Raw genomic sequence first — 72,089 nt, 5'->3', positions numbered from 1 at the left:
TTCGTGAAATCGTTAAAAAGATCAACTTGCAAGAATTTTTTAATTGTTCGTTCATCCTGAAAAGTCAAATTTTATTTCGCGTTCTTTCGTGCAGATACACACACAACCTTTTTACACCCCTCTACAAGGGTTATAAGATTTCAGCTAAGAAATAATGCCATATTTGCTCTAATCAATATAAAATCCATTCGAAAGATGTATTGTATTCTAGCAGAAAGGGGGAAGGTTATTCCGTTCATTAATCGTTAGATATCATGTATAAATTCATTTTTTTTTAATTGTGCCACTTTGATGCTTTACATTATCATTGTATTATAGTGAGATCTGATATAAGATAAAAATGGTGTCGTGTCCTGTTGCAAGTTCATGTGTGTACCATTATTATCTTTGAAACAGTAGATATAACTTAAAAAACGACAATTCTTTTTGTCAAAATTTTATGACTAATTCAATACACTGAAAAACCTTTGTATAAAAAAGTGCCATTCTAAAAAAAGATGAATAAAATGTAAATTAATCCAATGACGTAAATGACATTGACAAATTTAAAAATTATATTCAGTACACAAAAAGTTTTTATACTATCCTAGTGACGTAGAGAGATGAGCGTCAGTACTATATATATATGTTACAGTGAATTTGTATAATCAGTGATTATATAATCACTAAAATCATTAGTGGTTATACAGATTCCCTGAAAATAACCAGTGATTTCACATAATCACTGACAATTTTAATTAGTATTCTACAAATTCCCTAATATGATTTCAGTGATTATCAATAATTAAAAGCTCCAAAGATGATGAAACAAATTAACATAGACAAATCATCATTTTTTTCTTATTCCTTGAAAGTTTAAGTAAACATGCAGTTTTTATTCCTGATCTGATATTTGATTCTTAAGTGATGAGTTTTTTCCTTTATATTTTATCCAAGTGTTGAACCTCATTATGCTACTAACAAATAAGCTCGGCACAGGTACAGAGGTGTTGCTTGGGTTGAATAAAACGTATGCTCAAAAGTTAATGCAAATTGCAGAGGAAAAACAACATATATCTCAAACCAATTCCACAAGTGGTTCCAGGAAAGGGAGATCCTTGCCATATAGCAATGGACTCCTGCTCGGATCTTTAATACAAGAAATCAGTTTGAGGTTGCTGATTTCCCTTCATTGGTACCTTCAGATGTTTGTGCTGAAACTCTATTTCTCTGAGACGTGCCGTAAAATATGATTGGATATGGAGAAGGTTTCAGTTAAATGTTGAGATTGTGGTAAAAACAAATATGAATTTAATAGATATACATGTAAAAAAACAGGACAAATGTGTAATAGTCGATGCCATCCAAATCTAGTTTGTAAATAAAATGTTTATTTTTAAAATATTGTGCATAAAATTAACATTTATCAAAAAGATTGTACGCGTAAAAATAGTTTTGATGACTATTTCAGTTTAATTCATATATCAACCTAAAAACAATTGCTAAAACAATACGATAAAAAAAAATAATCATTATGCCATTTAATCATGTTAATATTTTAATACTAACTTCATCAATAAAGTCAGTATTAAAAACAAAACATTAATTATTCAATATATATTGTGCTTATCATTTAATTATATTGTGCTGATCATTTAATTATATTGTGCTTATCATTTAATTATGCCATTTAATCATGTTAATATTTTAATACTAACTTCATCAACCCGCCCTTGTGGGCTCGCTTGATATTATTAATACTGATACAGTAAATATCAAAAAGGGCTCGCTTGATATTATTGCTGATAAAGTCAGTATTAAAAACAAAACATCAATTATTCAATATATATTTTTCTTATCATTTAATTATATTGTGCTTATCATTTAATTATATTGTGTATATCATTTCAATATTTTTGTGTCTTTCATATTAATATATTATGCCTAACGTTATACATTATTAAGGGTATTAGTCTGATATGAGCCAGTCCGTGAGAAAAGGTACACAAACGAAAATTTTACGAAATTCTAAAAAGTGTGCATAATTATTGGTAGTAGACTTGTGATTTATAAAACACATTTACTTTACCTCATATCTATAAGCTGTGAGCTACACGTACCTGCAAGTGTTGAGACCCCCCTTTAGTTTTATCAAGATTTTTAATGACTTATTTCATATATTTCAATCATTTTCAAAGTACAGTTTAAATGGCTTGATTTGCCAATTGATAATGTTAACCCCGGTAGCAGTGGGGATAAGTCTCTCGCTAACGATGCAGATATCAACGCAATCAGACCGGGCAACGGTACGAGTCCCGTGCAACGACGGTTGATTTAAATAATATTAAATAACTTAACTTAACTTAACTTCTGTTGATTTATATGATATTAAAAAACTTAACTTAACTTAACTTAACTTTCAATTTCTAAAACACAAGAGGTCATAGTTTTTGTATTTTCCCTTATGTTTTAATATTGTCTTACTTTCCTTAAACCGGTAAAACTGAAGAAAATTATTGACTTTTGTCTCTCTAGTGTCGTAAAATTTTAAGTTTCTGGTCGGTATAGCATTAGTCCGGGGAACAAATGATTTTACACTTGCTCAAATACCAAAACATTCAGACATTTCTACGTCTTTTGCTGTTTTAATTGACAAATTCGGGATAGAATTGACAATCTTATGAATGTTTACATTAATGTAATATATATATGTGACAGAGTCATATTTGATTGATATATTAAAATATGATATTGTTGATTATTAATTTTTTTGCAGTGTTTGATAGTGTAGTTACTCATTGTTTCTATTTCTAGCACTATTGTTCTAGTATCATTCTCTTTTCCCTTTGGTGAACCTCTTTTCTTTCATATCATTTTGGAGGGAAAATTCTAACCTTTTGATTGGTCAATCTTCAGGCCATAGGCCTTATTATAGGTTTTCATTGTTTCTGGTAGATTAAGACTGTAGACATATTGGAATGCAGTAAAAATTACCTGCTTGATATATTCAACTCTGAAATTCATAATATTTATATTATACTTCTGGGATTTTCAATATTCTTATATTCAGGTCAGTTGATTAACCTTATTTCTAATTAACAAACTAATAGTATGTCATTTTAATACTTTGTGAAAGGATTGATTGTATGTATTGAATGGAGGAATATTTGGAGTGTGAAAGAGTAAAACATTAAATCATTTTATAAAAACACAGAGTCGTATTAAACATTTTAATATAAAACATTCTAGTACTTTAAATATTATAAAGTTACAATAAAAGTAAAAAACAGATAACTTTGGTATTTGAATAATACAGAATTCTGAAACTACATATTTTAGATGTAGTTGTGTATTTTATTCAATTGGTTAAATAGTCCTGTCACTGGACTTATGAATGTTATATTTTTATTTATTCAGGATATGGATTAATACCTTGTCAAATTGTCATATGAGCAGTGCTCAGATTTTATATACACGTACAGCACTGTGATGCTTCCAGCTATACACTGACCTATGTACCATATACATGGTTAAGCATTGTGTTATATGTTGTCTATTTGTAATGTCTGTGTTGTCTATGTTTTATTTAAGTAATTGTCTGTTTATGTGAAGTGTAGTTTATGTGATATATTTATGTTGGTCAGAATTTGTATACTTTGTATACAAATCTATTTATAAAATGGACAACTCATTAAGAGATTTGAGATGTATTATTATGAGATACATATGTATTATATTGTATTGGAAAGTTAACTAAAGAGTTAGATTTGTGTGCTTAAATGACTTATTGTAGTATATAGATATTTAAGGAATAAGTATGAATTGTAGTTATTCCCCTTTGCCCATATGTTACATGTACTGTCTTGTCATGTGAATATTTATTATTTGTTATTATATGTTATAGGGTCTAAATATTGTGTAATAAAGAAAAGAACCCTAGAACATCGTTAATGTTGTATTTGCCTAGAAAATACCCCGTTACATATATATATTAAATAATATAAAAACATACAGGAACAAATTTACTGTCAAATTTTAGAAAGACTAGAACACACCCGTGATATCGCGGGTCCGTGACTGAATTAAAGTATATAACTATGCGCAAGCCTTAATTATTTTAGTATTAGTATTGTCATCTGATAAAGTCGTACCGATTATAAGACACGCAGTTTTCTCTGCTTTCAAATCTTTCTGTTTGAACCCGTCGAACTGGAACTTATCAATTATTGGTAATATTAATTATTTGGAAAACAAAAGGTCCTGGGATGGAGTATTTTTTAATCAACAACATTGTCCTATATTAGTTATAAATAAATTCTTTGATTCGCTGTTTTACGTCATGCCCGCTTACAAATTGAAAACTGTTCCTATACGCCTTAGTTTTAGTATTCGTATTGTTATCTTAGAAAGTCTTACTGATTAAAATACTACTTAGTAGTGTCAACCCTGTGATTATGACCCGTGTATATAGCATATTTATCCTGAATACACCGTTTGTTGGTGCGCCTGTCAGATGCGGAGCGTACAGATAAGGTAATAGATGATGACGGCTGACAAATTGGACCTCGTAATTTTAGTATTATAGATACCTTATTATTACTAAACAAACAACCCAATAATTAACAAAAATAAAAAAAATTAATAAGTTGGATAAATGGGAAGACACCGTTATATATTTTAGTATCATTTCAGTTATTCTGTATAATCCCCGACGTTTTTTCTAGTGATTATACATAATCCCTGAAAATTGTAGTGATTATATATAATCCCTAAACTAACCAGTGATTAACCATAATCCCTGAAAATTTTAGGGATTCTACATAATCCCTGATTATACAAATTCACTGTAACATATATATGATCTGTAAATTTGCTTTCGCAAATTTTTTGTTCTTCCCTCGTCAGGATTCGAACTGATGCTACTGAGATATCGTGACATCAAATCGCCTGCACCGTACCCGGCGCGCTAGACCACTCGACCACCTTGGCTTCACAAAAATAAAGCTTTCGATGGCCGGGTGTTACCTTTCCTCGTCAGTTTGAATCTAGTGTCGTAATACAGTACATGATATATAAGGTATGAAGATGGTAGTGTTACAGATCGGCTGAATTATCTATAGTAAAGGATCCTACAAATTAATGCAAGATACAGTCACAGAAATAATTATATCTATAAGTACGTCTGAACCAGTGACAACTCTACAACAGATTTATCCATCGGATCACCAGTACTGATTGTGATACATGTCTGTGTACATTGTGTATAAACAACTCGTCTAAACATCAGCCCCACAATGCTAGATCTGTAAGTTTGCTTTCCCAAATTTTTTGTTTTTCCCTCGTCGGGATTCGGACTCATGCTACTGAGATATTGTGATATGATATAAACAAGTCTAAATTGAAAACTACGTTCAAACCTATCATTGCGTTGGATAAAACCCTCAATGGCTATGGATTTTTTTGTTTCCAGTTTTTAGAGAAAAAAATAATTTGTTTTTGATTCTGAGAAAAAAAATGTTTGTTTCCCCCTCAGCCGCCACTATATGCAATGCTAAAATGAAAGAAAAAAAATTGTTTTTCGCCGCAGGCGAAGAAAAAAGTTTGTCCAGAAAAAAAAATCCATAGCCCGCCGCCCCCCCCCCCCTTTTCCACTGTCACTAGACCACGATCGCACTACAATCTACAAAAAAAAATACAAATTTTGATTATCGTATAAGATCGTGCAGATCGCAGTAAGGTCGTATAACGGTCGTGGTGAGGTCTTCAAGATCGTGATGAGCGTGGCCAACTTTGAACATGTTCAAAACAATCGTGGTGCGGTCGTGGCTAAATCAGGTCGTAGTAGAGGCGTAGTGAGAGCACACTAATATAAGATCGTAATAAGATCGCAAAAGTCGCTGTACCATCGTACCGAGAGTGTAGCGAAAGCGTGATATTATTCAAAAAGACTGCACTGAGATCTCATAGCTACCTTATTACGACCTCACTACGACCATCACGTTCTCACCGCCACCCAACTACGCTTCTACTACGACTATTACACGTTTACACCCCGCTGTTCAAGACCATAGTACGATTCTAGCAAGCTCTTGCCGTCCTCGTCACGCTCTTCTTACGACCTGACTGCGTTTATACTAAAACCATCATTCTCATTGTCATTTTCACACCGTTGGTTTTCCTGTTTGAATGGTTTTACACTCGTAATTTTTTGGGCCCTTTATAGCTTGCTGTTCGGAGCCAAGTCTCCGTGTTGAAGGCCTTACCTTGGTCTATAATGGTTTATTTTTATAAATTGTTACTTGGACGGAGAGTTGTCTCATTGGCACTCATACAACATATTCCTGTATCTATTGACACATCTGTGTCATCTCTGCTATCGTTCACTAAAATATCGTCATTTGAGCTTTATGTACCAGCAAAAGGTTGTAATTTAGGTTGGATTGGTCGGTCCAAAATCTCTGCTTGATCAGGACTCGTTACTATCAGAGTTCCCCCTGCCTCTACATCAACCCCTACCACCACGCCTACGTGTTCTAGAAGAATTTGGTGGCATGACTGGTTTTTTTTCGAGAAATCTATGTATTAATCAGAAATAGAAAGAATGGAATTGTATTGAAATTGAACACGATGTTGACGTTATTACTGATAACGTAGTAAGATTGCGGTATGAACGTAGTATAATCGTGGTAAGAACGTAAGTTATAATCGCAGTAAAAGCGTGATAAGATCGTGTTGCAATTGGATAACTTGTAATATGGTCGTAGTGAGAACATGATGAGCGTAGAAAGATCTTGATAAGCGTAGTGAGGTCGCAGAATAAGCGCGTTGAGAACGTGGTATAATCGTAGCGGGATCGTTATAGAAGCGTAACGAGGACGTAGTAGCATCTTGAAAGCAACGAAAATTTACATTTTCATGCCGCTCAAACCGCGACCTCATCACGATCTGAATTTATTTTAGATCGCGGTGAGCGTAGTGCGATCGTGGTCTAGTGGGACTGGGGCTTAACTGTGACCACTGAACCATGAAAATGAGGTCAAGGTGAGATGAAAGTTGCCAGCTAATCATGAACAACTTACAATCCTTCCATACACCAAATATAGTAGACCTATTGCATACAGTATGAGAAAAACAGACCAAAGCACAAAAAATAACTATAACCACTAAACCATTAAAATGAGGTCAAGGTCAGATGACACCTGCTAGTTGGGCATGTACACCTTACAGTCCTTCCATACACTGAATATACATTTGTACTAGACCTATTGCTCATAGTATCTGCGATAAGGACTTGGCCACCAAAACTTAGCCTTCTTCACTGATCCATGAAATGAGGTCGAGGTCAAGTGAAAACTGTCTGACGGGCATGAGGACCTTGCAAGGTACGCACGTACCCAATATAGTTATCCTATTACTAATAATAAGAGAGAATTCAACATTACAAAAAATCTTATTTTTTTTCAAGTAGTCACTGAACCATGAAAATGAAGGTAAAGGACATTGAGCATGTGACATGTACTTCGTAACATGAGGCATCTATATACAAAGTATGAAGCATCCAGATCTTCCACCTTCTAAAATATAAAGCTTTTAGGAAATGAGCTAACACCGCTGCCGCCGTCGGGTCACTATCCATATGTCGAGCTTTCTGCGACAAAAGTCGCAGGCTCGACAAAAATTTAGTCCAATTGTCAGAAAAATACAGAAATATAAAGAAAAATAAACAGTTCAAAGTATTCTTGATACTGTCTTTTGTTCATGAAAAACCTTCTGTCCATGTTTCATATAAACTAGAACACACCCGTGATATCGCGGGTCCGTGACTGAATTAAAGTATATAACTATGCGCAAGCCTTATTTTAGTATTAGTACGGTCATCTGATAAAGTCATGCCGATTATAAGATACAAAGTTTTCTCTGCTATCAAATCTTTCTGTTTGAATCCGTCGAACTGGAACTTATCAATTATTGGTAATACTAATTATTTAGAAAACACAAGGTCCTGGAATGGAGTATTTTTTAATCAACAGCATAGTTCTTTATTAGTTATAAATAAAGTTGAATTCTTTGATTCGCTGTTTTACGTCATGCCCGCTAACAAATTGAAAACTGTTCCTATACGCCTTATTTTTAGTCACAGATTTTTAGTATTCGTATTGTTATCTTAGAAAGTCTTACTGATTAAAATACTACAATAGGTAACAATTTGACAATTTAGTAGTGTCAACCCTGTGATAATGACCCGTGTATATATCATATTAATCCTAACTACACCGTTTGGTGGTGCGCCTGTCAGATGCGGAACGTACAGATAAGGTAATAGGTAACAGGTGAATATACTATTGGTATCGGTATCGGGCTCGACCCGGAACTTCTTAATTATTGGCAATATTAATTACGTGGAAAACAAAAGGGCCTGGAGTGGTGTAATTTTTAATCTACACCTTTGTACTATATTAGTTATATATAAAGTTGAATTATGTGATTCGTCGTTTTTACGTGATGACGGCTGACAAATTGGACCTCGTAATTTTAGTATTATTGATTCCATGAAGGTTTGTTACAATTATCAAAAATAATTTAACCACAGACTGGATCTAAGTGTTGACTCTGCTGCCTATGAAATGTAAAATTACTACGTTCTGCTTCCTCGACGTTTGTTTCAGTAGTACTAGTGCATTAATCGTCCAAAATAAAATGAAATAAAAGCCAGACAAATGTAATAGTGCTTAAAAAAAGGCTCAAAATTCATGGAAGTACAGGGGCGGATCCAGCCATTTTAAAAGGGGGGTCCCAACCCAGAGTAAAGGGGGTTCCAACTATATGCTCCCATTCAAATGCATTGATCGTCCAAAATAAGGGGGGTCCGGGGGCTGGATCCGCCACTGATGTAGTACAAAATGTATCTTCATAACATTATAGCTAATTTCCTATTCCATAAAACGGTTTAATGATCCACATTTTATGTAGACATCCAGAATTGTCAACCCAAGGATGGTTGTGTTCCCAATATCTTTTTTATTCATTTATTTATTCATGTTGTATTGTACTTTTTTGTCTTGGCTTAAAATACTGTCTCTAGAAAGGTGCACTTGACAAAAGCATTATCACCCAAAAATGCCTGATTTTCTGTTCATTTTGTGTACTATTCTTGAATGTACATCACTAACTAAATTATTCAAATGATAACACTAATTTGTTTATGTTAAAAATTGGAATTCTGTAGGTCTGGATCCAGAATCCTATTACAAATCGGAATTCCAATATCTACTAGTAGAAATTAGAATTATGATAAATACTTATTAAAATCCAGCACAAATCGGAATTACAATATCTACTAGCAGAAATTGGAATTCTGATAATTACTAATTAAAATCCAGTACAAATTGGAATTCATATATCTACTAGAAGAAATTGCAATTCTGATAAATACTGATTAAAATCCAGTACAAATTGGAATTCCAATATCTACTAGTAGAATTAGGAATTCTGATAACTACAAATCAAAATCCAGTACAAATCGGAATTTCCAATATCTATTGGTAGAAATTGGAATTATGATAAATACTAATAAAAATCCAGTACAAATCAGAATTCCAATATCTACTAGTAGAAATTGGAATTCTGATAAATACTAATTAAAATCCAGTACAAATCGGAATTTTCAATATCTACTAGTAGAAATTGGAATTCTAATAAATACTTACTAAAATCTTTTACAAATCGGAATTCCAATATCTACTAGTAGAAATTAGAATTATGATAAATACTTATTAAAATCCAGCACAAATAGGAATTCCAATATCTACTAGTAGAAATTGAATTTCTGAAAAATCCTTATTAAAATCCAGTACAAATCGGAATTCCAATATCTACTAGAAGAAATTGGAATTCAGATAAATTCTCATCAAAATCCAGTACAAAACAAAAATCTGTCATTTTATGCTACAAAAATGAATTAAAACACGTATTTAATCTTGGAGATAATGATGTTAACATTTTAACAGAGACAAGGCACCTTGGAATATTAAGAACGGTTGACTTATCGCCAAGCTCAGATATTCAGCTTTCATGTAGGAAGGGCCGAAATGCGTATTTTGCTATAGCCGGTACTGGAACTTGTTTGCTAAATCCCTTAACTGTGTGTAGCCTCTACAATAAAATCGTAATACCTACGGTACTGTACGGATGTGAGCTTTGGAATGGGTTAAAAATGAAAGACATAACGTCTCTTGAAACTTTCCAACATTTCATTGTGAAACATATTCAAGGCCTTCCTAGACGAACACGGTCAGATATGTGCGAATCGATGATCAACCTCGAGAGACTACCAGTACTAGTTGAAAAACGGAAACTGATGTTCCTATGTAAACTATGTGAAATGAAGGCGGAATCTCTTACAAAACAAATTTTCATCTACAGACTATACCAGTTTTTCGGAGATACATGTAGAAAACAATATGGATTCATCCCAGATGTGATTAACATTTTATCAAAGTTTTCCCTTTTGAAATATTTGACAAACTATATGTTCACAGGCACATTCCCGACCAAGTTTCAGTGGAAAAACATTGTCAGTAGTGCTGTTAACCCAACTGAAAGACTTCAAAAGGAAGAGCGAATGCGCAGGGACAATGATTTCGTCAAATTCCTAAGATTATCTGAAAACAATAACTATGATTTCCTGTGGCAATATGCAAAAATTAGTGGCAGACTTTTAACCGCGAAACATATAGCTAAACTCTGGACTACTCCTTCTACTAGCGGAAATTGCAAACTGTGTGGACACTTTGTTCTAGATATACTGAACCACCAAATATGCATGTGCACAGAACTTCAATCACAGAGACTTTCACTTTATAACAGATTAACTGAATTAACTAGTTTCAATTTCATGTACACAACGGTTTCAAAATCGGATGAGAGCTTCTCAGATCTTTTGCTTGGCAACCATGAAGCTCTCTGTGATAAATATTAATTAAAATCCAGTACAAATCGGAATTCCAATATCTACTAGTACAAACTAGAATTATGATGAATACTAATTAAAATCCAGTACAAATCGGAATTCCAATATCTACTAGTAAAAATAGGAATTCTGATAACTACAAATTAAAATCAAGTACAAATCGGAATTCCAATATCTACCAGAAGAAATTAGAATTCTGATAAATACTAATTAAAATCCAGTACAAATCGGAATTTCCAATATCTACTAGTAGAAATTGGAATTCTGATAAATACTAATCAAAATCAAGTACAAATCGGAATTTCTAATATCTACTAGTAGAAATTGGAATTCTAATGAATACTTATTAAAATCCTTTACAAATCGGAATTCCAATATCTACTAGTAGAAATTGGAATTATGATAAATACTTATTAAAATCCAGCACAAATCGGAAATTCTGATAAATACTAATAAAAATCCAGTACAAATCTGAATTCTAATATCTACTAGTACAAATTAGAATTCTGATAAATACTAATAAAAAATCCAGTACAAATCGGAATTCCAATATCTTCTAGTACAAATTAGAAGTCTGATAAATACTAATTAAAACCCAGTAGAAATCGGAATTCCAATATCTACTAGAAGAAATTGGAATTCTGATAAATACTAATCAAAATCCAGTACAAAACGGAGTTCCAATAACTGCTAGTACAAATTAGAATTCTGATAAATACTAATTAAAATCCAGTACAAATTGGAATTCCAATATCTACTAGTAGAAATTGAAATTCTGATAAATGCTAATTAAAATCCAGTACAAATCGGAATTCCAATATCTACTAGAAGAAGTTGGAATTCTGATCAATACTAATCAAAATCCAGTACAAAACGGAGTTCCAATAACTGCTAGTACAAATCGGAATTCCAATATCTACTAGTACAAATTAGAATTCTGATAAATACTAATAAAAATCCAGTACAAATCGGAATTCCAATATCTACTAGTACAAATTAGAATTCTGATAAATACTAATAAAAATCCAGTACAAATTGGAATTCCAATATCTAATAGTACAAATTAGAATTCTGATAAATACTAATAAAAATCCAGTACAAATCGGAATTCCAATATCTACTAGTACAATTTAGAATTCTGATAAATACTAATAAAAATCCAGTACAAATTGGAATTCCAATATCTACTAGTAGAAATTGAAATTCTGATAAATGCTAAGCAAAATCCAGTACAAATCGGAATTCCAATATCTACTAGAAGAAATTGGAATTCTGATAAATACTAATCAAACTTCAGTACAAAACGGAGTTCCAATAACTGTTAGTACAAATCGGAATTCCAATATCTACTAGTACAAATTAGAATTCTGATAAATACTAATAAAAATCCAATACAAATCGGAATTCCAATATCCACTATTAGAAATTAGAATTCTGATAAATACTAATAAAAATCCAGTACAAATCGGAATTCCAATATCTACTAGTACAAATTAGAATTCTGATAAATACTAATTAAAATCCAGTACAAATCGGAATTCCAATATCTACTAGTACACACTAGAATTATGATAAATACTAATTAAAATCCAGTAATAATCGAAATTCCAATATCTACTAGTAGAAATCGGAATTCTGATAAATACTTATTAAAATCCAGTACAAATCGGAATTCCAATATCTACTAGTAAAAATAGGAATTCTGATAACTACAAATTAAAATCAAGTACAAATCGGAATTCCAATAACTACCAGAAGAAATTAGAATTCTGATAAATACTAATTAAAATCCAGTACAAATCGGAATTTCCAATATCTACTAGTAGAAATTGGAATTCTGATAAATACTAATTAAAATCAAGTACAAATCGGAATTTCTAATATCTACTAGTAGAAATTGGAATTCTAATGAATACTTATTAAAATCCTTTACAAATCGGAATTCCAATATCTACTAGTAGAAATTGGAATTATGATAAATACTTATTAAAATCCAGCACAAATCGGAATTCCAATATCTACTAGAAGAAATTGGAATTCTGATAAATACTAATCAAAATCCAGTACAAAACGGAGTTCCCATTACTGCTAGTACAAATCGGAATTCCAATATCTATTAGTACAAATTAGAATTCTGATAAATACTAATAAAAATCCAGTACAAATCTGAATTCTAATATCTACTAGTACAAATTAGAATTCTGATAAATACTAATAAAAAATCCAGTACAAATCGGAATTCCAATATCTACTAGTACAAATTAGAAGTCTGATAAATACTAATTAAAACCCAGTAGAAATCGGAATTCCAATATCTACTAGAAGAAATTGGAATTCTGATAAATACTAATCAAAATCCAGTACAAAACGGAGTTCCAATAACTGCTAGTACAAATTAGAATTCTGATAAATACTAATTAAAATCCAGTACAAATTGGAATTCCAATATCTACTAGTAGAAATTGAAATTCTGATAAATGCTAATTAAAATCCAGTACAAATCGGAATTCCAATATCTACTAGAAGAAGTTGGAATTCTGATCAATACTAATCAAAATCCAGTACAAAACGGAGTTCCAATAACTGCTAGTACAAATCGGAATTCCAATATCTATTAGTACAAATTAGAATTCTGATAAATACTAATAAAAATCCAGTACAAATCGGAATTCCAATATCTACTAGTACAAATTAGAATTTTGATAAATACTAATGAAAATCCAGTACAAATTGGAATTCCAATATCTAATAGTACAAATTAGAATTCTGATAAATACTAATAAAAATCCAGTACAAATCGGAATTCCAATATCTACTAGTACAATTTAGAATTCTGATAAATACTAATAAAAATCCAGTACAAATTGGAATTCCAATATCTACTAGTAGAAATTGAAATTCTGATAAATGCTAAGCAAAATCCAGTACAAATCGGAATTCCAATATCTACTAGAAGAAATTGGAATTCTGATAAATACTAATCAAACTTCAGTACAAAACGGAGTTCCAATAACTGTTAGTACAAATCGGAATTCCAATATCTACTAGTACAAATTAGAATTCTGATAAATACTAATAAAAATCCAATACAAATCGGAATTCCAATATCCACTAGTAGAAATTGGAATTCTGATAAATACTTATAAAAATCCAGTACAAATCGGAATTCCAATAACTGCTTGTACAAATCGGAATTCAAATAACTGCTAGTACAAATCGGAATTCCAATAACTGCTAGTACAAATCGGAATTCCAGTAACTGCTAGTACAAATCAGAATTCCAATATCAACTAGTCGAATTTGTGTTATCCAGATTTGTACTAGGGGGATTCTGGATTGTACTAGATGATTACTTAAAAAGAACCAATAAAAGAAATATTTTGTTTTTCTTTATATTGAAATAAACTAAAATAATCAAACTTTTTTATAGTTTGTTCTTATGGTGTACTGTTACACCACTATCCCAGGTTAGAGGGAGGGTTTGGCACTAGCAACCATGTTTAACCCCGCCACATGCTGTATGTGCCTGTCCCAAGTCAGGAGGCTGTAATTCAGTGGTTGTCCTTTGTTGCTGTATATCATATTTGTTTTTCGTTTATTATTTAGTACATAAATCAGGCCGTTTAACTAAGTTTTCTAGTTTGAATTGTTTTTACAATTTCATTTCGGGGCCTTTTATAGCTTACTATGCGGTATTGGTTTTGCTCATTGTTGAAGGATGTACGGTGACCTATAAATTTTAAATTGTACATCATGTGGTCTCTGGTAGAGAGTTGTCACTACATATTTTTATTTTTCTATTGTTTGAATCAAAAAGAAAAGCGATAGGGCCAATTTCATATGAATTTATTTCACAGTATAGTCTTTTTCTAAAAGTCCTTCAATCTTTACCAAATTTACAGCATCATAGGCTCATATGAGTTACTTTAAGGTTTTAACAACACTTAGGTGTACATGTATTTCATAACATTTGATACCTATGGGTGAATTCAAAATAAATGAGGCACAAACTGAATTTTTTGGTCAATTTTCAACCAAGTTGAAATATTTTCTTCAGTAATTTTAAATCCAAGAGGGCAATAAAATCAAGAAATAATTAAAAAAGTTTCAACATTTTTATTAACAGGTTATAACAAAAAAAAACTATAACATGAACACATTGCATAACATCTTTTGAAAAAATTTCAAAACAGAAATTGACAGCTTTTTACAGTGCAATTAATCACTGGGACTATAGTTATTATTTTCAGGCATTAATAGTTTGTTTTACATTCTATTATTAATTATTAATTTTTTTTTGTCATTTTTCCTCCTCATTTTTTATGAAGCTGGTTCAAAAAAAAATTATATTGATAACAAAGGATAAGAAAAATGAAGATAAATTGCTTTCCATGTAAGAGTAATCCTTTTAGAAGGCAAACACTCCAAAACATTTATTCAAATACCAAAAAAAATTAAAAAAAATTGGGATATGAACACCCTGTTTTTCTGATTTTGTTGCACTCCTGACACTTATCATATAATACAACAGTTGAAAGAAAATATATGAAATATAGAAGAATAAGTTGATGTTTAAGTACAAAAATTAAATGAAAAATACATGAACTAAAGAACAATGAATCTAACATTTATATTAAAAAAAATCATAGTAAAGGAACTTTTCTTCATTTATTGACTACAATTTTGTAATTTTTCTAATAAAAAATGTAACAAAAATGCCAAAATATCTCAAATTATCTTCAATTTTGTTTTCAAAAAGTAGTTGAAGTAGATCACTAATTGGTTCTGATCCTTACAAAAAAATATTTTATTTTAAATGATAAATATTCTCAAAGCAAACATATATGATTTTGGGCATAAATATCTATTAAATTTACTTTTATGCATACATAGAAATATACCATCATTTCACCTATTTCTGTTGCACTCCTGACACTGTTAATGTAGAACGATTATAAAATGGACTAAAACTATAAAAGATCGTGTTTTGCATTCATAATTCTTTTCAAGGATGCATTCACAAAGTAATGTTTGTCTTTAAGAAATGAGAAACAAAAAATATAATGAAAAATAGCAGAAATCTTGTATTATCAATATGATTTCTTCTAATTTTCAATTTGAAAACTGTATCATATAAATAAATCAATAACAAAATACTTTATTGTTTGCTTAAACACCTCTACTAATGGCATGAATGGTAAGAATTAATGCATTGACAATGATTTACATATAAAAGTACTTATTAATGATAAATATCAAAGCTAAATAATTGTATTATAAAAGAATAAGTTAGCCCTATTGGAAAATAAAATCTTTTTCTGTCATCTTTTTTACAGGAATCTAGTCTCATATACTGCTTCTCCAGAAAAATAAAGCAAAAGTTTATATTGAAGTGATTATTTTTCACTGGTAACTGTCAATAGTCAAAATGTTGCACTCCTGACCATGTAGGGTATGCTCATTAAATTGTCTCTCACAAATTGGATGCGAGTTCCAGCAGTGAAATATTTGTTTGATTGGACATATGAGATATTGTTTTAAAAGTATAAATGTCTTTTATACATACATTGCAATCCTTGAATTAATCAAAGCGCTGTAAGCGCTGAAGGCAGTTAACCAAAAACCAGGCAAACGTAATTATGTGCAGTGGCGGATCCAGAAATTTTCATAAGTGGGGGCCCACTGCCTGCCTAACAGGGGACCTTCTCCAGTCATGCTACAGTGATTCCCTATATAATCAACCAAATTTTTTCTCACTGAAAAACCCTCTAAATCCGCCTCTGATGTGGCATTAAACATTCATATATTGTACATTTATGTTTATCTAATGAATTAATTATTAAGGCAAATAATTTATATGTTATCAAGGTTTCAATAGCAATGAATATATAAATGTATATTTTTTATGGTGAGTCTGCAGTGGTACAAGTTCGCAATGATTGTAGTTGTTCTAGTTGGTAGTTAACGTTGGTTTTAGTTGACTGTTAGTAGTACGTGTTGACTTAGTACGAACATGTAATAGTATGAATGGACTGGTTTCCCTGTAAAGAAAACTGAGTATGTGTTCTATAGTACAATAGTTATGCAACACAAATCAGACAAATGTTCCCTTCTACAAGGATCAAAGGTGAGGTCTGACTGATCTGCCCTTAGTAAATGTAAAAGATTTGTTATATTGTCCCAAACATGAATATATATGGTTTAGGGGTGGGGATCTCGAGGGTTTTCAAGTTCTCAAACAGGAAGGGGTAAGGTGACCCTAGGGACTTCCCCTATATTTCATTTGATTTGTTATATTGTTCCATACATGAATATATATGGTTTAGGGGTGTGGATCTCGAGGCTTTTCAAGTTCTCAAACAGGTAGGGAGAGGATGACCACAGGGACTTCCCCTATATTTCATTTGATTTGTTATATTGTCCCATACATGAATATATATGGTTTAGGGGTGGGGATCTCATCGGTTTCCAAGTTCTCAAACAGGAGGGGGTAAGGGGACTCCCCTATATTTCATTTAATTAGTTATATTGACCCATACATGAATATATATTGTTTAGGGGTGGGGATCTCGACCGTTTCGAGTTCCCAAACAGGAGGGAGTGGGTCACCCCATGGACTCCCCTCATATTTCATTTGATTAGTTATATATATAGTCCCATACATGAATGTATATGGTTGAGAGGTGGTGATCTCATCCGTTTCAAAGTTATCAAACAGGAGGGGGTAGAGTGGCACAAAGGACGCCACCTATATATCATATGATTTGCCTACATTCAGGTAGTTATTTGTGAAAATAAAGTAAGAATCTTCCAGCTACTTTAACTGACCCTTCAAAATTGAGAAAAAAAAATACCCATTCAAAATTGAAGTAATATGTTTACACTTTAAAAGCATCTTACATGCATTATCAACATTTATCACTGATAAAGAAAATTTATACTGTGACCAGGAACATATATATTGTTAGATATACTGTTCCCAGCTGTCACATTGTATTGGATTTTGACATTAGAATTTGTCAAAAGTAATTTTGAGTTTCTGTTTAAAATATTTTCTGCTTTTTCTTTCTTTTACATATATCTTTTGGTTTTCAATTCTAGTGTTAATATTCATTTACCATGCATAGATGTATTTTGTCACCTGCCTGGATTCGCCAAAAACCCGGATTTACCCTTATCCGCTTCCGGAATCGGATCCGAAATTGTAATTGTCTTTTCACGGCAGCCATTGTCATTGTGTTCCAATGTTGTTTTTGTCAGTCAGATACGATTTTACTCGTATTAACACATTTTTTGTCGACGATTTTCTGTATATAGCTAGCGATTGAACAAAATTGACATCGCTGTCATGAATAATAACGATTAAAATAAGTTTTGAGATCGTTTATTTGGAGACTTTGGCGAAAAGGTTTGCAAAGCTATTTTTTTATTTTCTTTCAAGTGGAACTGAGACAACTATAACTGTGATATAGTTGTCTCAGAGTGGAAGGCCCGTCGGGCGTGGCTAGTTACCAAGTCGATAGTGGAAGGTCGCGGACCTCAGACCACCGCTAATTTGAACCCCTGCCTCCAAATTGAAAAGATACGAATTTCGTCTTCTAATTTGAAATTGCCGCCAACAGCATGAACAGTTGAACTTATTATATAATAGACTACTGACGTAGTTGTACTACGTATTGACGACAAACAATATTCCTACGACTTTTGCCATTTGGGAAATCTAAACTACTTGTCTTAAAAGATTTTCGGCGATTAAATATTTCGTACAATTGTTTTTTGACATCTTAGCCAAAAGCACAGGCGATAATAAACTACATAAGAATTCTTAATGAGCACTACTTCCTATGTGCAACTTCAAAAGTTTTGGGTGATTCGACGATCATTTAAGGTTTTTCTAGTCATTTTTTTTGTAATCCAGAATTAAAAGTATTAAAAAAGTGTTCAATTAGTTATATATAACATAGTAGCCAGCTAGATAATAACAATGGCAAGTATTTCAGCATTTATTGGGTAGACCACAAATCTAGGGTGCTCGCATAATGCAGATTAACTGCATAAAAATACACCATTCTATACAAATTGGTCAATTTGTGTGTTGCACTCCTGACAGGGTACTACACTTTTTTGTATTGAGAAAAAATTGACATCCTATGCCTCAAATGTTTAATCATTATTGGAAATTAAAGGTATATACATTGAAGTTTTTGAAACAACAGCTGCCTTTTGATTTGATATAAATCTTTTTATTTTAAACGGCAAGACTTTGAAAATAGTCTCTTTTTTATGTCACTAAGGTGTTGTTGCACTCCCGACATTTTAGCATCATTTTCGGGTACCAATTCATTATTTTGAAAGATATCTCCTAGATTTTTGGAATACAAGTGCAGAATATCAGGACACATGATATGGTGTGCCTCGAATCATTCAGACTGTCTGTAAATACATGAACTAAAGAACAATGAATCTAACATTGATATTAAAACTAGAGACTCTAACGAGCCTGTGTCGCTCACCTTGGTCTATGTGAATATTAAACAAAGGAAGCAGATGGAATCATGACACAATTGTGTTTTGGTGATAGTGATGTGTTTGTACATCTTAATTTACTTAACAGTCTTGCTGCTTACAATTATATCTATCTATAATGAACTTGGCCCAGTAGTTTCAGTGGAAAATGTTAATAAAAATTTACAAATTTTATGAAAATTGTTAAAAATTGACTATAAAGGACAATAACTCCTTAGGGGGTCAATTGACCATTTCGGTCATGTTGACTTATTTGTAAATCTTACTTTGCTGAACATTATTGCTGTTTATAGTTTATCTCTATATATAATAATATTCGAGATAACCAAAAACAGCAAAATTTCCTTAAAATTATCGATTCAGGGGCAGCAACCCAACAACGGGTTGTCCAATTCATCTGAAAATTTGAGGGCAGATTGATCTTGACCTGATAAACAATTTTACTTCGTGTCAGATTTCCTCTAAATGCTTTGGATTTTGAGTTATAAGCCAAAAACTGCATTTTACCCCTATGCTCTATTTTTAGCCATGGCGGCCATCTTTGTTGTTGGGCTAGATCAATGGACACATTATTTAAACGAGATACCCCAAAGATGATTGTGGCCAAGTTTGGATTAATTTGGCCCAGTAGTTTCAGAGGGCTGCCATCTTTATTGTTGGGCTGGGTCAACGGACACATTTTTTTAAACTAGATACCCCAAAGATGATTGTGGCCAAGTTTGGATTAATTTGGCCCAGTAGTTTCAGAGAAGATTTTTGTAAAAGATAACTAAGATTTACAAACTAGAGGCTCTCAAGAGCCTGTGTCGCTCACCTTGGTCTATGTGCACCTGCATACGGGGTATATATCTCCCAATTGATATGATATTCCCGTGCTTGCATTTCCTATCATGATTTTCTTGATAGAGGGTTACTGCTCACAAGGAAGCTATTAAACCAAGAGTTCCAAATGGTGAAGTTGAAATCATCCTTTCGTAAATTTTACGGACGCCATCACGAGTTGGTTGACCGTTATGGAATAACCGTTTCACAAATGATATCGGACATGTTCCTTACGTCGTAACTACAATCCCCTTCCCTTTCATGAATGTGACCTACCAAATTAGACTATTTACCGGAATCACATAAGCAACACGACGGGTGCCACATGTGGAGCAGGATCTGCTTACCCTTCCGGAGCACCTGAGATCAACCCTAGTTTTTGGTGGGGTTCGTGTTGTTTATTCTTTGGTTTTCTGTGTTGTGTCATGTGTGCTGTTGTTTTTCTGTTTGTCTTTTCATTTTTAGCCATGGCGTTGTCAGTTTGTTTTAGATTTATGAGTTTGACTGTCCTTTGGTATCTTTCGTACTTCTTTTTTTAAACAATAGAGACAGATAAATTCATGACAAAATTGTGTTTTGGTAATTGTGATGTGTTTGTAGATCTAACTTTACTGAACATTCTTGCTGCTACAATTATCTCTATCTATAATGAACTTGGCCCAGTATTTACAGGGGAAAATATTTTCTAAAAATTTACAAAAATTTACAAAAATTTATGAAATTTGATAAAAAGATGAATATAAAGGGCAATAACTCCTAAAGGGGTCAATTAACAATTTTGGTCATGTTTGACTTATTTGTAGATCTTCCTTTGCTGAACATTATTGCTGTTTGCAGTTTATCTCTATCTATAATAATATTCAAGATAATAACCAAAAACTACAAAATTTCCTTAAAATTACTAATTCTGGGGCAGCAACCCCACAACGGTTTGTCTGTTTGTCTGAAAATTTCAATGCAGATAGATATTGACCTGATAAACAATTTAGCCACTGTCAGATTTGCTCTTAATGCTTTGGTTTCAGAGCTATAAGCCAAAATCTACATTTTACCCCTATGTTCTATTTTTAGCCTTGGCGGTCATCTTGGTTGGTGGCAAGGTCACGCCACACATCTTTAAAACTAGATACCCCATTGATGATTGTGGCTAAGTTTGGTTAAATTTGGCCTGGTAGTTTCAGAGAAGATTTTTTTAAAAGAATACATAAATTTTAGAAAAATGGTTAAAAATTGACTATAAAGGGCAATAACTCCTAAAGGGCTCAAATGACAATTTTGGTCATGTTGACTTATTTGTAGATCTTACTTTGCTGAACATTATTGCTGTTTACAGTTTATCTCTATCTATAATAATATTCAAGATAATAACCAAAAACTGCAAAATTTCCTTAAAATTACCAATTCAGGGGCAGCAACCTAACAACCATGTGTCCGTTTCATCTGAAAATTTCAGGGCAGATAGATCTTGACCTGATAAACAATTCTACCCCTGTCAGATTTGCTCTAAATGCTTTGGTTTTTGAGTTATAAGCCAAAAACTGCATTTTACCCCTATGTTCTATTTTTAGCCATGGCGGCCATCTTGGTTGGTTGGCCAGGTCACCGGACACATTTTTTAAACTAAATACCCCAATGATGATTGTGGCCAATTTGGTTAAATTTGGCTGAGTAGTTTTAGAGGAGAAGATTTTTTTTAAAGTTTATGGACGCAGGACGACAGACGACGGACGCCAAGTGATGAGGTCAGGTGAGCTAAAAACGGTTAAAAATTGACTAAAAAGGGCAATAACTCCATTTCGGTCATGTTGACTCGTTTACTTTTCTACATTGGTTAGAGGTATAGGGGGAGGGTTGAGATCTCACAAACATGTTTAACCCCGCCGCATTTTTGCGCCTGTCCCAAGTCAGGAGCCTCTGGCCTTTGTTAGTCTTGTATTATTTTAATTTTAGTTTCTTGTGTACAATTTGGAAATTAGTATGGCGTTCATTATCACTGGACTAGTATATATTTGTTTAGGGGCCAGCTGAAGGACGCCTCCGGGTGCGGGAATGTCTCGCTACATTGAAGACCTGTTGGTGACCCTCTGCTGTTGTTTTTTATTTGGTCGAGTTGTTGTCTCTTTGACACATTCCCCATTTCCATTCTCAATTTTGTTATGTACATCTTAATTTGCTGAACATTATTGCTGTTTACAGTTTATCTTTATCTATAATAATATTCGAGATAATAACCAAAAAAAGTAAAATTTCCTCAAAATTACCAATTTAGGAGCAGCAACCCAACAACGGGTTGTCCGATTCATCTGAAAATTTCAGGGCAGATAGATCTTGACCTGATTAACAATTGTACCCCATCTCAGATTTGCTCTAAATGCTTTGGTTTTTGAGTTATAAGCCCAAAACTCCATTTTACCCCTATGTTCTATTTTTAGCCGTGGCGGCTATTTTAGTTGGATGGTTCAGGTCACCGGACACATTTTTAAAACTAGATACCCCAAAGATGATTGTGGCCAAGTTTGGATTAATTTGGCCCAGTAGTTTCAGAGGAGAAGATTTTTCTAACAGATTACTAAGATTTACGAAAAATGGTTAAAAATCGACTAAAAAGGGCAATAACTCCTAAAGGGGTCAACTGACCATTTCGGTCATGTTGACTTATTTGTAAATCTTACTTTGCTGAACATTATTGCTTTTTACAGTTTATCTCTATCTATAATAATATTCAAGATAATAACCAACAAGAGGCTGTCACAACGACAGCAAACCGGATTTATTAATATTTATTTGTGGCCTGGCAATATCACAAGAACCATTACTGATGAATGGTGAAAGTGAAAATCGTCAATATCAAATTTGACCTCCATTTTGTCATCAGTATCAACATCTTAAAATTTGAAAAGCTTAGAGTAAATGCAACAACGTGAATGGAAACGCCATTTCACAATCTTTCAAGAACCATAACTCCTGAACGGTAAAAGTCAAAATCGTCATTATTAAACTTGACCTCTAATTTGCCATCAGTAACAACACATAAAAATTTCAAATGCTTTGGTTGAATGGTTCATGAGAAAATGCACGGATACTACTGGAAACACCATTTTTCAATCTTTCAAGAACCATAACTCCTGAACGGTAATAGTCAAAATCGTCATTATTGGACTTGACCTCTATTTTGTCATCAGTAACAACATATTAAAATTTGGGAAGCTTTGGTAAAACAGTTCATGCGTAAATGCACGGATACGACTGGAAACACCATTTTTCAATCTTTCAAGAACCATAACTCCTGAACGGTACAAGTCAAAATCGTCATTATTAAACTTGACCTCCATTTTGTCATCAGTAACAACATATTAAAATTTGGGAAGCTTAGGTAGAACAGTTCATGCGTAAATGCACGGACACGACTGAAACTCCATTTTTCAATCTTTCAAGAACCATAACTCCTGAACGGTAAAGTCAAAATCGCCATTATTGAATTTGACCTCCATTTTGTCATCAGTAACAACATATTAAAATTTGGAAAGCTTAGGTAGAACAGTTCATGCGTAAATGCACGGACACGACTGGAAACTCCATTTTTCAATCTTTCAAGAACCATAACTCCTGAACGGTAAAAGTCAAAATCGTCATTATTGAACTTGACCTTCATTTAGTTGTCAGTAACAACATATTAAAATTTTAAAAGCTTTGGTTGAACGGTTCATGAGTTAATGCACGGACAACATTTGATTGCCGCCCGCCCGCCCGCCCGCCCGATTGCCGTACATCCCCAAATCAATAACCGACATTTTTGTCACAAAAATCCGGTTAAAAATGCCAAAATATCTCAAATTATCTTCAATTTTGTTTTCAAAAAGTAGTTGAAGTAGATCACTAATTGGTTCTGATCCTTACAAAAATATTTTATTTTAAATGATAAATATTCTCAAAGCAAACATATATGATTTTGGGCATAAATATCTATTAAATTTACTTTTATGCGTACATAGAAATATACCATCATTTCACCTATTTCTGTTGCACTCCTCATGCTCCGGACACTGTTAATGTAGAACAATTATAAAATGGACTAAAACTATAAAAGATCGTGTTTTGCATTCATAATTCTTTTCAAAGATGCATTCACAAAGTAATGTTTGTCTTTAAGAAATGAGAAACAAAAAATATAATGAAAAATAGCAGAAATCATGTATTATCAATATGATTTCTTCTAATTTTCAATTTTAAAACTGTATCATATAAATAAATCAATAACAAAATACTTTATTGTTTCCTTAAACACCTCTACTAATGGCATGAATGGTAAGAATTAATGCATTGACAATAATTTACATATAACAGTATCAAAGCTAAATAATTGTATTATAAAAGTGTTGCACTCCTGACATAGACTAAATAGCCCTATTGGAAAAATAAAATCTTTTTCTGTCATCTTTTTTACAGGAATCTAGTCTCATATACTGCCTCTCCAGAAAAATAAAGCAAAAGTTTATATTGAAGTGATTATTTTTGAATGGTTACTGTCAAAAGACAAAATGTTGCACTCCTGACCATGTAGGGTATGCTCATTAAATTGGCTCTCACACATTGGATGTGAGTTCCAGCAGTGAGATATTTGTTTGATTGGACAGATAAAGATATTGTTTTAACAGTTTAAACGTCTTTTATACATACATTGCAATCCTTGAATTAAAAATACACAATTCTATACAAATTTGTCATTTTGTGTGTTGCACTCCTGACATGGTACTACACCTTTTTGTATTGAGAAAAAAGTGACATCCTATGCTTCAAATGTTTAATCATTATTGGAAATTAAAGGTATATACATTGAAGTTTTTGAAACAACAGCTGCCTTTTGATATATATCTTTTTATTTTAAACAGCAAGACTTTGAAAAAAAGTCTCTTTTTTATGCCGCAAAAAGGTGTTGCACTCCCGACATTTTAGAACCATTTTCGGGTACCAATTCATTATTTTGAAAGATATCTCTTAGATTTTTGGTATACAAGTGCAGAATATCATGACACATGATAGGGTGTGCCTCAAATCATTCAGACTGTCTGTAAATTAAGTTAATTGGCCAAATATGCTGTGCCTCATTTACTTTGAGTTTCTCCCTTATACGGGCAAATTTTGAGTGATAATAAGGACATTCTTAACTAGAACCAAAATTTTATTGGAAGTATTTTAAATATTGTCTATTAGATAAAAAATAATTCATTTATGTTAATGATGACTTTCGATACAAAAATATGTTCAATTTACATAACATGATTAATGTCTAAAAATTAATATTTAGAATACAAGTTAAAGTTAAATCTAAATACTGTTAACATTCCTTTATTTTTCTTTTCTGATATTTAAAAGCTACAATCGATCAATTTCTGCACAATACAAAAAAGTTCATATTTTTCATTCCATTTGACAAGGTCTGTTTCTTTAACTATATAAGAAAAAGTATTATTTTCATTTTCAACTTAATTAACAACCATGAGTTTCATTCCATCAGGCACTACAACAAGTCCAGCTATTTCTTCCTGGTTAAAGGATAAACCTGCCATACACTGCTGAAAACACTGCTCAGTAGATCGTTTCAAATGTGTAGCAAACAATACATGTGTTCCATATTTATTGTAGGATGATATTTCCACTACAATTTTTACTTGCCTTTCCTCAATGGTATCTTTTAACAGAACAAGATGTGGTTTATGTGGCTCAAAGTACTTGTGTAATAAATAAGGCTTAACAAGGAAGTTGCCTGGATTTTCAACCAAAAGAGACATATCAGTATCTGTATTTGGATCAGATTTTTTTGTGTTTTCAATGTCTGACAAGATATTGTTCCCTGCAGGTGACGGAGAACGTGACCTCGATCTGGATCTAAAACCATTAGCTTTAGGATCCAAAATGTTTGCTGTATTGAATGATTGTAAGGTGCAGGTGTCCATCTGACAGGCATCATCCTACCTTATATAATAATTATAAGATGCACTTGTCTGTTTGGCAGGGTTAATTAGACCTTGACCTCATTTCATGGTTCCTTGCTCAATGTTAAGTTTCGTGATTATGTCAGTTTCTCAGATACTATATACATGATATAGTTATATAGATTAACAATATTTGGTATATAAAACAATACAAGGTGTACATGAAAATTGTTTGTCTGATCTAGACATAATTTTCATGGATCATTGATTATTTTCTAAGTAGTAAGACCTTAATTTTTAAGGCTTTCAAAATTAGTAAAGCAGGTGAGACATTTCAGTATGTATGCTCTTGTTTGAGGTCTCAACCTTCCCCCTTTTGATCATGATCAATTGTCTTATAAAAGGTGCATAAAAATATGTACAATAAAAATCATTACAGTAAAAGCACTGAACTGTATAATGGTATGATAGATAACAAAAACACAAGTGGAAACAAAATAGTAACTAACATTATACCTATTTCAGAGAATGATTGCAGCTACTTCAAACAAGTTTGAAGTACTTAATTTGTGTAATGAACTCATGCTGTGCTACATACTGACAGTATTCTTTTTTTTTTTTTATATTAAAACATGTTATAATAATCATTTTTCAGATTAATACATTGGATATTCACAATTTTCAACTTTATTAACAACCATGAGTTTCATTCCATCAGGCACTACAACAAGTTCAGCTATGTCTTCCTGGTTAAAGGATAAACCTGCCATACACTGCTGAAAACACTGCTCAGTAGATCGCTTCAAATGTGTAGCAAACAATACATGTGTTCCATATTTATTGTAGGATGATATTTCCACTACAATTTTTACTTGCCTTTCCTCAATGGTATCTTTTAACAGAACAAGATGTGGTTTATGTGGCTCAAAGTACTTGTGTAATAAATGAGGCTTAACAAGGAAGTTGCCTGGATTTTCAACCAAAAGAGACATATCAGTATCTGTATTTGGATCAGAATTTTTTGTGTTTTCAATGTCTGACAAGATATTGTTCCCTGCAGGTGACGGAGAACGTGACCTCGATCTGGATCTAAAACCATTAGCTTTAGGATGCAAAATGTTTGCTGTATTGAATGATTGTATCGTGCAGGTGTCCATCTGACAGGCATCATCCTACCTTATATAATAATTATAAGATGCACTTGTCTGTTTGGCAGGGTTAATTAGACCTTGACCTCATTTCATGGTTCCTTGCTCAATGTTAAGTTTCGTGATTATGTCAGTTTCTCAGATACTATATACATGATATAGTTATATAGATTAACAATATTTGGTATATAAAACAATACAAGGTGTACATGAAAATTGTTTGTCTGACCTAGACATAATTTTCATGGATCATTGATTATTTTCTAAGTAGTAAGACCTTAATTTTTAAGGCTTTCAAAATTAGTAAAGCAGGTGAGACATTTCAGTATGTATGCTCTTGTTTGAGGTCTCAACCTTCCCCCTTTTGATCATCATGATCAATTATCTTATAAAAGGTGCATAAAAATATGTACAATAAAAATCATTACAGTAAAAGCACTGAACTGTATAATGGTATGATAGATAACAAAAACACAAGTGGAAACAAAATAGTAACTAACATTATACCTATTTCAGAGAATGATTGCAGCTACTTCAAACAAGTTTGAAGTACTTAATTTGTGTAATGAACTCATGCTGTGCTACATACTGACAGTATTCTTTTTTTTATATTAAAACATGTTATAATAATCATTTTTCAGATTAGAAAATAATCAATGATCCATGAAAATTATGTCTAGATCAGACAAACAATTTTTATGTACACCTTGCTTTGTTTTATATACCAAATATTGTTAATCTATATAACTATATCATGTATATAGTATCTGAGAAACTGACATAATCACGAAACTTAACATTGAGCAAGGAACCATGAAATGAGGTCAAGGTCTAATTAACCCTGCCAGACAGACAAGTGCATCTTATAATTATTATATAAGGTAGGATGATGCCTGTCAGATGGACACCTGCACCTTACAATCATTCAATACAGCAAACAATTAGCTGACCTATTACTTATACTTTCTGAAAAAATGACAATATCAAGAAAAATTTAAAAGAGGTGAAGGTCAAGTTAACAACTACAGGTCACCATGCATACAGCCTTCAACAATAATCAAAATCAATACCAGATTGTACGCTTTCAAAGGAACAGGGAAGATCTGAAGTGAACAACTACAGGTCACCATGCATACAGCCTTCAACAATAATCAAAATCAATACCAGATTGTACGCTTTCAAAGGAACAGGGAAGATCTGAAGTAAACAACTACAGGTCACCATGCATACAGCCTTCAACAATAATCCAAATCAATACCAGATTGTACGCTTTCAAAGGAACAGGGAAGATCTGAAGTAAACAACTACAGGTCACCATGCATACAGCCTTCAACAATAATCAAAATCAATACCAGATTGTACGCTTTCAAAGGACATGGAAGATCCAAAGTAAACAACTACAGGTCACCATGCATACAGCCTTCAACAATAATCAAAATCAATACCAGATTTTACGCTTTCAAAGGAACAGGGAAGATCTGAAGTAAACAACTACAGGTCACCATGCATACAGCCTTCAACAATAATCAAAATCAATACCAGATTGTACGCTTTCAAAGGACATGGAAGATCCAAAGTAAACAACTACAGGTCACCATGCATACAGCCGTCAACAATAATCAAAATCAATACTAGATTGTACGCTTTCAAAGGACATGGAAGATCCAAAGTAAACAACTACAGGTCACCATGCATACAGCCTTCAACAATAATCAAAATCAATACCAGATTGTACCCTTTCAAAGGACATGGAAGATCCAAAGTAAACAACTACAGGTCACCATGCATACAGCCGTCAACAATAATCAAAATCAATACTAGATTGTACGCTTTCAAAGGACATGGAAGATCCAAAGTAAACAACTACAGGTCACCATGCATACAGCCTTCAACAATAATCAAAATCAATACCAGATTGTACGCTTTCAAAGGACATGGAAGATCCAAAGTAAACAACTACAGGTCACCATGCATACAGCCTTCAACAATAATCAAAATCAATACCAGATTGTACGCTTTCAAAGGAACAGGGAAGATCTGAAGTAAACAACTACAGGTCACCATGCATACAGCATTCAACAATAATCAAAATCAATACCAGATTGTACGCTTTCAAAGGACATGGAAGATCCAAAGTAAACAACTACAGGTCACCATGCATACAGCCTTCAACAATAATCAAAATCAATACCAGATTGTACGCTTTCAAAGGACATGGAAGATCCAAAGTAAACAACTACAGGTCACCATGCATACAGCCTTCAACAATTATCAAAATCAATACCAGATTGTACGCTTTCAAAGGACATGGAAGATCCAAAGTAAACAACTACAGGTCACCATGCATACAGCCTTCAACAATTATCAAAATCAATACCAGATTGTACGCTTTCAAAGGACATGGAAGATCCAAAGTAAACAACTACAGGTCACCATGCATACAGCCTTCAACAATAATCAAAATCAATACCAGATTGTACGCTTTCAAAGGAACAGGGAAGATCTGAAGTAAACAACTACAGGTCACCATGCATACAGCCGTCAACAATAATCAAAATCAATACTAGATTGTACGCTTTCAAAGGACATGGAAGATCCAAAGTAAACAACTACAGGTCACCATGCATACAGCCTTCAACAATAATCAAAATCAATACCAGATTGTACGCTTTCAAAGGACATGGAAGATCCAAAGTAAACAACTACAGGTCACCATGCATACAGCCTTCAACAATAATCAAAATCAATACCAGATTGTACGCTTTCAAAGGACATGGAAGATCCAAAGTAAACAACTACAGGTCACCATGCATACAGCCTTCAACAATAATCAAAATCAATACCAGATTGTACGCTTTCAAAGGACATGGAAGATCCAAAGTAAACAACTACAGGTCACCATGCATACAGCCGTCAACAATAATCAAAATCAATACTAGATTGTACGCTTTCAAAGGACATGGAAGATCCAAAGTAAACAACTACAGGTCACCATGCATACAGCCTTCAACAATAATCAAAATCAATACCAGATAGTACGCTTTCAAAGGACATGGAAGATCCAAAGTAAACAACTACAGGTCACCATGCATACAGCCGTCAACAATAATCAAAATCAATACTAGATTGTACGCTTTCAAAGGACATGGAAGATCCAAAGTAAACAACTACAAGTCACCATGCATACAACCTTCAACAATAATCAAAATCAATACCAGATTGTACGCTTTTAAAGGACATGGAAGATCCAAAGTAAACAACTACAGGTCACCATGCATACAGCCTTCAACAATAATCAAAATCAATACCAGATTGTACGCTTTCAAAGGAACAGGGAAGATCTGAAGTAAACAACTACAGGTCACCATGCATACAGCATTCAACAATAATCAAAATCAATACCAGATTGTACGCTTTCAAAGGACATGGAAGATCCAAAGTAAACAACTACAGGTTACCATGCATACAGCCTTCAACAATAATCAAAATCAATACCAGATTGTACGCTTTCAAAGGAACAGGGAAGATCTGAAGTAAACAACTACAGGTCACCATGCATACAGCATTCAACAATAATCAAAATCAATACCAGATTGTACGCTTTCAAAGGACATGGAAGATCCAAAGTAAACAACTACAGGTTACCATGCATACAGCCTTCAACAATAATCAAAATCAATACCAGAGTGTACGCTTTCAAAGGACATGGAAGATCCAAAGTAAACAACTACAGGTCACCATGCATACAGCCTTCAACAATAATCAAAATCAATACCAGATTGTACGCTTTCAAAGGACATGGAAGATCCAAAGTAAACAACTACAGGTCACCATGCATACAGCCGTCAACAATAATCAAAATCAATACTAGATTGTACGCTTTCAAAGGACATGGAAGATCCAAAGTAAACAACTACAGGTCACCATGCATACAGCCTTCAACAATAATCAAAATCAATACCAGATTGTACGCTTTCAAAGGACATGGAAGATCCAAAGTAAACAACTACAGGTCACCATGCATACAGCCGTCAACAATAATCAAAATCAATACCAGATTGTACGCTTTCAAAGGAACAGGGAAGATCTGAAGTAAACAACTACAGGTCACCATGCATACAGCCTTCAACAATAATCCAAATCAATACCAGATTGTACGCTTTCAAAGGAACAGGGAAGATCTGAAGTAAACAACTACAGGTCACCATGCATACAGCCTTCAACAATAATCAAAATCAATACCAGATTGTACGCTTTCAAAGGACATGGAAGATCCAAAGTAAACAACTACAGGTCACCATGCATACAGCCTTCAACAATAATCAAAATCAATACCAGATTTTACGCTTTCAAAGGAACAGGGAAGATCTGAAGTAAACAACTACAGGTCACCATGCATACAGCATTCAACAATAATCAAAATCAATACCAGATTGTACGCTTTCAAAGGACATGGAAGATCCAAAGTAAACAACTACAGGTCACCATGCATACAGCCGTCAACAATAATCAAAATCAATACTAGATTGTACGCTTTCAAAGGACATGGAAGATCCAAAGTAAACAACTACAGGTCACCATGCATACAGCCTTCAACAATAATCAAAATCAATACCAGATTGTACCCTTTCAAAGGACATGGAAGATCCAAAGTAAACAACTACAGGTCACCATGCATACAGCCGTCAACAATAATCAAAATCAATACTAGATTGTACGCTTTCAAAGGACATGGAAGATCCAAAGTAAACAACTACAGGTCACCATGCATACAGCCTTCAACAATAATCAAAATCAATACCAGATTGTACGCTTTCAAAGGACATGGAAGATCCAAAGTAAACAACTACAGGTCACCATGCATACAGCCTTCAACAATAATCAAAATCAATACCAGATTGTACGCTTTCAAAGGAACAGGGAAGATCTGAAGTAAACAACTACAGGTCACCATGCATACAGCATTCAACAATAATCAAAATCAATACCAGATTGTACGCTTTCAAAGGACATGGAAGATCCAAAGTAAACAACTACAGGTCACCATGCATACAGCCTTCAACAATAATCAAAATCAATACCAGATTGTACGCTTTCAAAGGACATGGAAGATCCAAAGTAAACAACTACAGGTCACCATGCATACAGCCTTCAACAATTATCAAAATCAATACCAGATTGTACGCTTTCAAAGGACATGGAAGATCCAAAGTAAACAACTACAGGTCACCATGCATACAGCCTTCAACAATTATCAAAATCAATACCAGATTGTACGCTTTCAAAGGACATGGAAGATCCAAAGTAAACAACTACAGGTCACCATGCATACAGCCTTCAACAATAATCAAAATCAATACCAGATTGTACGCTTTCAAAGGAACAGGGAAGATCTGAAGTAAACAACTACAGGTCACCATGCATACAGCCGTCAACAATAATCAAAATCAATACTAGATTGTACGCTTTCAAAGGACATGGAAGATCCAAAGTAAACAACTACAGGTCACCATGCATACAGCCTTCAACAATAATCAAAATCAATACCAGATTGTACGCTTTCAAAGGACATGGAAGATCCAAAGTAAACAACTACAGGTCACCATGCATACAGCCTTCAACAATAATCAAAATCAATACCAGATTGTACGCTTTCAAAGGACATGGAAGATCCAAAGTAAACAACTACAGGTCACCATGCATACAGCCTTCAACAATAATCAAAATCAATACCAGATTGTACGCTTTCAAAGGAACAGGGAAATAAAATGGGAAAGAATCTGAATAAACACCCTGTAAGAAGGGACAAAATGGAACATTGCCATAGAAAAAATGAAAACAAACAATAGGGACCCAAAATTGTCTCTTTTTTTATATTAATTTAAGTATAAAACCAGATGCTCTGCAGGGCGCAGCTTTATACGACCGCAGAAGTTGAACCCTGAACGGTTGGGGCAAGTATGGACACAACTTTCAAGCTGGATTCAGCTCTAAATTTGGACTGTGATTAAATAGTTGACACAGCATAGGTTTCTGACACAGAATGAATGTGGTCTAATGAACTTAAAATGTTTGTTTTGCCTTTGAGCAATTCACTATGCTGTTGAATATTAATCCTCTCAAAAGAATTGAAGAAATAGCAATAACTACTCATTTAAATACATCATAAAATATTAAAATGTAAAACAAGTGCTTGTTATCACTGAATGGTAAAGATTGTTTTAATTTATCAGTTGGTAGTAAAAGTAAAAATATACATTGTATATTGTATAAAACAATGATTTAAGTTGATTCAACTACTATTCTGGACAAAGAAAGATAACTCCAATCAATTGAAAATTTCTTGCTATTGCACAATATTGTGCAATTAGATATTTCTTGCTATTGCGCAATACTGTGCAATTGAAGATTTCTTGCTATTGCTCAATACTGTGTAATTAAAAATTTCTTGCTATTGCACAATACTATGCAATTGAAGATTTCTTGCTATTGCTGAATACTGTGCAATTGAAAATTTCTTGCTATTGCACAATACTTAATATAATAATTTTGGATCCTGATTTGAACCAACTTGAAAACTGGGCCCAAAATCGAAAATCTAAGTACATGTTTAGATTTAGCATATCAAAAAAGCCCAAGAATTCAATTTTTGTTAAAATCAAACTTAGTTTAATTTTCGACCCTTTGGACTTTAATGTAGACCAATTTGAAAACGGGACCAAAAATTAAGAATCTACATACACAGTTAGATTTGGCATATCAAAGAACCCCAATTATTCAATTTTTGATGAAATCAAACAAAGTTTAATTTTGGACCCCGATTTGGACCAACTTGAAAACTGGGCCAATAATCAAAAATCTAAGTACATTTTTAGATTCAGCATATCAAAGAACCCCAAGGATTCAATTTTTGTTAAAATCAAACTAAGTTTAATTTTGGACCCTTTGGACCTTAATGTTGACCAATTTGAAAACGGACCAAAAATTAAGAATCTGCATACACAGTTAGATTCGGCATATTAAAGAACCCCAATTATTTAATTTTTGATGAAATCAAACAAAGTTCAATTTTGGACCCTTTGGGCCCCTTATTCTTAAACTGTTGGGGCCAAAACTCCCAAAATCAAACCCAACCTTCCTTTTATGGTCATAAACGTTGTGTTTAAATTTCATATATTTCTATTTACTTATACCAAAGTTATGGTGCTAAAACCAAGAATAATGCTTATTTTTGGCCCCTAATTCCTAAACTGTTCAGACCTCAACTCCCAAAATCAATCCCAACCTTCCTTTTGTGGTCATAAACCTTGTGTTTAAATTTCATTGATGCCTAGCTATTGACTTATACTAAAGTTATTGTGCGAAAACCAAGAATAATGCTTATTTGGGCCCTTTTTTGGCCCCTAATTCCTAAACTGTTGGAACCAAAACTCCCAAAATCAATCGCAACCTTCCTTTTGTGGTCATTAATATTGTGACGACGACGCCAACGTGATACAAATATATGACCAAAAATTTCATTTTTGCGGTCGTATAAAAATTTATGAAAAATGTTAAAAATTAACTATAAAGGGCAATAACTCCTTAAGGGGTCAATTGACTATTTTGGTCATGCAAAACTTATTTGTAGATCTTATTTTGCTGAACGTTATTGCTGTTTACAGTTTATCTCTATCTATAATAATATTCAAGATAATAACAAACTAGAGGCTCTAAAGAGCCTGTGTCGCTCACCTTGGTATATGTGAATATTAAACAAAAGAAACAAATGGATTCATGACAAAATTGTGTTTTGGTGATGGTGATGTGTTTGTACATCTTACTTTACTAAACATTCTTGCTGCTTTCAATTATCTCTATCTATAATGAACTTGGCCCAATGAAAAGGACATTAACTCCTTAGGGGGTCAATTGACCATTTCAGTCATGTTGACTTATTTGTAAATCTTACTTTGCTGAACATTATTGCTTTTTACAGGTTATCTCTATCTATAATAGTATTCAAGATAATAACCAAAAACAGCAAAATTTCCTTAAAATTACCAATTTAGGGGCAGCAACCCAACAACGGGTTGACCGATTCATCTGAAAATTTACGGCCAATTAGATCTTGACCTAAAAAACAATTTTACCCATTCAGATTTGCTCTAAATGCTTTGGTTTTTGAGTTATAAGCCAAAAACAGCATTTTACCCCTATGTTCTACTTTTAGCCATGGCGGCCATCTTGGTTGGTTGGCCAGGTCATCGGACACATTTTTAAAACTAGATACCCAAATGATGATTGTGGACAAGTTTGGATTAATTTAGCCCAGTAGTTTCAGAGAAGAAGATTTTTGTAAAAGATTACTAAGATTTACGAAAAATGGTTCAAAATTGACTATAAAGGGCAATAACTCCTAAAGGGGTCAACTGAACATTTCGGTCATGTTGACTTATTTGTAAATCTTACTTTGCTGAACATTTTTGCTGTTTACAGTTTATCTCTATCTATGATAATATTCAAGATAATAACCAAAAACAGTAAAATTCCATAAAATTACCAATTCAGGGGCAGCAACCCAACAACGGGTTGTCCGATTCATTTGAAAATTTTAGGACAGATAGATCTTGACCTGAGAAACAATTTTACCACATTTCTGATTTGCTCTAAATGCTTTGATTTTTGAGTTATAAGCCAAAAACTGCATTTTACCCCTATGTTCTATTTTTAGCCATGGCGGCCATCTTGGTTGGTTGGTCAGGTCACGCCAAACATTTTTTTAAACTTAATACCCGAATGATGATTGTGGCCAAGTTTGGTTTGATTTGGCCCAGTAGTTTCAGAGGAGAAGATTTTTGTAAAAGTTAATGACGACGGAAGACGACGACGACTACGACGACGACGGACGCCAAGTTATGGGAAAAGCTCACTTGGCCCTTTAAAAATGAACAGAGTCAGAAACAAACTTCTTATGAGATGGTAGCAACTATTTATACTAGTTATACATTCTATATGACCTATATGAGAGAAAGAGACAGAAAAGAAATACACATTTAACATGTTTAAAAGACAAAATTACTGTTGGCATAAGAAATGATTATTAGAAGTTTGGTGTTTTCTAGAAGAATTTAAAAACATGTATAAAAATACAAATACTTTGAACATAAAACAAAAAAAAAACATCTATATATATATAAAATAATGTCGACATATATACGGTCTCCCACAAAAAAAAAATAGATGTGTTAAAGCGACACAAATGGCCCCGTCTCAAAAGGTTGAAAAATGTGCAATTTCAATAACACATGTGGACACAAACATGATGGTAGTCTCACATATCAAGAATCAGCTCAAAATCTGGAGGCGTTTAGAAAAAAAGTCTGTATAACTGTGATTTTCAACAATTTTCAATGTTATAAACCCATAATTTTGGCCAAAATTAGCAGAGCGCATCAAAAAGTTGAAAGATCTGCAATTTCAATAACACCTTTGGACACAAACATGATGGTAGTCTAACATATCAAGAATCAGGTCAACATCCGGAGACATATAGAAAAAGAGTCAGTACAACTGTGATTTTCAACCATTTTCAAAGTTGTAAACCCAAAATTTTGGCCAAGATTAGCAGAGCGAAACGAAACTTTAACTTGATCTGTACTAAAAATCAGCCCAATATCTGAAAGCATTTAGAAAAAAGGTCTGTATAACTGTGATTTTCAAAAATGTATCATAGTCCAAAGCCCGAAATTACAGCAAAAAATTGCAGAGCGGAAGGAAACTTAAACTTGAACTGTAACTCATCATTGGTAACTCACATACCATAAACCAGTCCTATATTAGAAAGCATTATGAAAACCAGATGCTCCGCAGGGTGCAGCTTTATACAACAGCAGAGGTTGAACCCTGAACGGTTGGGACAAGTATGGACACAATATTCAAGCTGAATTCAGCTCTAAATTTGGATTGTGATTAAAAAGTTGACACAGCATAGGTTTGGGACAGAGTGAATTTGGTGTAATGAACTGCAAATATTTTTTTTGCCTCTGAGCAATTCACTATGCTGTTGAATATTAATCCTCTCAAAAAAATGTTTGACGAAATTTTCTTTTTATTTAAAATCTGAAATGAGAAAAATTTAACCCCCCCCCCCCCCCCGCCCCATTTTTTTTTCACATCCCCCTTTCCCTTTTTCCAAAACTGATCTCAGTTCAAATTTCTAATGGAGTTTCCAACAATAACTACTCATTTAAATACATCATAAAATATTAAAATGTAACAAAAGGTGCTTGTTATCACTGAATGGTAAAGACTGTTTTAATTTATCAGTTGGTAGTAAAAGTGAATATACATTGTATATTATATAAAACAATGATTTAAGTTGATTCAACTACTATTCTGGACAAAGAAAGATAACTCCAATCAATTGAAAATTTCTTGCTATTGCACAATATTGTGCAATTAGATATTTCTTGCTACTGCGCAATACTGTGCAATTGAAAATATTTGCTATTGCACAATACTGTGCAATTGAAGATTTCTTGCTATTGCCCAATACTGTGCAATTGAAAATTTCTTGCTATTGCACAATACTGTGCAATTGAAGATTTCTTGCTATTGCTGAATACTGTGCAATTGAAAATTTCTTGCTATTGCACAATACTTAATATAATAATTTTGGATCCTGATTTGAAACACCTTGAAAACTGGGCCCATAATCAAAAATCTAAGTACATGTTTAGATTCAGCATATCTAAAAAGCCCAAGAATTCAATTTTTGTTAAAATCAAACTTAGTTTAAATTTGGACCCTTTGAACTTTAATGTAGACCAATTTGAAAACGGGACTAAAAATTAAGAATCTACATACACAGATTGATTTGGCATATCAAAGAACCCCAATTATTTATTTTTTGATGAAATCAAACAAAGTTTAATTTTGGACTCCGATTTGGACCAACTTGAAAACTGGGCCAATAATAAAAAATCTAAGTACATTTTTAGATTCAGCATATCAAAGAACCCCAAGGATTCAATTTTTGTTAAAATCAAACTAAGTTTAATTTTGGACCCTTTGGACCTTAATGTAGACCAATTTGAAAACGGGACCAAAAATTAAGAATCTACATACACAGTTAGATTCGGCATATCAAAGAACCCCAATTATTTAATTTTTGATGAAATCAAACAAAGTTCAATTTTGGACCCTTTGGGCCCCTTATTCCTAAACTGTTGGGACCAAAACTCCCAAAATCAACCCAACCTTCCTTTTATGGTCATAAACCTTGTGTTTAAATTTCATAGATTTCTATTTACTTATACTAAAGTTATGGTACGAAAACCAAGAATGATGCTTACTTGGGCCCCTTTTTGGCCCCTAATTCCTAAACTGTTCAGACCTCAACTCCCAAAATCAATCCCAACCTTCCTTTTGTGGTCATAAACCTTGTGTTTAAATTTCATTGATTTCTATTTACTTATACTAAAGTTATTGTGCGAAAACCAAGAATAATGCTTATTTGGGCCCTTTTTTGGCCCCTAATTCCTAAACTGTTTGAACTAAAACTCCCAAAATCAATCCCAACCTTCCTTTTGTGGTCATAAACCTTGTGTCAAAATTTCATAAATTTCTATTTACTTAAACTAAAGTTATAGTGCGAAAACCAAGAAAATGCTTATTGGGGCCCTTTTTGGGCCCTAATTCCTAAACTGTTTGAACTAAAACTCCCAAAATAAATCCCAACCTTCCTTTTGTGGTCATAAACCTTGTGTCAAAATTTCATAAATTTCTATTTACTTAAACTAAAGTTATAGTGCGAAAACCAAGAAAATGCTTATTTGGGCCCTTTTTGGCCCCTAATTCCTAAAATGTTGGGACCAAAACTCCCAAAATCATTTCCAACCTTCCTTTTGTGGTCATAAACCTTGTGTCAACATTTCATAGATTTCTTTTCGCTTTTACTTAAGTTATAGTGCGAACACTAAAAGTATTCGGACGCCGACGACGACGACGACGCAGACCAGGACGCCAACGTGATACCAATATACGACCAAAACATTTTCAATTTTTGCGGTCGTATAAAAAGTCTGTAAAACTGTGATTTTCAACAATTTATCAAAGTCCATAGCCCCCAATTTTGGCATAATTTAGCCAAGCAGAACAAAACTTTAACTTGATCTGTAACTCATCATGGTTAACTCACATACTGAAAATCAGACCAATATCTGTAGGCGTTTAGAAAAAAAAATCTGTATAACTGTGATTTTCAACTATTTATTAAAGTCCAAAGCCCGTAATTACGTCAAAAATTAGTGGAGCAAAACAAAACTTGAACTTGATCAGTAACTCATCATGGTAAACTCACATACCAAAAACCAGTCCAATATCTGAAGGCGGAATGACAGAATGATGGAATTTCAGAATTACGGAATTACGGACTACCGGAATTTCGGACACGGGTAAAACTATATGGCAGATATAGTATTAGAAAAACAGACCAATACACAAAAAACTTACCATTGACCAATGATCCATGAACATGAAGTCAAGGACAAATGACACCTGCCAGACAGACATGTACACCTTACAATCATTCCATACACCAAATATAGTTGACCTATTGCCTAAAGTATAAGAAAAAACACAAAAACACAAAAACTAAACATTGACCAATGAACCATAAAAATGAGGTCAAGGACAAATGACACCTGCCAAACAAACATGTACACCAAATATAGTTGACCTATTGCTTATAGTATTAGAAAAACAGACCAAAACACAAAAACTTGCCATTGACCAATGAACCATAAAAATGAGGTCAAGGTCAGATGAAACCTGGCAAACTGACATGTACACCTTACAATCATTCCATACACCAAATATATTTGACATACTGCTTACAGTATCTGAGAAACAGACTTAATCACACAACTTTAACCTTGATCACTGATCCATGGACTTAAACTTGTCAATGATAAAGCTATGAAAAGTCAAGGGAAAACATTTTCCCGTCAAAATTTCAATGGCTAATATCTCGAAAGAAAACAAGCACGGTGACCTGAATATTTTTTTTTGCACTTTTCATTTCTTTATTAATCCCCTATCAATATATGCTGGTATTTATATATGAAAAGTTAATTATTTTTTTTGAAACTGAGAAGCCAACTCCCTTAACATTTGCTTAAAGGCCACAAGATAACTTGGCAGCCATCTTTTCCCAAAAGTAGTTGCCTTACCTCTCCAGTCTGTCTTACAACTGGAAGTACATCAGCAATTCTGCTCCGCAAAGTGGCTGAGGAGTATGGTATATTATTTCCAGCACCTTGCCACACATCTTTGTGAAAACCATCATAAAGAGTCCTTGGAGCAACATTATTTTGAGGGGTCATCTAAAATACATATTGTCAGATTATTCATCAAATTTAATGATTTTTATTGCATGAAACAACCAAACAGGATCTGCTTACCCCTTATTTCACCCCCAGTTTTTGGTTTAATTTGTGCTTCTCAGTCTTAAGATTTCTTTTCATTGTCTTTCGTTTTTGCCATGGTATTTTCAGTTTCTCTCAATTTATGAGTTTTGAATGTCACTTGGTATCTTCTGTCTCTTCTTTAATATATACTTGTCTTGTACCTAAGAGAATCTAACTATATGTCTATCTCTTCTTTAATAGGTATATATACTTGTCTTGTACCTAAGACAATCTATATCTCTTCTTTAATAGGTATATACTTGTCTTGTACCTAAGAGAATCTATATCTCTTCTTTAATAGGTATATACTTGTCTTGTACCTAAGAGAATCTTCTGTCTCTTCTTTAATAGGTATATACTTGTCTTGTACCTAAGACAATCTATATCTCTTCTTTAATAGGTATATACTTGTCTTGTACCTAAGAGAATCTATGTCTCTTCTTTAATAGGTATATACTTGTCTTGTACCTAAGACAATCTATGTCTCTTCTTTAATAGGTATATACTTGTCTTGTACCTAAGAGAATCTATGTCTCTTCTTTAATAGGTATATACTTGTCTTGTACCTAAGACAATCTATATCACTTCTTTAATAGGTATATACTTGTCTTGTACCTAAGAGAATCTATGTCTCTTCTTTAATAGGTATATACTTGTCTTGTACCTAAGAGAATCTATGTCTCTTCTTTAATAGGTATATACTTGTCTTGTACCTAAGACAATCTATGTCTCTTCTGTAATAGGTATATACTTGTCTTGTACCTAAGAGAATCTATGTCTCTTCTTTAATAGGTATATACTTGTCTTGTACCTAAGACAAGCTATATCTCTTCTTTAATAGGTATATACTTGTCTTGTACCTAAGACAATCTATGTCTCTTCTTTAATAGGTATATACTTGTCTTGTACCTAAGACAATCTATATCTCTTCTTTAATAGGTATATACTTGTCTTGTACCTAAGAGAATCTATGTCTCTTCTTTAATAGGTACTAGAACACACCCGTGATATCGCGGGTCTGTGACTGAATTAAAGTATATAACTATGCGCAAGCCTTATCTTAGTATTAGTACTGTCATCTGATAAAGTCATGCCGATTATAAGATACACAATTTTCTCTGCTTTCAAATCTTTCTGTTTGAACCCGTCGAACTGGAACTTATCAATTATTGGTAATTTTAATTATTTGGAAAACAAAAGGTCTTGGAGTATTTTTTAATCAACAGCATTGTCCTATATTAGTTATAAATAAAGTTGAATTCTTTGATTCGCTGTTTTACGTCATGCCCGCTAACAAATTGAAACTTATTTTTAGTCCAGATTTTTAGTATTCGTATTGTTATCTTAGAAAGTCTTACGGATTAAAATAATACAATAGGTAACAATTTGAAAATTTAGTAGTGTCAACCCTGTGATTATGACCCGTGTATATAGCATATTAATCCTGAATACACCGTTTGGTGGTGCGCCTGTCAGATGCGGAACGTACAGATAAGGTAATAGGTAACAGGTGATTATACTATTGGTATCGGTATCGGACTCGACCCGGAACTTCCTTATTATTTGCAATATTAATTACGTGGAAAACAAAAGGGCCTGGAGTGGTGTAATTTTTAATCTACACCTTTGTACTATATTAGTTGTATATAAAGTTGAATTCTTTGATTCGTCGTTTTTACGTGATGACGGCTGACAAATTGGACCTCGTAATTTTAGTATTATAGATATACTTGTCTTGTACCTAAGAGAATCTAACTATATGTCTATTAATGCATATGGAATGTGGATGTTTTGCTCATTATTATACTGTCAGCTGAGCCAAGCATACATCTGTAGTTATTATCTTAAGTCCTGATCCTGATCCTAGGGTAGCATTAAATGCAATAGCAGCTTAGAAGCATTTACAAATAAACAATCTTTGACAAGAGATTTGGAAAGGAATATGATGTTTTAAATGCAATAAATGGACCAAACATAAACTATCTATATATATATATAGACAATTTTAATCATGTTTTAACAAATGTTTAATAAACAAATTCATTTTGATGAAAATCAGAATCTTTTGATGTACAGACATGAATCAATGGTGGAGGAAAATACTTTGATTGGTTTGCATAAGATGTTGTTCCTTTGAAATACAATAGATCAGTCTTCATAGTAAATGCTTTCACTTTGTTCCTGATATGAAATCAATTGTCTATGATTTTGAGTGTCTTTACTTATCAATGAAAAAATGCTGTCACTTCAACTTCTTCCAAATGGGAAATTATTGATGATGAGAGCAACTGTTTCAAACCCTGACGACAAAATATTCCTTTTGGCAGTTTGGAAAAGTTTTTTTCTTCCTTAGTCGTATTTTTCCTTTTTGATGATGTATCAGCCTCATTTCCCCCTTCATCTACAGTTAGTTTCCTATCTGATTATGTTCCTGGGGATGCCTGTACTCATACTTTGTGAAAGTCATTTTAACTGTGTTATGTTCATGACAATTACCTGAACAAGTAAAGCTGTTCTCAAGTTTGCCATAACATCTGCAAATAATTGCCATTTCTGAGATGGTACGGAATGATAATCTAATTCCAAATATAGATGTTGTACTGCAGGTTATGTTGGAGCACAGGGCCAATCAACCTTCAAAAACTCATCAGTGTCTATAACTGGATTTACTTTTCCCTCATCAACTTTTTGAAAGCATATTCCAGTTATCTCCCCTGTAACATCGTTGTCCAAATAAGAATTTCCTAGTGACACACATGGTACTCTTCCTCCATTTCTAGATATAAAATAAATATAATTAACTTATATATTGGAAAGCAAAAGTCACAAGCAGACAATTTATTTCAGAAGATAGACTTGACAAGTCCATGCCAGGACACTTTTTATCACATTTTAGCGTATAATATTGAGTACAAAAAAGTTTTGCTCAATGTCGAAGGCAGAACAGCACGTAAAGTGATCCAGAGCTATTGAAATCCATGTGGGATTTTTGTACTTGTAGCTGATACATTTTTTTCTCAGTTAAGGTAGATGGGGGTCTAAATTAAAATTGATAGAACTTTTCTACAAGCTACAGCTTCAAATTTGGTATAGATTATACATTTGTTCATGGAAAACCCAATTTTTTGTGATAGAAAGAAAATTACAAAATAGATTTTTCAAGATAAAATATGAGTAGATAGCTGATAGAAACAAGAATGTGTCCTAAGTACACGGATGCCCCACTCGCACTATCATTTTTCATGTTTAATGGACCGTAAAATTGGGTAAAAAATCTAATTTGGCATTAAAATTAGAAAGATCATACCATAGGGAATATGTGTACAAGTTGTTTGGACTTCAACTTCATCAAAAACTACCATGACCAAAAACTTTAACCTGAAACTTCCACTTTCATTTTCTATGTTCATTGGACCGTGAATTTGGGGTCAAAAGTCTAATTTGGATTTATAATTAGAAAGATCATAACATAATCAACAAGTGTACTAAGTTTCAAGTTGATTGGACTTCAACTTCATCAAAAACTACCTTGACCAAAAACTTTAACCTGACGGACGGACGAACGGACGCACAGACCAGAAAACATAATGCCCATAAATGGGGCATAAAAATAGAAGATGTGGTATGATTGTTACTAAGACCACAAGAGACTAAATGAAACAGAACTAACCACATTATCGATAAACTTGTCTGATAAGCAAATATTTTACCAACGGCAAATTAATTTGGTTAATGGAGTTATTCAATATGATGATATCCCGATTCATTTGTGTATTGTACGGTTTATCAAAGAAAAATAAAACGGTGATTGGAATCCAAGTTTTTATTTAGCTATGCAATCATTTTGGTCTTGACTTAGTGTTTTTGATATGCGAAGGTCTGAATTTTAGTGGTCAAGTATGGGTTTTTATGCGTATGCTAATATGAGGCAGGCATTACCTGTAAATGGGGACGAAGTCTGTATGAATTATTTTTTTGTAACTTAAATATTTGTTTAAAAAAAAAAGAAACGGAAATACCGTAACGTTTCCGATTTTGGTTCTGTTGTTAGGGATTTAGTTGTGACATTATTTAAATTATGACGTCATATGCAATGTAAACAAAGAAACGCTATCATCAGGTAACGTTTTTTCATATCAAGGAATTATTAAAAATGAAATTGGTATTGCACGTTCCTTCCTATTTTATACTAGACTGATAAATATATATTTTACTCAAAGTTTCATACAAACGAGACCGGAAAAAGGAAGTACATTGTACATTTTTGCGCCGGTCCGGGATTTCAAAACACGACAAAAAAAATTTGAACGATTTTGAGTTCATTAGTACAATGAAAAATTCGGGAAATTTTCCCGTATTTTTTTTTTTATTGAATTTTCTACTGTTATTGGGGACTCCGTCCCCATATAAGTTAATTATAAATTAATGTTCATATATGTATGTGTCTAAATTTGACCTTTAGCCATTTACCTTTGTTGTATTTTATTCTTGTGCGACATCTGGATTGTTTGGAGATATCATTCGGTAATTTGCCATTTAGGTTATTGTACTTTCAACACGAAGAGGTGATCTCTATTGATGACTTTAAAACTAATTTGCTAGGATTGATTTTAAAGTATAAAGCAAAACAGATGTCGGTAAACGCATATGAGACAGCAACCCTACGACTAAAAAAACAAAAGCAGACATCAAGAGGTGTACCATAGTTTTTACTCAAAATTCTTTGACATCGTGCCAAGCTCTAAATATCCACAATGTCTAAATTTTGTAATGACATAAAACATCAATTGTAAGATGGGTTATATTTCAACCACTGACGAGGTTCATGACTTTCTACAGTCACAATAACATGGTCGGGGATAAACTAGTTCTTTGATATACCCCCTTTTTTCCCTGGTAAAAATCTCGATCGGTGGCCTAATAACGATACATCAGAGAACATACAATATGATTATTAGTATATTAAAAAACACGTAACTCTATAGTAATGGTATAAAATACAAGCACTAACAATAATTAAATATCATTTTAAAGAAAGTTCGCATATATTGGGGGTTCGAAGTTTTTTCCTGCTGATAAGACATCCATTCGTTCGTCATTCTAATATCAAAGTAACTGTAATTCAAAGTGAAGCTTAGACGGTATCGGAACACACGAAGACAAATCTGATCAAAGTAAAGCTTAGACGGTATCGGAACACACGAAGACCAACCTGATCAAAGTAAAGCTTAGACGGTATCGGAACACACGAAGACCAACCTGATCAAAGTAAAGCTTAGACGGTATCGGAACACACGAAGACCAACCTGATCAAAGTAAAGCTTAGACGGTATCGAAACACACGAAGACCAACCTGATCAAAGTAAAGCTTAGACGGTATCGGAACACACGAAGACCAACCTGATCAAAGTAAAGCTTAGACGGTATCGGAACACACGAAGACCAACCTGATCAAAGTAAAGCTTAGACGGTATCGGAACACACGAAGACCAACCTGATCAAAGTAAAGCTTAGACGGTATCGGAACACACGAAGACCAACCTGATCAAAGTAAAGCTTAGACGGTATCGGAACACACGAAGACCAACCTGATCAAAGTAAAGCTTAGACGGTATCGAAACACACGAAGACCAACCTGATCAAAGTAAAGCTTAGACGGTATCGGAACACACGAAGACCAACCTGATCAAAGTAAAGCTTAGACGGTATCGGAACACACGAAGACCAACCTGATCAAAGTAAAGCTTAGAAGGTATCGAAACACACGAAGACCAACCTGATCAAAGTAAAGCTTAGACGGTATCGAAACACACGAAGACCAACCTGATCAAAGTAAAGCTTAGACGGTATCGGAACACACGAAGACCAACCTGATCAAAGTAAAGCTTAGACGGTATCGGAACACACGAAGACCAACCTGATACATTTCCACAAACGATAATGTACAGAAGTTCAATGCTAAAAAAAAACCTATATATGTCCATTCCCAAAAATATTAAACGCATGAATGAACAAGAACAGTATAAGTATATCTAATCATTTTATAATTGAAGGAAAAAATTCAGCAAGCTTATTTTGTGTAAAAAGAAGAAAGTTTAAAAGTACAATTTCTAAACTTGTAACGGCTGGAATTTATTGAATGGCAGCTGACTGTTAGTATTTACACGTTTATCGTTAGGGGCATTTGTGTTGATAAGTCTACACTTTATGATTGTCAACAATGTTGTGTGTGCCCTGTAGGTTCTTCACTGAACAATAACATATTATATTCTGTAATTAATACATCAATAATGATTTACGTAGCCTTATGGTACTACTACTAATCACAAAGTTTAGAACCATATTTCACATATGTATGAGTTGGTGACCATATCAGTCCGAAATACTGACCACCTTTTGAGAATTTATTTGTTTAAAATAACCTATATCGAATTAGAATAATGGAAACTTATTGATATCTTATTGGTGAATAAGAACTGTGCCATATTATAACAAGGAGTAACACACCTACATCTTATTGATATATGTGTGCCATAAACGTTTATTTCGCCTATTACGGGAAAATAAGTTGCAGTTATATCTGCAAAAAAATGTATTTTATAATAATATCAGGTTTGAAGCCACGTTACCTGATATACTATGATGAGTTATTATGACAATTTTAGTGTGGACACAGATAAGTTTTTACTGGACGTTTACAAAGCTGGTTATGTTATTTCTTATATAGCAATGACAATGAACGTTATCGTATTTGCTATACTTTGTCGTAAAACTTTGCTTTCGCCAGCTACAATTCTTATGCAAGGTTTAGCAGCCGCGGATTTTCTAACTGCGTTGTCCCACTATGGATTTGAACCATTGTTTCAGTCACAATACATTTGTGAGACAAAGAAGGATGTATTTCTATATAACAAGTGTTATTTACCTTACCCGTATTGTTCGATGGCTTTTCATCTCTCAGTTTTATCGTTTACATTCCACACAGTATCATTCTTGATCACAACATGTCTTGGCATACAGAAGGTCGTAGCCATTCTATTCCCAATTTGGACAAAATATCAACTGACAAACAGGAAGGCCGCCATCTGTTGTGTAGGATTCTTCCTTTTGTCCATTTCAATCAGTATTCCGCGTCATTTCAGCGCTTGGTTTCAGCAAGGCAATAGCTTAAACAACCAGTGTTCTTTTCACCCAATAGGAGACGGCGTACTGCAGTATTCGTCTATATATTACATGATGCTTCAGACCATTTTAGTCACGTGTTGTTGTCTTGTCATGCTGATGTCTACAGTATATATATTATACAAATTACTAACTAACAAGTTCCGGGGTCGGATTACGGAGCAGAGAAGGCAGGAAAGGAGATCAGTAATAATGGTGATTATGATTCTTTTGGTATTTCTTCTGACAGAAGTTCCAAAAGTAATTTTGTACTTGTGGTGGTGTTATGAATATATCACTGGTCATTTTAGCACCAAGATGACCAGAGGTAATGAAATGAGTTCTTTGTGGCTGATACGAAGGTATGAGAATGCGATGTCATGGTTACTGGTATATTTTACAGATATTGTACGAGGTAGTGACCAGTACAGATATGTCATCTTTAAGTTTCCCATGGAGGTTATTAACTTAATTACTATAGTAGGATGTATGTCAAACTTCGTCATCTATTTCTTAATGTCGTCTAATATGAGGAATGAAATTATTCTGCTCTTCAGGAAAATGTGTAACTATTGTGCATATGAGAGAGAATCGAAACAGATAAAGGACACGACAAATAGTACAGATGAAGAAATAGAAATGAACCAAATAGACATAATAGGTAACAAACATGTGTACGATGTAGAAAGGAGTTGGACAAACAGAATGGGAAACAACTGCACATATTCGATTGGAATTAATCCGACCCCAGGAATAAGAGACTGTACAAAAGAGTTAGAGAATAACCCGGTACAAGACACAGGAGATAACTGTACAAAAAAGAAAGAAAGGAACCAGATAAAAGGCACAGGAGATGACTGTACAAAAGAGTGAGAAAGGAACCAGATACTAGAGACAGGAAATCACTGTCCAAAAGAGTTAGAAATGAACCAGATACAAGGAACAGGAAATTACTGAAATCACTGTACAAGAGATAGAAAGGAATCAGATACAAGAGACATGAAATCACTGTACAAAAGAGATAGAAAGGAATCAGATACAAGAGACATGAAATCACTGTACAACAGAGCAAGATAAGACTACGATATAATCAACAGGAAGGACCACCGTGTATATACAAGGAATCGAATCATGTAGACGGAACATAAGTCCGCCGTGCTCGTGCTGATGACATAAAAGGGCTCACATAAAAAGACTAATAAACCAGTACATACAAATGACATAAAAGGGCTCACATAAAAGACTAATAAACCCCTGTACAAATGAAGGAACAATGAACGAAGTACAAATGACATCATACGAACAATAACCGAAGTGCAAATGGCATAAAAGGAACAATAACCGAAGTGCAAATGACATAACACGAACAAAACACTGTACAAGTGACATAAAAGGAACAAAAACCAAAGTGCAATGACATAATAGGAACAATAACTGAAGTGCAAATGAGATACTAGTAAAATAAAAGGAATAGATTATATCTATCGAACAAATATCTAAGAATTATAGAATCGCTGAAAGGATCAGAACACGTAAATCAGATAGAAATGAATTAAATCGAAGTATAATGTTAAAATGAGGTTTATTATAAACAACGTAACATAAAAATTGATTAAAACCGTTACTATGAAATGCTCATTAGAGCTTATGTTGTAATATGTTTGTCAATATGCCGAATCAAAATGAAGTTTTACTTACTTACTTACCAAATTCTTTCATAGACACGGTTAAATGTTTGGATGTGCCTATGATTCTTATTAAAAACGGGATATCACATCCTAATTTTTTATGGCGCGGTTATTTATAAAGCAAGTACATTTAGATACGATCCATGTTTACTAACTGATCCTTTAAGGTAGCACAATACAAAGATCTCCAATCAGACATCTTAAAACTGATGTAATTCCACTCATCCTTCTTTTAATTTTATAAATGAGGTACCAAAAGAAAGAAGAATGATTAATCTTTCAAATTGAAATAATTTCATTATGACATAATTATTACATAATTTATTGTTATGTAATTAGTTGGTATATTGCGAAGTCCATACTTGAATGAATTTAGCTTCTTTGTTATTCATAGCATCCCGAAATATTTTATAGATTCTTGCACAACACAGTTTGACCTCCAAAACTGCATATATATTGTTTGTTCATATGTGTACTGTAACACCCGTATCCCAGGTAAGGGCTGGAATGGGCGCTCACAAAAATGCTTAACCCTAGCTGCTGTGCATATTATGAATGTGATTGTCCAGTAAGTCAGTAACCTTACATACAGTGGTTGATGTTAGTCCATGTATGTCATATTTGTTTTTCGTAAATTCGTATTTTATAAGTTAGGACAAGGTTTTAAATCCTTGGTTATGGCGTTAGTTTGAGATGTTTGAGATGTTTCGCATTTTCAATTCGGGGCCTTTAATTATTATGAAAAAAAGTATTGACACCAGAGTTTTCAAAGGATAATTCACAAAAATATTTTCCAGCGTAAAACCTAAACAAACACGATATAGGGTCAATTTCGCTAATATTGAAACTGACATCAAACTTTTTTCTTCTAATTCATGGAAAATACTAGACAGATACATAATTAAAACAAAAATTGAAAAAAATATACCAATTGAGAAAAGATACAATATTTAGAGGATTTTCAAAGAATTGAACTTCAACTATGACGTCTTTTTACATTGAAATAGTCCATGTAGGTTCTTTTGTGTCATCTATTAAAAAATATCAGGTTCATCTTGTAAGCTATTTTCCAGAACATGGATTATAGACTCGGTCTCGTAGGAAATTTTCCAATTTTTGGATCGCATTATAAAACATCAAACATAATAAAAACTCTTAATAAAGTACCAATCGGAACTACTCGGCTTTTCTGGTTGCACGAAGATTGTATTGCATAGCGAGAATGGCCGAGTAGTTACGATTGAAATTTGTACTTGTACAAATAAATTCTCCTGTTACCCCTCTTCCACGTTGAGCAAACGGTAATATAAATATTTCTGTTTCCTAACCAGTTCATTTTGGGGTCCTCTTCGCGGTCCGCGTTTCAACTGTCGATTTCTTTGAGAAATTAGAGACACCGATTTTGTTTTTTATAACTTAAGTTTCAAGTGTTGGGAGTAATTGCAGGATAAACACAACATATACATTGTCGGAAAATATATACTGTATTTGTACTCGCTACGAAACAGCAGAAAAAAATCGGCGGAGCCTCGCTTTTCGCCCCGTTTCTAAAGCTCATACAAATAAATTATATTTTCCAACAACACACATATATTGTATAATTTATACGTGTGATACTAAAGAAAATTTTGAAAGACATGTAGGATTTAAAGATCTTTGATAAATAAAGTATCGATATATTTGGATTTGAAATGAAAATCATGTCGTACATATAGAATTTAACATTATTTACACTGTCCGTTTAAATTTCAAAAGAAATCTTTTTTTTTTCAAATTTTGACCCTCGTGTTTGTAGTCTTTAAAAAAGATCTCGTATTCATTGATCTTTATCAATCAGAGTTGAATCGATTTGTTATGTTTCACTGGTTACCTGTCGTTACAATCACTTCCGGTTACACCTGAGACAGACGACAGGTAAGGATAAATATAATATATTGTCAATTAATGCATGAACGTAATTAATAAATCAGTCATGTAAATAACATGGTCATTGACGATATAACATTATTTATTGGTTCATAACACAAATATCCTACTTAGAAAATTTGTTATCTTTTTACGAAGAACAATCATGGTAAATTGTTTATAATACTAGAAAGGGATATATTGTAGTTTGTGCTATATAAAATGGATTTTATGGCTAAGTTTGTAAATTATAGTGGCGGATCCAGGGTGGGGGTGGTCTGGGGGTTGGAACCCCAGTTTTTTGGCCGATCAATGCATTTGAATGGAAGCATTTAGTTGGAACCCCCTTTTTAAAATGGCTGGATCCGCGCCTGAATTAGTCTACAATATTCTTGTATATGCACCTAACTTAATGTTTTGACGTGAAGGACAGGGGATTGCATGCAGTAGCACTACTTATTAGGCTATATATAGTATGAATACAGAGGCTATTTTATATTTAATTGTGAAGACTAGGCAATTTCGATAAGTAGCCGCATTACAGTGGCGGATCTAGAAATTTTGATAAGAGGGGGCCCACTGACTGCCTAAAGGGGGGGGGGCGATTCCGTCACGCTTCAGTGATTCCCTATATAACCAACCAAAATATTTCTGAAAAAGGGGGGCCGGGCCCCCTGCCCCCCCCCCCCTAAATCCGCCTCTGCATTAGAGTTTTTCGCTATAAATGGGATCACTGATATTTTGGTAATTTAATTGGATACAATACAATACTAAACCGAGAGCTAGATGTATGAACTGCAACGTCTTATCTAGAAAGTTATGGAATATTTTATCATAAGATAAGATGAGATAAGAAAATTTATTTTAAGTTTGTAGTACTGATTTCATGTAACCCGACTTAAAATAAATTTTCTTATATTATCTTATCTTATGATAAAATATTCCATAACTTTCTAGATAATGCGTTGCAGTTTATACATAGCTCTCGGTTTAGTATTGTATTGTATCCAATTAAGTTACCAATTTATAGCCTGGGATGTGAGCACCGCGACCTCTATAATAAGCAATTTTTCAAATACATTACATTATATGCAAAATATGCCACATATGTTCACCAAATTCAATTCCGGGATCAACATAATAGGTACACTCGATATTTTTCAATTTAAATATCTTCTTGAGAAGAATGCTTGACTGAACTATACAAATTTATATGTGATAACTGTAATTTTGTATATTTATCAATCTACACACCAAGTTCACTCTTTATACATCTCCGTTGTTGTTGTAAAGTTTATTTCAGCATGCAAAATATACAATTGGAAAGCAAACCTAAAGCTTGCAACAAATTGTCAGAAATCTAGGTTACAAATTCATACTGAGAAACATTAAATTCATGAACACGCATGCATAAAAATACATCTATAAGAAATATGAGCATTACATTCGAGCGTTTGGTAAATTAACTAAAAAGATAAAACAGATTTGAAGATATTGGCACTCATAGGCACTCATACCATACTCTTCTTATATCTATTATAAAATTATTACGAACTAAGTGTCCCACGCTTCATCTTCAGTCATATTGGAATCTGTTATGTTTCATTGGTGTAGATTTGAGGAAATTAGCAGGACCGCCGAATAAGTTGGATTTGGAAATAGAAATATAGGATTCTCTTTCGTTATATTAGATTTTGGATCAGTTAATCTGCCCATAGATCGCAAACACACAGGCGGATAAACCCAAAGACTGGTAGAGCTATTTCACTATGGAATTTTATTTTCACGTTCAGATAACGGATGATGTTAGTTCGAAAAGCTGGGTCCAGTCATTTTAAAAAGGGGGGTTCCTAACCCAGGACAAAGGGGGGTTCCAATTACATGTCCCCATTCAAATGCATTGATCGTCCAAAAAAAAGGGCGGTTCCAACCTCCGGAACCCCCCTCTGGATCCGCGCCTGGTCATGCAGATAACGTTTTAAGTATTAAGATTATTAACAATAAAACTGAGAGAAAGTTTTAAGAGTAACAATAAACGATGATTGGAAAACGGATTTATGTCACTGGAATTATACAACAACAACAACAACAAACAATTGATAAGAGTTACATGCTTACCTCTTTAAAACATGTTCTGAACAAGAACTGATGAAAATATATAACATGTCCATAATGAAAAGATTGTGACTCTACGACAAAAAATTTGATGGATTAACATAATCTCATTACAGATTTTTTTTACACGCTTTAGAAACTAACAACAAAATGAAATTTAAAAAAGTATTCAAAAGACATCGGCTATTAAATACTAATTCAACTGTCAGAAAAGTAAAAAGCATACATTTAAAAAATCTTTGAAAAAACTGAAGAAGTCCGAAGGTTCGATATCAGAAAAACACAGATTTTGAACGAATTTTTACTGGGTCAAATCATCTCCAAAATTTTCCCTTTTATTTCGTTTCTAATTTTAAGGGAGAGACAAACAAAGTCACAAGTCGCAGATAAAGGATTTAATTTCAGCATATACGAACAGTTTGGTTAAGGCAAACTTAAGGTAATACAGAAAAAAAACAAAGAGAACGGAAACCAATTTACAGACGGACAAGGGTAGCACTGAATGCTATCTCCGCTCCACCCCATCCCAATATACATAATTTTAATTATACAGTTCATGAAAATAATTATATGTATCTTCATGAACTGTACAATTAAAAGGACAAAGGTGGCATAGTACTGCCACTTCTTAATACAGGATGATAATTATAAGGGGTTAGTCTTTGGATAACAAGTTACCAATATCCAATGATACACTGTTCATATATGGTCTATTTGTAACGAGCGGTTACCAAGTTATTTTCTTTATCTTGACAGTAATTTTAACACATCTTATTTGATAAATACGTATATTTTGTAGGATGAGAAAAGTTGCAGTAGTTACGGGAGCGAACAGGGGTATTGGTCTCGCCATCGTTCGGCAGCTATGTAAACAATTTAGCGGTGATGTGTATTTAACAAGCCGAATGTCAGACAATGGTAAAAAGGCTATAGAAAGACTAAAACAGGAAGGTCTTAATCCTATATTCCATGAACTTGACGTCTCACAGCCAGACAGTATTCGCATGTTTGAGGAGTTCATTATCGAACGATATGGCGGAATAGACATACTTATTAACAACGCAGGCGTCAGTTTTGGAAAGGACAAAGTCCCAGTTTTCAGACAGGCACAGCTTTGCTACGAAGTTGATTTCATGGGAACGTTAAACATGTGTAAAATATTTCTTCCCTTAATAAGGCCGCATGGCAGAATTGTTAATCTCACGAACAGTTACATCGGAAAGAAAAGTGCACTAGGTGAACATGCGCAGAATAAATTGGACGTTTCAACAATGTCGCTGTCAGACTTGTGGCTAGTAATGGACTTTTATATAAAAGCTTCGAAGACAGGAACGCATGCTAATGGTGGGTGGCCAGAATCCCCTAAGCAAATGACAAAAACCTTAATAGTTGCAATGACAAAAATTTTATCACGTGATTTAAAAGGCGATCCAAGAAAGAATATACTTATCAATGCTTGTTGTCCGGGATGGACTGATACCGATGGCAGTGTGGAGTTTCGGGATGGGGTCTGCAATGATACAGTCTTACAGTCAACCGACCAAGCCGCATCCGGTGTCGTCTGGGTGGCATCGATACGACCAGGACAAAGTTCTCCAAACGGCGAAGTTGTACAGAAAAAAGAAATTATATCTTGCGACTTTTAGTGCAAAAGTGTCACACGGTAACTGCACTAAATGGATTTAGCCATAGTTTGCAGTTTTTAAGAAATCGCACGAACAAGATCAGTTATAACTGTTAATGAGTAGGCGAACATTGTGTACTAATTCTATTAAATACGAACACATACGATAACGAAAAACATGAGAACGTTAGAAAAAAGTAAGCCCACGGTCACACGATGTTCGCTCCATCTATTCGTAACATAACTTTAGTTTCACAAACTATAATTATAGATTATTATTAAGTGTACTACACTCTTTACGAACTAATTTTATGGAAACCACCACGGAAACCATGGTTTTCTTCTTTTATGTTTCGAAATTACATGAATAAGGTGCACTCAATTAAATTGTTATGTCTAATTGAAAAAAAACTATGTGAATCCGTCCAGCAGACTTTTGTACATATATTGTAGAGATATGGAGGTAGATTCAATATCATTTTGTACAAATCACAAAGAAAGCCATAAATATATCGGGTAATTTAATAGTGAACTTATAGAATTAAATAGACTGAATTATTTTGTGTTTATTTACTTTGAGATATCGACTACATGCATAGAATAAAGTAAATATATGAGTGTATGACTACCATAGATAAATCCATCTGCTCTGAAAGTCTGTGTAAGATATGCTTTAGCTTTTTTATCATTGTGACGATTTCCTGAAAAGTAAGCCTATAAACAAGAAGATGTGGTATGATTTTCAATGACACAACTCTCCACAAGAGACAAAAATAACACAAAAACTAACAACTATAGGTCACCGTACGGCCTTCAACAATGAGCAATGCCCATACCTCAAAAAATTACTATTTTTTCAAGGTTAAAATGGAGGGAAAAAAACGACTTACTTTCTCCGTTCACAATGTTTACGATCGTCATCCTGAATTGGTTGATTGTTATTGTGACATGGATTTATTTATGTTCATCCGTACACACTTTCATGAAACAAGGAACAACATTTTCGTGGCAATTTGATTTCGTGTTTTTTACATTTTGTTATGTTGGCTATACAAGACTGCAGACATAGGTTGCTTGGCTGATCAATCCGTATCTTCTTCGTCTTTTGGTCTGACTCTGGTAGAGAGTTTGCCAACAAACTATTTTATTGTTTTTATTTAATTCTCTTCATACACCTACCTCTAGATTTCTCTTTGTGGTAATAACAACAATTTACATTCTTTAAACTAAAGTGTGGTAATTTTTTCCAGTGAAAAAGAGGTGTACAGACAATTAAGTAACATTTGTTTTGCGATACAAAAAAAAAACCATATAGATTTCTGTATAAACGTTTTTTTTTCAAAGCATTTATCTTTTGTCATAAAAAAACATTACAGTCGTTAACAGAAACTACTCCTGTACAACTAACCATCTGCTCAACATGAGGATATAATGAAGATAATGTTTTTTTTCTTGAAATGTGAAGGGAATTTTAGCTGATTGCATTGAGTGTGTAGGGAAAGGTCGAATCCTTGCTTAGCTTGCTTGTTAGCTGAATCGTGCAGTCATTATTAGGTAAGGTTTACTACCCTCCTTTCGAAGTAGTCTATTCTTACAAACAGATATATTGTACTAGTCTACTCTTTCAGGGTAGTTTACCTTTACCTTATAATGATTTCAAGGTTCAGCTACCAAGCAAGCTAGCCACGGATTCTACCTTTACCTACACACTCAATGCAATCGGCTGTAAATTTTAAATCTTTTTGTCCTAAAATTCAAATGCAGATGTACAATTCGATAATTAGATACAGTACTTTATATATTTGTTATTGTCATACAGGTTGGAGGCTTATTAAATAACATAGAACAAAAAATATACAAAAATGTATGTATTTTGTGAATGTAACTTAGCTGTCATATGATATCTTGACATTACCAACATATATATTTGAGTGTAAACGCTCATCTATAACTGACTCGATTACTAAATGACAAAAAAGGTGTTGATAAAATAAAGACGTATGAATAATTTCGTATAGCTGTGATTTCAGATTTTACTCAATCAGCTGATATCAAACTGTCTATCAAGTTAGAAGCATATTAAAACAGACGATCTCAAAACATAGACTCATTACATTCGTGAATTGATTGCCCATTGGTATTACATCTATTTATAAAATATTTTGCAACTACTTATTAACTTATGCGACCGATATCCAGGCGCATTAAAAAGACAAGAAAGATAGGAAGAGTTTTTTAAAATAAAAAGCACAGAACATAGCATGGATTTCGTCAAAACAGCGCCATCTACCGTCAACGTTCGTCATCAGGCATACACGTAAACATCTCAATCTATAAATAACAATGACACACACAAAAAGATGTACTAAATTAATCGAAAAGATTTGTGCTTTTAATATGCTGTTGTTTACGTTTTATTTGAAGAGTTTAGTTGTTATGGCCATGATGGCAGTCCTTTGATATTTTATGTTTGAATATATATTTTTTTTGGTGTAAATGTTAAGCAAAGTTATATCCGAGTGAAATTTGATCCGGTGGAAAAAATGTCACAGTAGTTGTTGATATTTTTTTATCCGGAGGAAAATATTTCACTGGGATATATTTTCCTTTGCCGTGAAATTCTATCTGGGTAGTCAAACTATTGAATAGTTTAAAATTATTTTTTTTTACAAATACTATGAAATAATTGTAGTGTTTTTGAATTAAAGCTAAATTGTTAAAAAAATATATATTATAATTGGAAATAATTTCACATATGATCATTGAAAATAATATCCTGAAAGAATGTTATTTTTTGGGGTTTGGTCGCTGTGGAATTATTGTATACTCTTAATTCGATGAATCGTTATTGGCGCTGTAGCATTTGCAGCTTTTATTTCTGTGGTATGATTGTATGATCGAATCAAAGAAAGATTTCAAGTGTCTTTTAGAACTCGTTTGGTATTTTGTATTTAAGTGCCGAAAGCACGAAAGCGGTTTCTGTGTTCTTTTATTTTAAGTTATCTATTGTTCTTCAAATAACAAATTATCTAGTTTATATTGGTATGGGTATAACAAAAGATTAGTTGTACCATACAAATCATATGAATATAAGTTTGACAATTTAGTCTTAGATGAATGATTTTGTATTAGTTGTTAGTGGCTTTGAACTATAGCTGTAAGTTAACTGCGAGTACTCTCAGATCTGTTCCTAGTGTCTTTTTGTTGTTAGGATGTACAAGTACCCGGCCGCGTCCACATATATATATGTTTGTCCATCTAATGAGTTAAGCCTTTTTCAACTGATTTTTATAGTTCGTTCTTATGTTGTACTGTTATACCACTGTCCTAGGTTAGGGGAGGGTTGGAATCCCGCAAACATGTTTAACCCCGCCACATTATGTATCTATGTGCCTGTCCCAATTAAGTCAGAAGCCTGTAATTCAGTGGTTGTCGTTGGTTTATGTGCTACATATTTGTTTTTCGTTCATTTTTTCAACTAAATATGGTAGTTAGTTTTCTCGTTTGAATAGTTTTACATTGTCATTTCGGGACCTTTTATAGCTGACTATGTGGTATGGGTTTTGATCATTGTTGAAGTCCGTACGATGACCTATAGTTGTTAATTTCTGTGTCATTTTGGTCCCTTGTGGAGAGTTGTCGCTCTTTTGGTTGTTGTCTCTTTGACACATCCCCGTTTCTATCCTCAACTTTAAGTCAACTACATATGCAAGTGGCTGTCTTTGGGATGTTTGTTTATGGTTACTGTGCTCGCTCGTCAATGAAATATTATACCAATGAAATATAATACTGATTACAATCTGATGTTTGATCATTGCTTAGTTGATGGTACTATATTGTGAACTGTACCAGGACTTTCAAATGTTCATGTTCTTTTTAGATGTCTGACTTGCTTATTAATCCGTATAGTATTACTTGCATCTATTTACTTGGTTTGAAAGTATCTACTTTATGCCCGCGTCACACTGTCCCGATTTTTACGCCGATGGCAACACGATTATGGAAATTTTCAAAATCGGGACTGATCGTATCCAGATCGGGCTATTCGTAGTGTCATCTTTAACCATCGTAGAACCATCGGCCACTTTTTCTAGCCTTCGGGGACAACTTCGGGAAGGGTTCTAAATTTTTTAACATGTTAAAAAATCCCCGAAGGTGCGTCCGATGTTTATCGTTCGTATTGAGTTCGTATCACCATCCTCACCATCGTAGTGTCACCGGGAATGCATCTTTGAACATCGTATTGCATTCGTGTTTCCATCGTTTCCATCGGGCAGTTTTGACATTACGATGTCTACACGAATGAATCACGAAGCTAACCGAAGGTCTTACGATGGCAACACGACTTCGTGAAGACCTCGTAATCCCGTCGTGATGCCATCGAATAAAAGTACGAAGGTGACAAGATGGAACTACGACGGCAATAAATCCAGCTAAATGTAAGTTAATTTTCGCGCTTAAATTCATTTAAAGTGCCATGCGCGATATGCACTGGTCAGTCTAATACGACAGTTAAGAAAGACGTTCACAAAACATGGACCTCATATCATGATTCTACGAGAACAAGAAAGGCGACAGCGTTGTTTCTATTAATTAAAATGGAACAAGAAGAGCAGGTATTACAGGATCAGGATTAACTTTTACAAATAAAGTATTATTTTTTGTCAATTTTTCATATCAAATAACATAATAAAAATCATAAACGCGCCTCGTATACCAACACTGCAGGTACACGTATATAGGGAAACTAACTATTTCTTCATTATTCTGATTTTTTTATATGTATCGTCTGAGTTGTTGTCCCACGAATGTTTACTCCATAAACATTTTGTTTTCTATATGTCATATTTTGCCGCATTTGTTGCTTTCCCCACATCCTTCCTTTAGTCTATATTATTATGATATTCTCCTGGATTTTTTTTAATAAAAGGGATCAACGAACCCATTACCTTTCCTTTAAGATAGATCAGTAAACATGGGCATAATTATGGGTGATTATTCAGACTAGTGCACACATTTTACAGTTCAAACAAGGCAATGCCGAGCGTGGCATCCCCTCGTATGTAACATATTGGGGACAAATATGGACACTATATTTGTATATGACACATGCAGAAAATGGTAAATTGAATACGCATATTTGATACATAAACTATTTTTTTAGAAATCAACCAAATTATTCAGTAACTGGAAATACCCACGATCTTCCGTCTTATGATTAAACCAAAAATTAAATGTACAATATAATATATATTCAATATTGATCAAACAATTTAAAACGCGTGATGCCTTCGGCATATAATTTAAATGCATCGTAAGCTGTACATGACATCTTTTAGACATCGGATGGCCATCGCTATCATCGTAATCCATCGTGTAGCCTTCGTGATCCATCGTGTAGGTTTCGGCTGAGATATGAAGCTCAAATACCGTCTTCGGTTAACCTTCGTATGTCCATCTTTTGCTATCGTATATACTTTCGGCACCCTCGTATAGACTTCGTTATTCATCGTACTGGCTTCGGTCACTTTTGGGTATTTTAAAGAGATCGGGACCAACTTCGTACGAACTTACAATTTTCGCATTCGGGTGTCCATCGTATATAAAAATCGGGACAGTGTGACGCGGGCATTAAAGAAAACAATGAAATTATTAGAGTACGTACGTCATCCATTTCGCCTTCAAAGTCATCCATTTCTTGTCCGTGACCAATCTGCAGTGCGCACGCTCGTCTTTCTATTGGACCTGTAGTAAAAATGATATATGATGAAAAATAGGTAACCTCCTTGATTGAAATAACAGTAAATATATAAAAAAAAAAAAGTAAAGACTGCTTCATGTCTGGACATCTAGATATTTACAATCTGGTCCAATTGATACTTAACTTTGCGAGAAAAAAAAGGGATGATCGAGTTCTTTATTTTCTTGTAATGTATTTTACACGCAAGTGTCCATAATGGCAAGTTTAAATAATCTCTTAACCTTACAACAATTGGTTGAATTATTGAATATCTGTGACAATACATTGCACACATTTCCTTTCGGACAATACATTATACACCTGCCTACTTTAGGTCACTTTACCTGAACCATCAAGGAACTTAGAATATTTGACGTTATTTACTTCTCCTTCTAATTTTCCATCCGAGTATTTATAAACAATGTTCTTCCAGTCATCACCCTATTAAAAAAAGATTAGACAATTAGCAAATATACACTATAGTAAAGAAACTTTTGGGTATAGCTACGACTTGATATAGGATCGCAAGTATAACTAGACATTCAAGAACAAATTCAAGCTAACGTTGGTAAGATTTCGAATTATTGTTCGAGATAAAGGAATTTCGGGTTAAAGATTGAGTTATGATTGAAGTTAGAGTCAAAGCTTAATTTAAAATTTAAGTTAAATTTTGAGTTACTGCGTTATTGTTCGAGTTAAATTTCGATTTAGAATCATTATTATTTCGGATTTCTTTTTATACTAGTAGTTTCGATTTATTTAAGCGGCTTTGTTTATTTTGTCCATTAAACTGACAGAACTTACTGGTGTAGGAATTTCAAAACTAGTAAAATGTCCACCATCTGCCTGAGCACCAAATATAATGGCGTCTTCTTCTTTTGCCACTAACAGTGAAGCATTGTTTCCACAATCGCCATTACTAACGATAGCTTGTGGACGTGTTGATCTTTTATCCAGCTTCTTCCTGCGAGTGTCTTTAATGCGCAGACGTAGAACAACAGTGCCACCTAGATCAACATTGGATAGCTGTGGTACACGGAGTAAGCTTTTACCATCAAACTTAGCAATACCATTCGTGACGTTGACATTCTGGTTCACAACATAAATAGGATTTCGTGCCTCTTCAAATGATTTTCCAAAATCTAATTTAACTTTTGATTTACATCCTCCTAAAACAAATTTACAAATATTAAAATAAAATTGAGAATGGAAATGGGGAATGTGTCAAAGAGACAATCCGACCAAAGAGCAGAAAACAGCCGAAGGCGTTCAATGGGTCTTCAATGCAGCGAGAAAATCCCACACCCAGAAACGTGCTTCAACTGACCCCTTAAGTATTCAAAGTCCCCGGTGTTACTATCATCTCAGTAGTCAGTGCTTATGTACACTGACTTGGTTAAAACATACATTTCTAAAAAAAACCATTTATTTTATTAAGAAATTTGAAAAAAACGCAAGGTGTCAACTCCCTTCTTTAAATGGATTTGGCTATTCTGTAAAGGCCCCTTTTTGTTTTCTGCGAACGTGTACTTAAATACTCGTGGTTTCCCAAGTTTAAGGTTTAAACATTCCTGGTGGTAGTAAAAAAGGAAAAGTACTTTAGGTGTACACAATGTATAAAAAGCTGTATTAATTAAACAAATGATTAAAAATATTTCCTAATCATGGATTCATATTAATACTCATTGTTTGGTACTTGTTGTGAAGGAACTATACCTACATTTAAAGAGTCAATCTAGAATTTTAGCTGGTTCATTTATCTAGTTTCAGCCCAGTTATTAGGGAATTTTCTGTACTCATGTTCAAAAGAGTTTTGAAGATCAGCATTTGGTCTTTCCTTGTTATCTATATTTGTAAATATTTTCAAATTAATTTAGCCATGAAAGTAATGGTATACTTCTACGATTTGACAAATTGATGTATAAAGATTTAAACAGTAATCAACAGTACCATTACCTGTAGTCGTATTAAAGACCGCCATTACAGTACAATGACAATCTTCGGCATTGAAATGAGTACCAGGTGCGCACGGCATCTTCACCCAACCATTAAATTCTACATATTGTTCGAAGAAATCTGGGTCATCCTTCACTGGTTTTTTGTCGCAAACTAAAGCATAAAAGAATTGACAGTTTTTATGAATATGTTTCAATTAGATATATGTATCAATATAAAAAAAATACCATTGTATTCCACAGAGTAAAGAAATAATTGCAAAGTTGACGATCAAATCCATGACAATATTGGTTTAGTCTTTCATCTTTTAACTTCAAAATTCGGTATACCTAATGTTTTTTCTCCTACTTTAATATGATATATAGGATGTCTGACTTACGTTTTTTTACAGCTTTAACCACTGGCATCTTCTCAAGCTTATTATTGATCGTGTCAGCATCTGGAATACGCTCTTTTACGACTTTATCGGAAGCCAAGAAAGAGGCTTGTCTGGGTGGACAAGGTTCCTTGCAACTTTCATCTGGAACGCACCCAATGCCCTTTTTGTATCTATAATTTACAGGACAGCACATAGGGTATGACTGGTTCCCTTCGCATGCCCAAAAGGAGCGACAGTTACCAGAACTTGCCTCGTATGTGTAGAGTGTTTGATCGATGAGACACCTGTCTGCAAGAATTAAAAAGACAGTTTTCCTTTACCAAGATATTTTTACTTAATAATTTTGAGTTATACTATTAGAATCCATAAATTTCATTTTATGCGTAAAAATGGGTGTTCTGATTCGATATTCCATATTGATTCGACAAAGTTTACTTTGAAATGTATTTCGTTTTTGTTGCAAAAGACAAAGTGAACTTTTACCTAATGGCCGTCGAAAGCATTTCGTGCGCACTATATGGAATATTGATTCAACACTAAAGTGTATTTGAAATGTTCAATTTAGACGTACATTGGATATTGTACCAAATTCCGTCTTTTTAATTCTTGCTATTTGATATCTCCGATCCAAAAGAAGACATGCGTAAACTGTATTATATTTTATTGAAGTAAAGTCACTATTGTACAAAAATGTTTCTATTTCATCATCGTAAAGAGAAAACTGATTGAACATTTCAAATTCTAACTTTGATACACATAATATAGTATAATAATTATGTTTGAAACTTTAAAATAACTGAGGTAGATATTGTATGAAATAAAAAAAAATACAAACAATCGAATACATATCTGTCAAAATAATAAAAATATTGAACAAGAAATTAAAACGAGAACAAATAAATTCCCCCACATAAAATAAAAAAAGGAGAACGAACTAGAAAGAAGCACCATACAAATACATAAAAAAAGCAAAACCTAATAAATGAAAACAAACAAAATACACATTTAAAACATTCGTTAAACCCCAAATAACATAATACCGCAAAACAAACAAAATAGAAACATAACACGGATTGTCATTTGTAGAATGAAGTTCACACTATACTATGCCCTCTAATAACCAGTGTTTATTCTCGTTCACTAGTCTGAAATATTAATCATCGGATCCGTAGTCATCAGAATCCGAGTCATTCATATCATATCTATATGGATTTCTTGAATAAAATTTTACATTAAATGATGGATGTATTCTTTTTGTGTTCAGAAAGCGCATGCGTATTATGCGGTACAACAATTTCATTAAAAGCTGCTGCCTACCGTTCGGACACTTGACCATACCAGCCGGTTGACAAGTTAATGATTCCTGACTCCAGAAATTTCCCCATGGGCATTCCTGTATCACAGCTGCTTTTATTCCGGCATTTCCAAAATAACACTGGACGAATTTGCCACAGTCGTTAGGATGTCCATTAAATCCTGCTCCGTTCCTCATTTTACATCCGTCACATGGATCTGTAATGCAAATATCATGAATTTAAAAATAGAGAAATGTTGTATGATACACAATGAGACAACTATTCATCAAGTAGCAAAGGATGAAGTTGAAATTAACTACAATTATCAATATCATTCAAACTGTCTTTTTAAAGTCTTCTCACAGTAATTTTTCTACTGATTTATACTCTTTCTTTTTTTTAACTCGTATAAAGTCATCAGCGGATTTATAAGATTCAGTGATGTGGGAAACTGCTGCTTGACACCTATTTCCTAATCTGATGTTTTTTGTAATTATCGGATGAATATGATACCATAAAGTAAAGTAAGACATATTCCCGATTTCCATTCTCAATTTAAAGATAGCTACTAGTAATGAATACTTACCCCAGTCTGCTGTTGTTGTCATCATTGTTGTTGTTGTTGTTGGAGTAGTCGTAGAAGTTGTTGTAGATGTTGTTGTAGTCGGCGCTGGAGTCGTCGTCGTTGTTGTCGTAGTTGTTGTGGTCGTTGTGGTTGATGTGGTGGTTGTAGGACATACCTCTTTCACAAGTGTTGAAACTACAGATTTTAACTGGTCGAAAGTACTTATAGATAAAACCTTGTCGGCACCCGATGCTATTGAGATTAATTCGATTTTATCGATTAATTGGGATACTCCTACAGCAAATATTGTCACACCGGAAGTCTTTGTAATTAGAGATTGTTGTGCAGTTTTCTCTGGGTCTTTCGATATGCCATCGGTGATAACAATTCCCACCTTAGGAACGTCTTTACGGCCTTGCTTCTGAAACATCTCTCTCATAGCTTTTATTCCTGTCAACGAAAGATTTACGGTCCAATTATTAAAGAAACGCAATAAAAACAATTTAGGAAATTTATGTTTCAACTTGTAATGTTGTTGAAAATCTGGAGATTGTGATTTTTCCACACGGTTATCAAGATAAGGAAAAAGTGTTTATATGTTTTACATTTTACTATTTGTTTCTTTGTTCACGATACAAAGGACAAATGTTCATTGAATTGCCAAAAATTTATAGCACAAAAAAGATATTAAATTAGCGATATTATTTTGAATTTATAAAAGAAGAGCTAAATTACCCAGATCAGTTCTTGTTCCATCTCTAGGATGGCGTAAAGCAAGGATGTCCTTTCTCAACTGCTCTTTATTAGATGATAATGAAATGGTTGCAGATACATCACTGCTGTACAATACAAGGCCAAACTTGGCTTGATCATCTGCTAAATGTAATGCTTCTTGATAATCCGCTAATGACTTTTTCAGAATAATAAAATCTTTAGCTGTGATACTATCCGAACCATCAACCACGACAATCAGGTCCAAAAGTGAACGGCATTCTGCAATAAAAAAAAAGGGCGATTATCAATTATGTACGAATGATAAGATACGAAGACGTAAAAAAAGAAAGAAAAACACATGTATGTAAAGGACATAATTTTCATGGGGAAAGAAAACACAATTGTGCAAAGGACATAATTTTAATGAAAGAAAACACTATTTGTTTAAGGAAGACAATTCTCAAACAACATCGAATGCGATTTTTCACTTTTCATATGTAGACATAGGAAGTTTCATATGCAGACATATGCATATGTGCATATTTAATTGATTGTCGGTTGCTTTACATCCAGTGAAAAATATTTCATACAGGTTCAGGGCGATGCAAATAAAGTATCAATGATTTCCAATAGTGAACTAAAAGAGACGATTATGTATTTAGGTCATGAACACTGAGCAACCCATTGACAAAAATAACAAACAGAAATCTAGTTGGCAACATAGAACAATTTATGATATTGTCCTGTATGTGATCTATTTGACATACATTTTTAATTTATCACTTTAAATAGATTGTAGGTATCGCTCCCCTTAATGATATGACATGGCATGTTGTACATGGAAAGTAATGGACCTTAATTGGTAATGACAAGTTTTCTAAATACTAGTTGATGTCTTATATTTGTAGCTGAGTATCGCGGTCATACGGAATCAATCTTACAGTTGTACTGAATTAAGGTGAAGTTTATTTATAAAAAGCTCAAGAAATGTCAGTTGTATTATTGGTTCTCGCCATGTATGCTCGGGCTGATATTTTAAAAATGTCGTGCAATAATCTGAAATTCTTAAATAAAAGACAGGTTAACATGGTTAAGTAGTGGAGTTTCCATTAAAGACAGGTTAACATGGTTAAGTAGTGGAATTTTCATTAAAGACAGGTTAACATGGTTAAGTAGCGTTTTCATTAAAGACAGGTTAACATGGTTAAGTAGTGGAGTTTCCAGTCACACTCAAATAATCAAAGAGTTTTAAAATAAGGAGACATCAACAATCCCACCTCGTATAGAATCCATTGACTGTCCTAAGGGACGGTGCAATATTTATCAAGCAGGGGGGACCGGTGCAAATCGCAAAACCTGTTTGGAAAAAAGTATTGTCCCATGCTGATGTGATAGGAAAAAAAGTTATGTCACATGACCTCTATTCATTAAAAAAGTATGTGTCCCATGAATATATTGAGTGAATAAAAACACAATCTGTACCTTAAATAACGTAAAGCAACAATATTTATTGTGATATAAATGTTTTGACAATCATTTTAACATTCTCCACTAGTCTTGACCTTCAAATTTAGTTTTGACTGGTGTAAATCAGCCCATCTAGAGTGGGGTGCTCATTTTCGCCACATCTTTCCATGTTTTCTACAGTTTATGTTCAGGTCTAAATGTTTTTGAAGTATACTGATATTTCTATATGAAGATAACTTCAAATGCAAAATATACTCAAGCTTGAAAACCGGTTTGTTTTAAGAAAATCATCTGATAAGTTAGATTAAAGGGTGTTTGAAATTTCCGGATGTTTTGTCAATGGGGGACACATATTCGCCGTTTTTACACATCTATTTAAAACCAAATAACTGCAGCTTTTAACAATTTTTATCAAATCAATTGCATTATAGATGAATAGCAGACATTTCAAAGGTATAAAGAATTCAAAATTAGGGCATCCAGTCAAATATTTACTTAGAAATACTTCTTTGAAATCGTGTTTTTTATTCAGGAAATTGTCCGAAAATCGTTGTCCGTTTTTCGGTCATTTTCGGTAGGAGCCGCAATTTTGTCTCAGTTTAAAAAAATATTATATTTGTTATAAAAATATAATTTAGGGGTACATTTCTTCCATTTCAGCCATCCTTTGAAGTTTTTACACCTCAAAATCCTTAAACGGCGAAATTGTGTCCCCGGCGAAAATGAGCACCCCACTCTAACTAAATTAAATATTGATCTTACAAAATTCAAGCTTATTAGGTAGTTTGATTTATTGCTGTGAAATGAAAGAGTTTAATTTTACAATAGGTAAAAATAAAAATTATGATATAAATTCAGATAGGCATCTTTAATTTTTTTTATAACTTTTTCAAATCAACTTGGATTTTCATCAAACTATGCAGCTATCTTAGATATATATTAAGCTTACTAAATCCCATGTCATTTAGTTTTTTGTTGTATTGCTGTAAAATTTAAGAATTAAAGTAATCTTGGTAAAAAAAATCTAGGATTTGCAATTAAGATAGGCATCTTTAATTTTTTTAATAACTTTTTCAAATCAACTTGGATTTGCATCAAACTATGCAGCTATCTTAGAGATATATTAAGCTTACTGAATCTTAGGTCATTTTGTTTTTTGTTGTATTGCTGTCAAATTTAAGAATTAGATAAATCTAGGTCAAAAAAGCTAGAATTTGCAGTTCGAACAAAATAGAGATAGTACACTTTACAATTTAATTGTTAAATTTGACAGCAATACAACAAAAAACAAAAATTACCTGGGATTCAGTAAGCTTAATATATATCTAAGATAGCTGCAAAGTTTGATGAAAATCCAAGTTGATTTGAAAAAGTTATTAAAAAAATTAAAGTGTACTATCTCTATTTTGTTCGAACTGCAAATTCTACCTTTTTTGACCTACATTAATTTAATTGTTAAATTTGACAGCAATACAACAAAAAAACAAAATGACCTGGGATTCAGTAAGCTTAATATATATCTAAGATAGCTGTATAGTTTGATGAAAATCCAAGTTGATTTGAAAAAGTTATTAAAAAAATTAAAGTGTACTATCTCTATTTTGTTCGAACTGCAAATTCTACCTTTTTTGACCTACACTATTTAATTGTTAAATTTGACAGCAATACAACAAAAAACAAAATGACCTGGGATTCAGTAAGCTTAATATATATCTAAGATAGCTGTATAGTTTGATGAAAATCCAAGTTGTTTTGAAAAAGTTATTAAAAAAATTAAAGTGTACTACCTCTATTTTGTTCGAAATGCAAATTCTAGTTTTTTTTACCTAGATTAATTTAATTCTTGAATTTGACAGCAATACAACAAAAAACAAAATGACCTGGGATTCAGTAAGCTTAACATATATCTAAGATAGCTGCATAGTTTGATGAAAATCCAAGTTGATTTGAAAAAGTTACGAAAAAAATTAAAGATGCCTACCTGAAAATGTATAATTATTTATTTTTTTTACCTATTGTAAAATTAATTTTTTTCATTTCACAGCAATAAATCAAACTACCTAATAAGCTTTAATTTTGTAAGATCAATATTTAATTTAGTTAGATGGGCTGATTTACACCAGTCAAAACTAAAATTGTTTATCATATTCTGTTTCTGTTAGAATGTTTCTTGTGTGTATTTTTGGGCTAATTAAAATAAAACGTTTACTACTTAAAAGCATTTGAAAAAAGTGTATGTCCCATGCATTAAGATAATGAAAAATCATCAGGCCCCACTACTTTGCATGTTGAAAAAAGTACATGTCCCCTTACCATTTGCACCGGTCCCCCCTGCTTGATAAATAATGCACCGTCCCTAAAATAGACAGAATGAGATTTTATAAAATTTATGTATTTTTATCAGGCTTAAAATTCTTGCATACTAGGAATGCCTTTAGGCAGCGCTAATATAAAAAATATAATTGTATTAACATTTTTTTACAGCGAAAATAGTTGTCCAGGAAGGACATGTCATTTTGACACGAAAAATATGTTCAGCGAAAAAACTAACAAGAAACGATACAATGAAATACTGTTGTTTTTGACCGTGTTGATACTTGAGATATGGGTATGGTTACAAACAATAGTTCCTTCAATTTAACGCCTTTTTAGTTCTGTTTCAATAGATTATTTAATTGTTATGTCAACAGGTATCATGTAGGGAGTGATATTTTACATCCGACAGCATAAATATGATTTCGTAGTCTTTCGTAATATCTGTTATTACTTTCTAGTAAACACGTCCACCCAATGGTCTAACTTATGGGAACATTTTTCACACTCTATAACTGACACTCATTTTGGCTTTTGATATTAAAATAAGGAGATGTGGTATGATTGCCAATGATGCAACTATCCACCAAAGATCATTGAAAGGAATATGAATTAGCAACGACTCATAATTGACAACCGTACGACCTTCAACAATTGGAAAAACCTTTACCGGCTATATAAGGCCTCGACATGAAAAATACAGAATAATTCAATTAAAAAAAACGAAGGGCCTAATCTATAACGAAACAAAAAAAGATATAACAGACATGAACAAACTACAACTACTGAACTGCATGCTCCGGAATTGTGACAGGCATACACAGAATATGACACTGTTACACATGTTTGTAAGCGCTCATCCCTCCAATGTAAACTGGAACAGGGGTGTTACAGCATAACATAAGAACAAACTATAAAAACCATGCATTTGAAAAGGGCTTAACTTGTTAACAAAGCAGAAAAACATATCTAACAAAAACACAGACGAACATTGCAGGGTATTTATACATCCTTCACAACAAAGACACAAAGTATACAGAGAGTACTCGCAGTTATTGACAGCTATCGTTTAAAACCAATAACAACTGATAATGTATATATAAGACCAAAATATCAATCAATACACATCCATCATCCAATGGATTTAGTGTAAAGACGTAATTTGAAATCACACAAAACATGACCTTTTACAGTGCCAAAATATAGGTATCGACAGATTGTAGTATCGTTAAAGTGCATATGAGTATAACAAAAATATTCTGTATGGTTATAATTTCCTAATTAACAAAATCAATATTTATACCAATAAAACGATCTTCAAAGATTTGATAACACGGCTGATTTAAACCTCATAGAATAAGTTTACCCGGATCGAATATAAATTTCCTGTTTTTCTAATGCATGCATAGCAAGAGATGCCTATTTTGGAAAAGATAAAGACGCTATCTCTGACATACTATAGTCGCAGCGATTTTTTTTAATCTAAATTTATTCCAAACAATGAAAATATAAATATCTTAATAATTATCAATTAGAAAGTTTTATATATTTTGTATATGTCATTATGTGTGTTTTTATTGAATGTTATTCGATTTGAATAGAACATTTCAACTAATCAGAAATATAATTTTGGTTCGTAATTCTAATAATCTTGAAACCCATATACTTACTTAAGCTGCGTGTAAATCTTCCAGGCGCACTATTTGAAATTGAAAATATTGAAAACAGTATCGAATAAATTAAAACCAGGCAGCTATTCCATTCCATGCTTAGATCCGGTGTGTTCGTGAGAAAATTATCAGCAAGTTTTTTGCATGTTATTTTAGAAAGAAAAAAATGTGCATTAGCCCGATGATTAGTTTTTATAGTATGTTTAATGAATACACAAACAAGAGTTGTCCATTTCTTCTTGTCATCACTAGGGTCAATCAATTAATACCTGGTGTTTAATATCAGCTTTTGGGGGTCCTAAAGGGAAACACATGATATATACTTTATGTATTAGAAGAATACTTTTTCGATAGTACTGTTACTATTTGTAATTGTTATTTAAATAACGTGCAAAATATAGAAAAAAATATTTCTACGATATATTTAAATCGAATTGCCGACAGAGTACACAAATGTTTGTTGTTGTATAAATGCTACCTAGCAGCAAAAAGAATGGATTAGGTGAATACACAATAATCAAACAATCTCAAGAAATACATAGAAATGAACAAATTACTTTTCTATAAACTGACATTTTCCATACCAGAAATATTTATATAACTGCATTAAGATTACGGAAACGTATTTCAAATGATGTTTTTATATATATATATATATATATATATAGA

The 72,089-nt window shown here is 33.2% G+C and overlaps 1 protein-coding gene, 1 long non-coding RNA gene and 1 pseudogene across 3 annotated transcripts; 1 reads left to right on the top strand and 2 right to left on the bottom strand.

Moving 5' to 3' along the window:
• Positions 1 to 40,606: 40,606 nt before the first annotated feature.
• Positions 40,607 to 48,216, bottom strand: LOC143084344 (uncharacterized). Its single transcript, XR_012981014.1, has 3 exons — positions 47,759 to 48,216; positions 43,325 to 43,604; positions 40,607 to 40,744 (listed from the first exon to the last, which is right to left on the bottom strand). It is a non-coding gene; the product is annotated as an uncharacterized LOC143084344 (long non-coding RNA).
• Positions 48,217 to 51,460: 3,244 nt separating this feature from the next.
• Positions 51,461 to 55,880, top strand: LOC143082110 (carbonyl reductase [NADPH] 1 pseudogene; annotated as a pseudogene).
• Positions 55,881 to 57,541: 1,661 nt separating this feature from the next.
• Positions 57,542 to 71,588, bottom strand: LOC143082109 (protein PIF-like). Of its 2 annotated transcripts, none has more exons than XM_076257668.1 (10): positions 71,421 to 71,588; positions 65,992 to 66,249; positions 65,278 to 65,706; positions 64,714 to 64,908; positions 63,397 to 63,684; positions 63,012 to 63,170; positions 61,866 to 62,230; positions 61,406 to 61,502; positions 60,987 to 61,066; positions 57,542 to 57,652 (listed from the first exon to the last, which is right to left on the bottom strand). In XM_076257668.1, the coding sequence occupies exons 1-10, from the start codon at positions 71,515 to 71,517 to the stop codon at positions 57,614 to 57,616; spliced, it is 2,007 nt and encodes a 668-aa protein (XP_076113783.1). In that variant the 5' UTR covers positions 71,518 to 71,588; the 3' UTR covers positions 57,542 to 57,613. The 2 variants fall into 2 exon arrangements, with proteins under 2 accessions (XP_076113783.1, XP_076113784.1); XM_076257669.1 differs by having other exon boundaries at positions 63,018 to 63,170.
• Positions 71,589 to 72,089: the final 501 nt, after the last annotated feature.

Source organism: Mytilus galloprovincialis, chromosome 7 (assembly GCF_965363235.1).
Source record: "Mytilus galloprovincialis chromosome 7, xbMytGall1.hap1.1, whole genome shotgun sequence".
Taxonomy (NCBI): domain Eukaryota; kingdom Metazoa; phylum Mollusca; class Bivalvia; order Mytilida; family Mytilidae; genus Mytilus; species Mytilus galloprovincialis.
Note: the sequence above shows the minus strand (reverse complement) of the source record. Positions and strands in the feature narration are given on the sequence as shown.

What these genes read in the sequence shown, in the direction of transcription:
- LOC143082109 (XM_076257668.1), bottom strand. Translation starts at nt 71,517, where the DNA reads ATGGAATGGAATAGCTGCCTGGTTTTAATTTATTCGATACTGTTTTCA. An exon ending in TATGGTCAAGTGTCCGAACG is followed by an intron (nt 63,685 to 64,713) that starts GTAGGCAGCAGC and finishes TAATTCTTGCAG; the next exon opens with ACAGGTGTCTCATCGATCAA. An exon ending in TAATACGACTACAGGTAATG is followed by an intron (nt 62,231 to 63,011) that starts GTACTGTTGATT and finishes AATTTGTTTTAG; the next exon opens with GAGGATGTAAATCAAAAGTT.